Source organism: Muscardinus avellanarius (genome assembly GCF_963383645.1).
Source record: "Muscardinus avellanarius genome assembly, chromosome: 18".
NCBI lineage: Eukaryota > Metazoa > Chordata > Mammalia > Rodentia > Gliridae > Muscardinus > Muscardinus avellanarius.
In genome coordinates, this window is record NC_137804.1 from 48336754 (window position 1) to 48406072 (window position 69319).

At 54.7% G+C, this 69319-nt stretch overlaps 2 protein-coding genes across 3 annotated transcripts in view; one reads left to right on the forward strand and one right to left on the reverse strand.

Moving 5' to 3' along the window:
* Nucleotides 1–4838: 4838 nt before the first annotated feature.
* ATXN7 (ataxin 7) lies at nucleotides 4839–52019 on the forward strand (the record flags this gene model as incomplete). The annotated part of the gene is made up of 12 exons (XM_080715585.1): nucleotides 4839–4941; nucleotides 37622–37862; nucleotides 39046–39305; nucleotides 40052–40134; nucleotides 44649–44914; nucleotides 46196–46394; nucleotides 46545–46666; nucleotides 48966–49851; nucleotides 51001–51067; nucleotides 51188–51315; nucleotides 51555–51690; nucleotides 51910–52019. 12 exons carry the CDS (start codon nucleotides 4839–4841, stop codon nucleotides 52017–52019), a joined length of 2601 nt encoding a protein of 866 aa, XP_080571711.1.
* Nucleotides 52020–62365: 10346 nt separating this feature from the next.
* The window catches only part of PSMD6 (proteasome 26S subunit, non-ATPase 6), a gene marked incomplete at both ends in the record, with an annotated part of 10894 nt that continues 3940 nt past the window's right edge, over nucleotides 62366–69319 (reverse strand). For both annotated transcript variants that reach the window (XM_080714974.1, XM_080714973.1), the window contains 6 exons: nucleotides 62366–62462; nucleotides 62590–62667; nucleotides 64317–64485; nucleotides 67702–67810; nucleotides 67902–68121; nucleotides 68462–68607. In XM_080714974.1, the coding sequence (XP_080571100.1) occupies nucleotides 62366–62462; nucleotides 62590–62667; nucleotides 64317–64485; nucleotides 67702–67810; nucleotides 67902–68121; nucleotides 68462–68607 (819 nt within the window). The remainder of the gene's footprint in view (nucleotides 62463–62589; nucleotides 62668–64316; nucleotides 64486–67701; nucleotides 67811–67901; nucleotides 68122–68461; nucleotides 68608–69319) is intronic.

A 69319-nucleotide genomic window follows, 5' to 3' on the forward strand; every position in this document is an offset into this window, starting at 1 on the left:
CTCTGGTGGCATCACAGAGGCGGAGCCTGACCTTGATAATCCTCCAAGTAAAAGTATCAGGAGAGCATCACCCTCCTGTCTGGAGCAGAGGCAGGTGTGGCGGCATCTCCAGAGGGGCCCGCAGGGCTGGGGTGGGGCGCTGCTGGTCTGCGACACTGCTGAGCCGGGTCTCAGGGCAGATGTGAGGCTAGGACCGAGGGACGCAGACCGCCCAGCCAGCGCCAGCGGGCCCGAGGCTGCAGCGCAGGGGCATCCCGGTGGAGGTCATGGCGCCATCGCGGGAGCCAGCAGAAGGCCGGGGCGCCCTCCCTGCAAGAGGCCCTCGGCAGGGTCTGGCAGGCGAGGCAAGAGGTGGGCAGAGGTCTTCTTGCAGATCAGCAGCAGATCAGCAGGCGGAGGGCCACCGTGGAGGTGGGAGTAGGTAGGAACCCCGCAGGGAACGCATACTTGCTGAATGGTACGAAGGGCAGGAAGAAAAGGGGGGCGGCCTCCATGGTGCACCGCAGAGAGTGTCGGAACAGAGGGGCACCCGCAGGAGGCTGGGGGTACGCCGTGGGCGAGCGGCGGCGCTGGGCTGTGTGTGCTGGTTTAAAGGCTCCGTGTCGTGTGCCTCTGTTTCCCCGCCAGTGCAGGTCATGGGAAGGCATGGCGTGCGCTCGAGCCCGGTGCCCTCTGGGGGGCTGCGCATGGGCCTCCCTCTCCTAGAGTCTCAGCCCTGGAGCTCCTGGGGGTGGGCACTGGAGGCAGCAGTGTTTGGCAGGTGAGGGAGGGGAGTTGATGACCCTTCCGCCCAGAGGGGAAGCCACCCGAGGGCCATGCTAGCGGCCAGAGCCGGGGCCGCCTGGGCTGAAGGTGTCCGAGCCTAGGAGTCGTGGGGAGAGGGACACAGAGGGACGCTGCGGAGGAGTGCTGGCCTGCGACGCTGGCGCTGTGGTTGGGCGCAGGCTTCAAAACAGATGGCACCTCACGCCTGCACCAGCCAAGCACGCGCCCCGGGGCCTGCTCCCTGCTCCGGCAGAGGCTCTGCATCTCGCAGGGGACCCTGCGCCCTGGGGTGCCACGCTGGCATGCCTAGATGTGGGTGCCGGCCCACTCACAGAGAAGACAGGGTGACCAGAATCCAGGGAACGATTTACGGCTGCCGGGCGTGGTGGCGCACACTTGTCATCCCCGCGCTCGGGAGGCGGAGACAGGAGGATCTCACAGACTCACAGCCAGCCTCAGCTACTTAGTGAGGCTCTCAGCAACTTAGTGAGACCCTGTTTCCAAATAAAATATAAAAAGTTGGTCTGGAGTATAGCCCGGAGGTAGAAAAGCCCCTGGGTTCCACCCCCAGCACCAAAAAAAAAAAAAAAAAAAAGATTTAGGGCTTACAGAGTCATAAAACACATTCTTTCAAATTAGTTTCAGAACCCAGGAACTTGAGTACAGTTTTAAAACTTCCCATTATTTTAAAGTACGTAGTTGGTGGTTTTCGTTACATATGTAAAGTGTGTTTTGTAAACTTGTGTAATTCAATAATGACTTCGTTTTTATTAATTCAGTAGTTGTTCTATGGTAGATCAAACTTTTCTCCGCACTTGGGCAAGAGCCATACGTTAATTTGTGGGTGGGCTGACTGCAGATTCATGCTTCAGAGACGTTCAGGAACAGACGCCGCTGCTCACGCCGGTCACCTGTCTCTCTGTGGCCACGCCACCCCGCACACCGCTCCTGTGCTGAGGCTCCTGGCATGCCCCAGGCCAGAAAAGACATTTTATTTAAATAAACGAGACATTCTATTTAAATTATTTTATATCTCCTAGCTTACTTGCAAATAAGGATATCTGAAAGTGAGGAATTTGGAAAACTAATAAAAGTTAAGTTGCTTTAGATTTTGTGAAAGAAACTCAGTTCCTTAGGGCATCATGAAAAACCTGGGCTCCTGCATCCTTCGGGGTGTGTGTGTGTGTGTGTGTGTGTGTGTGTGTGTGTGTGTGGTGTGTGTGTGTGGTGTGTGTGTGTGTGTGGTGTGTGTGTGTGTGTGTATGTGCGCGCGCACGCATGCTGCACACACATGCTTTTTAGGCAGATTAGCGTGCTTAATGAAAGATTAAGAACTGAGTTGACAGGTCACACAGACCTGAGCCTGGTGGTACTGTTGGTTTTTCCTTTGTTGTGGCCCTGAGCATTGAGCTCAGGGCCATTCTGTCTCTGAGCTACCCTGCCCCAGCCCTATTTATTTATTTATTTATTTATTTTGGTGCTGGGGATGGAACCCAGGGGCATTCTACCTCCGAGCTACACCCCCAGCTCTACTTTTTTATTCTTTATCTTGAAACAGGGTCTCACTGAATTGCAAAGGGCCTCACTAAGTAGCGGAGGCTGTCCGTGAACCGTGATCCTCCTGTCTCAGCCTCCCGAATGCGGGGATGACAAGCGTGCCCCAGCATGCCTGACTCTGCCCCTACTTTCTTGGTCCTCCTGGTAAGAAGTCTCCCAAAAGGGTCGGAGAAGCCAAGGCCAAAAAGAACCTGCTTCTACATGGTGTCTTTGAAAGGCTCTGCACAGCTTTTTCCTTTTCAGGCTGCCTTCTGTTTGAAAGGGGCAGGTAGCTACTCCCCGCAAGTGTCTGCCTCCCGGCCAAGGGATCTGTTTTAAGTGGTGCCGTTTGTCATCAAGTCCTGTAAGAAACGACAGACCAGAGGCCTATTGCTGACACTAGCAAAGCTGTTTTAATACTTAATGAAAAGAATTATGTTGACTGACTGATGAAACGGGTGATTTGCTATTTATAGATATTTCATGCTTTCCAAGAGAAATTGTGAACCTTACACCTCTACAGTAATTTGAATTTTCCTCATTAGTAGTCCTGCAGACGTTAAACACATGGAGACAGTGGAACCTAAGGGTTAACCGCTTAGGATTTTTATTTTTGAGGATGAAATGTCATGCTAAGCAGCAGCCGTGGAAAGCGCTTTATTGTGTGTGTGCCGTGGCGTGGGCCCTAACTCCCCTCTGCGCGTGCGCTGTATTTAACTCGCTGTGGGCGCGCTTTCGAGGAAAGGAGCACGTTGTTGGGCTCTTCTCCGTTAATTGAGCCTAGTCTCAGAAGCCAGCGGGGTTGGGAGCGTGCTACGTCACGCAGTCAGCGTATACCGCGAAGGTGCTTGGCCCCCGATGTCCCACTTTATTGGAGCTGGAATCTGGAGCAGCGGGCTGAGAGTCAGCCCAGGTTTCCTCTGGAGGAACCAGGTGCCAAGCCGCATTAGCTCTGCGGTGAGTCCTTGCCCTGCACCCAGCGCGGCTCCACCCAGAGCGGGGCGTGGCGGCAGGTGGCGGCTGGTCTCAGGGCCATAGCAAGCTGTCTGTACGCAGTTCAGCGTAAATGCCGGGTGGTAACTTGGCACTTTTTTTTTTTTTTTTGGTGGTACTGGGGTTCCTGGGAACCCTTCTACCTCCGGGCTACACTCCCACACCTATGTTATATATATTTTTTGGAAACAGGGTCTCTTAAGCCAGCGAGGCTGGCTTCGAACCAGCGCGAATCTCCTGCCCCCGCCTCCCAAGCGCGGGGATGACAAGTGTGCGCCACCGCGCCCGCAGCTCGGCACTTACCTTAGAAAGTACCATCACCTGACTTCTCCTTAAGGCATTTTCTTCTCCCTTGAAAAACCACCAAGATCATCGAATCTGGAGAACGTTAGATCTTTATAGGAAAGAATACAGATGCTGTTGAGCTCTGGTTCCTTCTCCTTCCGAACCTGGTATTTGGTCTACAAGAACATGCGCTTTGATGAGACGCGCTCGCTCTCCATTCCTTGCAGATGTGCTCAGCGGGGCGTGAGATGTAAAATACTTATTTGAAATCGCCAGTGTTATTTAACAAGTTTAGGTTCTGAACCTCTACTTCTTCCTCTCTTCCGTCGGTTGTTCATAAGACTCTTTCGTGGTTGGGACTTGCTAGTTAGTAGTACTTACAAGGGGTGGAGTTACTTTCAGTTTCCATGTACAAGCAGAGAGTTTCACTTTTGCATTTTTAAGTTGACTTACTGTTTAAAAAAGAGAGCCAGCTGGGCGTGGCGCCGCGTGCCTGTAATCCGGTCCTTGGGAGCCAGAGACCTCAGGGCCACCGGTTGGAGGGCAGCCTCGGCAATGCAGAGACATGGCAGCGACCTAGTAAGACCCTGCTTCAAAATAAAGAAAACAGGCTGGTGTGGAGCTCAGAGGCAGACACCCCTGGGTTCAATCTCCAGTATCCCCCCCCCCCAAAAGAGCCATCTTGGCCTTTGTTGGTGACCAGACTGCAATTACTGCATGAAGCGCTGTGTTTGTCCTGCCGTCCTTCTGTCCAGCTGCGTGAGGTTGTGAGAAAAGGCTGGAGGTTGTGGTGACCTGGGGTAGAAGACACAAGGGTCACTGTCTGCCTCCTGCTGCAGAGCCCCAGGCTTGCTCCCCGCTCCCTGCCTAGCTTGCGCGGGGCTGGGGCGAGTGCGGGGAGAATGCACGGCGAGGAAGTAAGGAAGTAAGACCCACGCGCTCAGGCCGCCGGCTCTCCCTGCGGTCCTCGGTAGCGCTCATAGAAAGTCGCTTTACCCCGCCACTGCGTCTGTTGCTTGCATTTTGGTTGATTTCTCTGGAACACTTCCTGATCGTTTTTGACGTGCTCTCTTGCCCCTTTGTAAGGTCTGCGAGCCGATCTGATGGCTCTCGGAATCGCGGCGTGCCGCGTCATCGTTGAAGCTGGGGTCACGGTCACCCCTTGTAATCCCGTGCAGGACCGCGGCCCCTTAGGAAGCGCCGCTCCTCCAGACGCTCCCGCCGCCGCGTGAGTGACGCTCTCTTTCTCTGTTGCAGACATGCCAATATTCGGTCTCTGTCCGGCCCACGATGATTTCTACTTGGTGGTGTGTAACGACTGTAATCAGGTTGTCAAACCGCAAGCATTTCAATCCCATTACGGTAAGTGATCGGCCATTTCCAAGTCGCGATTAGGAAGTGGAAAGTGAAGCTGGCCAAGCTGAAGGCCCCGGGGACACAGGGGCCTGCGGCCCTCCCTTGGGCCCTCCAGACCACTGCTGGCTGTTTACGTCTCTTTAAATACTGCCGCAGTGCATTTGCAGGCTTGTGTCCTTGAGCACCCGTTGTATATTCAGTGGGTTTTCAAGTCAGATGTGGAAACCAACAAGAGGCTAGAGGAGATGTGATTTGGAAAGTTTCAAGGTCACTTGTTAACTGGACATTTTAAAAGTACCTGTTTCCCCGTTGCTTTTACTAGCAAAGTGCAAGCTTGTAACAGCAGTGGGCTCAGTGGTGTAGTGGGCGGCGCCTGATCCAGAAAGGAGGCTGAGACGGGAGGATCTGAGTTCACGGCCAGCCTCCGCCACTTGGTGAAATCCTGTTTCAGAATAAAGAATCAGGCTGGGGGTGTAGTTCTGAGGTAGAATGACCCTGGGTTCTATCCCCGGTACCGTAAAATATAAATTAAATAAATAAATAAAATAAAAAATAAAAAAGCAAGCAATGGACTCCCCGAGGCACTGTGTAGAGAGTGCCCGGGAGGTGGCGCCTGGGCTGAGCCCTGGGCACGAGGAGCAGCAACCTGGGATCGGGATGGGGACCAGGAGAGGCGGGCGCAGAGCTGGGCCTTGTGGCTGGAGGGGGCCAGCAGGACGGCAAGAGCCCAGGTCTTCCCGGGCCAGGTAAGGAGCGGCGTGGGGCTTCGCAGGCTGTGGAGGGAGCGCTGCAGCCCCACCTCGCCAGCCAGCCGGCCCTGCATAGACTGCGGCGTTCAGAACAGAGTCTCCGGGGCCGAGGAGCCCACGGGGCCTTCAGACGCCTTTCTGAAGCGGGAACCTCCAGGAAGTTCTTACAAGGGCCACACTGTCGTGCTCAGCATCCCAATGTTTTCCCCCAAGGAATATACATTTAATGGTAAAGAGGCTCTGCACTCTGCCTGGGGTGGGGTGGGGCGCCTGAGCTGAGGAGGAAGCTTGAGACCCTCTTGTCTCTCTGCTTGAGACTCTCAGAGGCTGGCAATTGAGGAGGCTGCTTTTCCTCGCCGAGCATTCTGGAGTTCAGGATTCTGAGGCTGGACTAGACCGGGTTTAAATTGCAACCTGTAAAGCCGGGCGTGCTGGCGCACGCTTGTAATCCCAGCATTTGGAAGGCTGACACGGGAGGATCGGGGTTCGTGGACAGCCTCAGTTACTTAGGCCCTGGTTCAAAATAAAGAATAAAAACTAGGGCTGGGGGTGTTGCTCGCAGGTAGAATGCCTCTGGGTTCCATCCCCAATACTGCAAAAATAAATAAAATAAACCTGTAAGAGCCGTGGGTGACTGCTTTGCTTTGAGGAAGCCATCCAGCCTTGGCTTCCTTTTTTTATACTGGAGAAATGGAAGTAGCAACCTCATGGATTCCTGGTGGGAATTAAATGAACACGGATAAAGCCCGTGCTTGGGATATGATGGGTGGGAGAGAGCAGGGGAGGGGTCACAGCACAGCCGGAGACACGGGCCGGCGTGCGTCCTGCCTCCCCACGCAGCCCAGGGCCTCGCGACGCGGCAGAGCGACTCCCAGTGCTGACGGAGGGAAGGCTTCTCGGAGGAAGCAGCTTTCACAGGCCGTGCGCTCCTGGACTCACTCTCATCATTGTCGAATTTTCCCCCTCCGTTTTTAAACGTAGAATGCACGTTTTGTGGAAAGTACAGAGGACACATTTAAAGAACCTGTAATCCCTTAAAATGCTTTGATGGGAATAGCCAGGCTGTCAGTCATGGCGGCAGTTTGCACTGAACGACCATATTTGGTGCCCGGCTGGCAGCGGGGCGGTGTGAGCCAGCTCCAGGCAGGGACACGCAGGCTCCACGCGGGGATGAAGGACCCCTGCGCGGGGATGAAGGACCCCTGCGGGAAGGCCTCCTTCCTCCAAGCGTGCTGGTGCAGGAAGAGGCGGTCCTTGCGCAATGGTGCCAGCACGTTTTTATGGAGGCTTTTCCAGCTGGCCTCTGGTGGGGAACTGATCCTCTAGTGGCCTTCCGCCCTCTGGAGCCCCTAGCAGTGGGACCCAGAGCCCCGTGAGGGGCCGCGGGGACGCGCGGGGAAGGCTCTGGAGAGGAGTGGCGGGCTGCCACGCGCACAGAGGCTCCTCCGCGGCAGCAGCGGAGGAGAATAGCGGCCAGCGAGTGAGGGGCGGCCCCGGAGGCTGATGCCCCGCTTCCCCCATCTGCTGAGGACCGGGTCAGGAAGGAAAAGAGGAGCGCTTTTGTTTGGTTTTTGTGGCTCTAGGGATTGAACTCAGAGGTATTCTACCTTCAAGGCATACCCCAGCACACACATCCCCCCCTTTTTTTTCTTCAGTATTATGGATGGAACGCAGGGGCATTTCTACCTCTCAGCTCACCCTCAACCCTAGTTTTTCTTTTTCATTTTGAAACAGGACCTCACTAAGTTGTGGAGGGCCTCTCTGTGTAGCAGAGGCTGCCCGCGTTACTTGGATCCTCCTGTCTCAGCCTCCCAAGTACTGGGATTATTGCAGGGATGGGCCACCATGCCTGGCATTTCTTTCGTTTTTTGAAACAGGGTCTTGATAGGTTGCTTGAGGGTCTCACCAAGTTACTGAGGCTGTCCTCGAATCTGCAGTCCTTCTGTCTCAGCCTCTCAAGTACTGGGATCACAAGTGTGTGCCACCTCGTCCAGTTTGAAAGAGGAGTTTTGGAAAGTTTTTCTTTTTTGGTGAAATTCCAGAAGTGCAATTCTTATATTCTTTTTTTTTTTTTCCAGTAGTGGGGATGAAACCCAGGGACATTCTCCCTCTGAGCTATACCTCCAGCCCTAGATTTTCTTTATTTTGAAACAGATTCTCACTGAGTTGCAGAGGGCCTCACCAAGTAGCTGAGGCTGGCCGCAAGCCATGAGCCTCCTGTCTCAGCCTCCCGAATGCTGGGATTACAAGTGTGCCCCACGTCGCTTTTATGTTCTCTTTTTCTACAGTTAGTAACAAAAACTATTTTTCAAATTCAGAGGCTTTTGAGTGGCCGCTGTAGCCCATTTGCGATGGTCCCGATGCCCCTTGACCTACAGCGAGGTCACGTCCCAGAAAACCCCTAAGTGAAAAACGCATCTCATCCTTCTCATCCACTGGACACCCGCGCCGAGGCCACCGTTCCCTGGTGACCGCGAGGCTCACGGGCCTGCGCCGCCCGGCCCAGTCACTCGCCTGGGAAACCCTGTACCGTCTGACACCAAAAGTAAGGCACACGCTTGCAATCCCCGCGCTTGGAAGGCTGAGACAGGAGGATCGCGCAGGTTTGAAGCCAGCCTCAGCTACTTAGTGAGGCTCTCAGCAACTCAGTGAGACCCTGTTTCCAAATAAAATAGAAAATAGGTCTGGCAGTGTAGCCCGGAGGTAGAAAGCCCCTGGGTTCCGCCCCAGTACCACCAAAAAAAAAAAAAATTTTTTTTCCCAAGCATGTTGCTTTCACGCTTCATAAAGGCAGGAGAGAACTCGGGAGCGAAGGCGGCTCGTATTTATTGTTCGCTGGCTTGTTTGTCTTTGGATAAAGTGGTGAGGATGGGTTGAGGATGGTTCTGTGAGCGCGTCTTGCTGGTGTTCCTCTGTGCCTTTTATGAACAAGCGAGCCGCTGCTACAAACCCAGCAGGCTGCTCCTTCAGAGGGAAGGACGGGACAGACGGCCGGGCTTGCAAGTACTAAGTGCCGGTGGCGAAATGACCAGGAGTTAGCGCGGCCTCTTACCCAGCGACAGGAGGGCGTGCTCCTTGGGGTCGGGGCTGCCTCGGGCCGTTAATGATCAGCCAGGATTCCGCCCACAGCACAGGATCGCGCTGTTATTTTAGTCTTTCCAGGTTCCACAGTCTGCTAGCTTTCATAGTACAGATCGCCTCTTTCCTGGAAACTGCACAGTAATGCGGTGTTTTCTCAGTGACGTGTGAGGGTTTTGAAATACCCCAGCACACCTTGCATTTCTCTCCGGTTACTCAGGGTTTTTAAGAGCAAGATGTTTCTGTTAATTTTAGATTCTTAAGGCATCATTTGAGTCAGTGGACGTGAAGTCCTCCCGTGCGTCTGAGTCAGCAAGGCTCCCCGAGCGGCCGCTTGGCAGGGCCCGCCGGACCAGCCCACTTGGAACCTCGGGGCGGGGCCGGGAGCCGGCAGTTTCAAGCTCCCCGGCTGGTTTGGAGCCCGACTCAGGGCTTCCGCAGCAGGGTCCCTGCACTGCCTCCTGGGACCGCGTAGTGAAGGGTCTCTGCACTGCCTCCTGGGACCGCGTAGTGATAGGTGCAGACTGTCGCTCAGAGGAGGGTCAAATCTGGCCGCTGGGCCGGGGGAAGGAGCCCCGGGGGTTTTTTGTTTGTTTGCTTTTTTTTTTTTTTTTTTTTTTGGTGGTGGTGGTGCTGGGGATGGAACCCCCATCGCGCATGATGCTTTTATTCTTTATTTTGAAACAGGATCTCCCTGAGTTGCAAAGGGCCTCACGGTGTAGCTAAGGCTGGCCTTGAATTGCGATCCCCCAGTCTCGACCTCCCAAAGGCTGGGATTATAAGCCTGTGCCACCAAGCCTGGCTAGCCCCAATTTTTAAAAATTGTTTTTTTTTTTTTTGTGGTACTAGGGAGTGAGCCTGGGGGGCATCCTACCTCTGAGCTACACTCCCAGCCCTATATTATCGTTTTATTTTGAAACGAGGGTCTTCACAAAGTTGTGGAGTACCTCGCTGTGTTGCTGGGGCTGGCCGTGAACCTGTGATCCTCCCATCTCAGCCTCCCAAGTACTGGGATTACTAGTGCGCACCGCCATGCCGGGCCTAAACTAAATTTGAAGTCTTTAGAGTCTGCTCCGGAAATTGCCTCCAAACCTTTTCTTTCTTTTTTTTTTTTTTTTTTTGGCGCAATACTGGGGATGGAACCCGGTGCATTCTACCATTCTACCTCCAAGCTACACCTTCCAGTCCTATTCTTCATTCATTTTGTTCTTTTTTTTTTTTTTTTTGGTGCTACTGGGGTGCCTGGAAACCCTTCTACCTCCGGGCTCCACTCCCAAACCTATTTTTTATACTTTTTTATTTGGAAACAGGGTCTCCTAAGCCAGCACGGCTGGCTTCGAACCTGCGCGATCCGCCTGTCTCTGCCTCCCAAGCGCTGGGATTACAAACCACGCCCGGCTTTTATTTTATTTTTTAATGGTACTGGGGTTCCTGGAAACCCTTCTACCTCCGGGATACACTCCCACAGGCTACACTCCCAGACCTATTTTTTAACTTTTTTTTAATGTGGAAACAGGGTCTCAAGCCAGCGAGGCTGGCTCCGAACCAGGGCGATCCTCCTGTCTCAGCCTCCCAAGCGCGGGGGATTACAAGCGTGCGCCACCACGCCCGGCTTTTATTCTTTATTTTGAAACAGGGTCTCACTGAGTTGCAAAGGGCCTCACTAAGTAGCCGAGGCTAAGAACTGTGATCCTCCTGTCTCAGCCTCCCGAATGCGGAGATTACATACAAGGGCGCACCGTCACTCCCGGGTGAAGGCGGGTGAGAGGGCGGCCCACCCTAGGGTCGGGAGCAGCATTCCGCAGAGGCGGGAGGCTTAGTCGGTCAGCGGTGACCACTGTGCTGGCCACATGCCACGCCTGGCTGGGTGGGGTCCTCTGCACACACCTGAGCAGGTGGGCAGAGTGTGGGCAGCCTGGGCTGGAGGCCTCACGCCTCCCGGCCACTCTGGGCCGCGCTCCGCCCTTGATGGGTGAGGAGGGTCTCAGTTCCTCTCCGCCCCCCTGACGGTGCAGGAGGGTCAGCCTGGTCGGTGCCACGTGGAGCATCTTTTAATTACTTGGAACCCTGCTCGGTGTCTGCCCTAGGGGAGCGAGTTAGGACCCTGCAGTTGTTGACCTTCGGGTGGGCCACAGGAGCGGCAGGGCTCAGCCGTCTTCTCCCAGTGTTGAGCAGGCTCCAGCCTCACCGTTTATTTGCCGGCAGAATTCCACATAGTATTTTTCCTGAAATCAAGCTACTTTTATTTACGTACATCTACTTACAAAGAAAACTTTACTAGAACCGTAAAGCGGTTGTTGACCACAGTGCTTTTGCCATGAAAGATGGTGAAAGGGACCGTAAATACGGAGAAAGGAAGAGGCGGCGCTCCTGGTCGGCGGGCAGCCCACGCGGCAGGGGCAGGCAGCGGGCCGTGTTATCCAGAGCGGGAAGAGATTCAGGAAGGCTGTAAGTTTCACTTGTGATGCACTGTCACTAATGTCGGAGGTGCCACCTACTCATGTTTTGGGAAACGCCACGTGCAGGTGAACGTCACACATCTAGGGCCCCGCCTGCCCCGCCGGCGTGAGGCTCCTCCGCCGCGCCGCCCGCTCCCGTCGGAGACCAGCGTAAAGTAGGTTTGTGGAAATGGCATTTTCAGCAGAGGACGGGTAAATTACTCACATTCACAGGAGAACCCGCACCTGCTCTCTGAGTTCATCACTGAGTTCAAACACTGCCGGTGTGAGAGCAGAGTCGCCGTCTGCGAGCGCAGGGCGGGTTCTCGTCGCCACCGACGGTCCCGTGGCCGCCCGCGAAGCCGGGTTTTGCTCCGAGGACACGGCCTCTCTCCCCTCGCCTCTGATCGACTCCAGTGGGGAAAGTAACCAGGTGTTCTTGCAGGACTCTTTGCTATCTGTTTTGGAATAAAGAACATTTTTCTGTTTTGATTTTTCTCTGAAATGTGCTAAATTTAGCTCCTAAACGTTTGTGATTTGTCTCTCTGTTTTGAAGTTTTCAGTATGTATAGTTAATCTCTTTAGGCTTAGCATTTATTTGTCAGTCCTCAGAAGAATGGTAGACTTAGGAAGGCATCTGTGCGTGGACGGCCTCATTTCCTGCTCTTAACGACCCGCTGAGTGGATTTTGTTCCTAATTTTCAGATGTAAGTCCTGAATTAGACTTCATTCACAGATAAGGTGTACCAGGCTGTGCTTTCTGGCTACTAATAACCTATTTCTCTTCCGTATAATAAGGATGGATAGCGTCAAAAGAAAATGCAGAGGCCGTAACGGCCGCACGTGACACAGCTGTCACTGGTGGCAGCTGTCGCAGTTCAGGTAGACCGCGTGAGCGCGCGCGGGGTCGCTGGAGCAGCACAGTCAGCCCGTCCAGCAGAGGGCACGTGGTCGTTTGGAGATGCCCCGGTACTGGGTAGGCCCTGCTGTTCTGCTGCTCTGGTTCTTGGGTTTCTCGTCTGCCTGTGCTACATTATTTAGCCCTAAATCAGAGTAGCCACCCAAAGCCAGGCTCCCCTCCCTGCGTGCGCCTTGGCCTGGTCGGCTGCTGCAGAGACTCGCGGCCCGAGAGCTCATTTGTGCAGTTAGAATTAAGCCTGAGCGGAGGCTGAGACGGGAGGATCGCGGTTCGTGGCCAGCCTCAGCTACTTAGGCCTTCTGTAACTCAGACCCTGTTTCAAAATAAAAGATAGAGCTGGGGTGGGGGTGGAGCTCGGAGGTAGAATGCCCCTAGGTTCCATCCTCAGGGCCGCCAAAAAAAAAAAAAAAAGCCTGAGACTTGGTGCGCAGCAGCCGGCGCCTGGCCCTTTGGCTCGGAGCACAGGCCTCCCTCCTCCCTCCGGCAGTCAGAGGCCGAGCCGCCGCGGAGCTCGCCTGAGCACCCGGCAGCACAGGAGTGATGGCGCCGCCAGCGCCTGTCCAGCCCTGGAGAAGCTCCCGGCTGGCCGTGTGACCTGAGCCTTCTTCACTTAGAACATGACGTAAGATAAACACAGTGAATTAATTTTTCCCTTTATCACGAGCAGAATACTACTAATTAATTTTTTCACATAATTTCAACAACATCAGATAAAGGACTGTTCTCTCCCTAGGTAATATAATTTTATCTCTTTTGTAATGGAAGCGGGGGGGGGGGGCGACTGTAAAGTAGTGTTACTTATGCTGTCTGTAGGAACAACATTTTAATTCCCAGCTATAAAATGTATTGATTTTTCTTTTTTGTAGATAGCTGTGCCTTTATTAGTGCCTTGCCGTTGGGCTTGCTTTTTAGAGAGATTAAACAGATCAGCGGTGATAGGATTTCCCATTTAACAATCCTTCCCGGGTGCCTCCTCCATGGCCGGCCTCTCCCCACTGAACTAGAGGAGCTGCTGCGTCTCGACCCCTGCAGCTGGGATCTTGAGGGGAGGTGGAGAGGAGGATGGAGTAGGATGCTTGAGGGGGAGTGAGGGGCAGGCCTTGTTAGACAAGGTAGTCAGAGCTTGGGTGCGAGTTGGTGCCGGAGCTCAGGATCAGACCAGCCACGCGGAGGCCTGGAGACCGACGAGGTAGCCGGCCAGCGCAGGAGAGGGTCCGCATTGAGGCTGAGAAGGGCCGGGGCCTGACCCTACGGGGTCCCTGAGCCATGAGGGGATCCGGAGGCCACCAAGAGGGTCCTGTCGGCTTTGTGGCTCCTCCACGGGGCACAGGCACTGGCAGAGCCTGGAACCCACCAGAGGAGGATTGTGGCGGTGGGGTGGAAGGGGGGTGGGCGGCCTGGCCATCCCGTGGGCACCATGGGCTTCCCTGGGTAGGCATCAGGAGGAGAGGCTCGAGCAGCTGGGTCCAGCTGAAAGAAGTAGTTCTTTCAGCTTGGATGTGGGTATTTATTTATTTTTGCAGTCCTGGGGATTGAACCCAGGGGCTTTCTAGCCTTTCTTCAAGCTGTACCCCAGCCCTTTCCTTCCTTCCTTCCTTCCTTCCTTCCTTCCTTCCTTCCTTCATTCATTCATTCATTTATTGATTTATTTTGATGGTTCTGGGGTGCCTGGAAACCCTTCTACCTCCGGGCTACACTCCCAGACCCATTTTTATACTTTTTTTTATTTGGAAACAGGGTCTCTTAAGCCAGCGCGGCTGGCTTCGCCTGCGCGATCCTCCTGCCTCCACCTCCCAAGGGGGGGGCGGGGGGATTACACGCCCCACCTCTATTCTTTATTTTGAAACAGAGTCTCAACAAGTTGCAGAGGGCCTCACTAAGTAGCTGAGGCTGGCTGGGAACCCCTAGTACTGGGATGACAAGCGTGTGCCACCACACCCAGCTAAGGGTTCTTTTTAACGAAAAGCTGTGGGGTTATGTCGATTCTTCATACCTTTTCTAAAGACCAGAGAGGTAAGAAAAAATCACTGCAATGATGCCAAGTTTGGGGTCATTCTTTTTGGTGGTACTGATGGTGGAACCCTTCTACCTCTGGGCTACACTTCCAGACCTATTTTTTACATTTTATTTGGAAACAGGGAGCCAGCAAGACTAGCTTTGAACCTGGCGATCCTCCTGTCTCCGCCTCCCAAGCGGGGATTAGTGCACCACCACGCCCAGCTGGGGTCATTTATTCTTTCCATTGCTTTTGTTTTTGATTTTCAGCAGAACACTAATCTAGCCTATAATCCCTACTTGGGAGGCTGAGACTGGAGGACTGCAGGTTCAAGGTCAGCCTCAGCAACTCAGACCTTGTTTCAAAGTAAAAATGAAAATCAGGCTGGGAGTATGAATTATGAAGTAGAACTTCCATGCGTTCAATCCCCAGTGCCACAAAAATAAGTAAGTAAATAAAAAATAGCCCAGAAACAAAAGGGAAAAATGTCCTTCCTGACGCTTCTCGTGTTCTCACTGGGCAACAAGAATTTCCCCAGGGTCTGGGGCTCGGCTGGGGTCGAGTGCCCCCCTGGTGTACTCGGGCCTGGCATGGGCCTCTGGCTCCACCAGAGAAAGAGAATTTACTGACTTAAAAAAGAATTGAGTTTGCTTTTAATTATTGAAGTAATAATAGACATTGTAAAATTAAAAAATTAACCCAGAAGAAGGTAACCAAGACATAACCCCACAGCTTTTCATTAAAAAGGTCAGAACAGGGTGAGCTCAGGGGGTGGCCTTGTGTGTCCTGGCCGCTCCCCACCCTGGAAGGGCCAGAGTCCTCTGTCTTGGTTTCACGTATCAATGCATATTGCTCTGCTGCCTTCTTTTTTAAAGACTACAGTTGGTCTCCCTTGTAGGTAGCTAAGTGGACTTAACCAACTCCGTTTCCAGCGCTGGGGGCAGCATTTCCAGGCACCTCTGGGGAGGCCTGTCTGTGTCGCAGCATCTTGGGTCTGCGCTTGGAGGCCGCCCACGGCTGCCCACCAGGCGGCCCTCTGTGATGCAGTGAATGGGCGGCTCTCGGCTCAGACCAGACCCCAGCGCAGAGGCGGAGAGCTGTGTGTTTCTTTCTGGCAACTTGAGTCAACAGATCAACACAGTAACGCACAGTAGACACCCAAGAAACACATTGTTTACGGCGGGTCTGTATCTCAGGTTGACTCTCACGTGCGCTGTAAATATGTGCCTTCCGTATCTGTATTTATACCTTTATGAAGGGGGGAGGAATTGCTGAAATTATTTTTTTAAAATAGGTTTTATAAGAATTACACAGTACAGAAAAAGAGGTCTCCTTTCCTGAAAGGGATCACTGTACCCACGAGAGCAGGTGGTACGGTGGCCCAATTAAAGTATAAAGGAATCGCACAAGTTGATTTTTATGCACACACATGCACAAGTAGTATAGCCAACGTCCACTAGTGCTTTTTGACGTGTCTGCCTCAGAGGGAACCCTTTGGCTGTCACAGGATGACTGTGCCCTGGCGATTAAAGGTGACTCTCAAGGCTGGCATGGTGTCCACGACTATGATCCTATCTGGGAAGAGACTTTCATTAGCCTAGTAAGACCCTGGTTTCAAAAAAAGAAATTTTTTTTTTTTTAAACAGGACTAGTTTGGAGGTAGAATACCCCTAGGGTCAATCCCCAGTACCACAAAATAATAAATAAAGGTGACATTCGGATGAAAATCCGCATTCCAGTTAGGTTTGCCCAAAGGTATTTTTCCTTAGGCGGCACACGCTGTGGTCTTGCACGCGGCCAGAAGAGGGAGTATTTTTCACTACGCGGTGTCTCCTACCTGGCTGGTGCAGCTCCTCGGGGGCGTGCTCATCCACACCCCAGAACAAACCCAGGTGGGGGCGCAGGAAAGGCGGCTAGTAGATTTTGCTGTTTGCCGCCTCCTCCACATAGGGCCTGAGAAATTCTTGTGGTCAGACTCACTTCCCCGCGGTGTGTTTAAAACAGCAGTCCTCAAAACCAGCACCAAAGGAATCTGAAACATTTCTTTTAGCTTGTGTGAAAGTTCAAAAAGATGAGAAGGGGCTGTGGTCTCCATTTCACCTCCTTACGGGAGCAGGCTGCGGCTCTGCGGAAGCCGTCCTTCCGCACGCACCGGGAGCCCTTGGGGGCCGGAGCCGAGTGGCTGATCTGCATTCTTACTCCTTAGGTCAGGAAATGTAGAATGCCATTTGTCTCATCGTCTCTTCTTACCCTTGATCTCAGCAGAATTCTAGAACTCCTGGTTTCACGGAGTCGCAGTGAGCCTTAGAAGGCTAAGATGTTTGCCAGTGGCTAAGGAGCCTTTCTTCCCTGTGACTCCGCGCGCTTGAATCTGTCCGCTTAGCCAAACAAATTGATCAGGTAGAATTGTTTGATGCGGCATCGGAATTTCACGCTGCTAATGTTTTTCAACTCTTTTCAGTGATGTTTTTTCCTTTCCTTTTTTTTTTTTTTTTTTTAAGTGGCACTGGGATTGATCCCAGAGACATTCTGCCTTTGAGCTGTACCCCCAGCCCTATTTTATATTTATTTTGAAACAGGGTCTCTTTGATGAGAGGCTCACTATGTGCCTAGGCTGGCCTGGAACCTGTGCTCTTTGAGTCTCGGCCTCCCAAGTATGTGGATTACAGGTGGGCGCACCACACCTGGCTCTTCAGTAACTTTTTGTTGTCGTTGTTGTTACTGGAGATGGAACCCAGCCACTCGGCTCCGGCCCCCACCCCGCGTGACGCGGCCGGCCCCCAAGGGCTCCCGGTGCGTGCGGAAGGACGGCTTCCGCAGAGCCGCAGCCTGCTCCCGTAAGGAGGTGAAATGGAGACCACAGCCCCTTCTCATCTTTTTGAACTTTCACACAAGCTAAAAGAAATGTTTCAGATTCCTTTGGTGCTGGTTTCTACCTCCAAGCCACACCCTCAGCCCTTTTTTATTTATTTATTTATTTTTTTGGTGGTACTAGGGATAGAACCCTTCTAACTCCAGGCTACACTCCCAGACCTATTTTATATTTTTATTTGGAAACAGGGTCTCTTAAACCAGCGAGGCTGGCCTTGAACTAGTGCTATCCTCCTGTCTCCACCTCCCAAGCATGGGGATTACAAGCGTGTGCCGCCACACCCAGCATTAGCCGTATTTTTTATTCCTTATTTTGAAACGGTCTCGCTGAGTTGCAAAGGTCCTCGCTGAGTAGCTGAGGCTGTCCGCGAACCACCACCCTCCTGTCTGGGCCTTCCAAGTGCTGGGATTACAAGCGTGTGCCACCACGCCCAGCTCATCAGTGACTTTTTATAACAAAAGTTATTAAACCATTCTTGACAGATGTTTTGGCATGTGAGCATACTACATGTATGCATTTGTCTATTTCTCCATAAATACACAGAGGTCGCCGTTCCTGACATGCTGCTCTTAGCACAGCTTCTCCAGCCTTCCTCCTCGGCTGTCTCTTCCTCCTACCGGCTCCAGCTGCAGCCAGACTCCTGCCTGTAAGATTTCTGAGGTGCTGCCTAACTTGGCGTGCAACCCTTCTGCCTTTTTCTCAGGCTCACAACTAGCCACACAAAGAACCTGGGCAGCAGTGCCTGGGGACCCGCGGCCCGTCCCCAGCACTCCCTCTCCTGGGGTCCCTCTGGCTGCGGTGGCTGGACTGCAGCTTCCCAGCCAGGCCCCACCTTGGTGCGCTCACCCTCGACCTGCAGGTGGTTTGGCTTGCAGGCCAGGGTTGGAGGCTGGGAAGGGCTCCTGGTTCAGAAAGGATTGCTACTGTGGCGTTCTGAGCTGTGCTGCGTAGCATCTTAAAAGACATAATGCTTCATACCCCAGCCTCCCTAGCCTGGAGTAGAGCAGGCCCCACTGGGGTAGGTGTTGTGTTTACTTGTGTAACTTTGTTTTTGTTTTTCAGTTTGGGGATTGAACCCAGGGGCATTGTACTTAGGTTAAGTACCAGCCGGCCCTAATTTTTATTCTTTTTTTTAATTCTTTTTTTAATATTTATTTATTTATTTATTTTTTTTTTTTTTTTGAGGGTCTGGGGATGGAACCCAGGGGCATTCGACCTCCGAGCCACACCCCCTGCCTAATTTTTTCTTATTTTGAAACCGGGTCTCACTGAGTTGCGGAGGGCCTCACTAAGTCGCTGAGGCTGCCCATGAGCCTCAGTCCTCCGGTCTCAGTCTCCTGAATGCTGGGATGACAAGTGTGTGCCACCGCGCCCGGCTTTTTATTCTTTATTTTGAAATAAGGTCTCACTAAGTTATGGAGGACCTCAGTAAGTAGTTGTGGCTGGCTGAGAACCTGCGGTCCTCCTGTTTCAGCCTCCCAAGATTACAAGCGTGCGCCACCACGACCGGCTTCCACGTATTTTTGAAAGCCTCTTAATGTGTTTCTTATGTGTACACGCATACATACACATGTGTAGTTCATCATAATTGGACTTTGGAGGAAATTTCTCAATATTTTAAGATTAGGAAGCTGGGTGTGGTGGCGCACGCTTGTAATCCCAGCATTCGGGAGGCTGAGACCGGAGGATCACAGTTTGTGGACAGCCTCAGCTACTTAGGCCCTCCGCAACTTAGTGAGACCCTGTTTCAAAATAAAGAAGCAAAAATAGGGCAGGGGGTGTAGCTTGGAGGTAGAATGCCCCTGGGTTCCATCCCAGACCTGTCAGAAAAAAATATATATTAGGTTATGCTTAGTGATACAAGGCCAAAAAGTACTTCAAAGTGATGATTTTCAAAACTACTAATTTTGTGTAAAAATAAAGAATAAAAATGAGGCTAGGGGTGTAGCTTAGAGGGAGAGTACCCCTGGGTTCAGTCCCTGGTACTGCAAATACATACGTACATACATACATACATACTAATTTAAGCAAATACAGGCAATTTTCCTGGCATCTGTGGGAACTTTTCCGTTCATTCTGTATGGAATTTATATTAAGGCAAAACAAACTTGTCTTAAGCTTGTATTTCTTTTATTTATTTATTTATTTATTTATTTTTCTGTACTAGGGATGGAACCCAGGGGCGTTCTACCTCCGAGCTCCACCCCCAGCCCTATTTTTTATTCTTTATTTTGAAACCGGGTCTCACTGAGTTGCAGAGGGCCTCGCTAAGTAGCTGAGGCTGTCCGCGAACCGCGATCCTCCTGTCTCACAGCCTCCAGAAAGCTGGGATGCCAAGCGTGCGCCACCACGCCCGGCTTAGTTTGTCCTTTAGCTCCCGAAAGGCTAACAGTTTTGGGTGTGATCAATTGTAGGACCAAGAAAAAAGTAGCAGGAGTCTGTGTCAGGCCTGTGGTCCTCTTTGCCTGCCTCTCACCGGTCGCCCAGGCCCAGGCCGGCTCCTCCCCCAGGGGCCCGGCCGTGTTTCTGGAGGCCAGTCTGCTCTGGACGTGCGCTTCCAGGCCCTCCGCTGAATGAACGGCTCAGTATTTCCAAGCTGGAAATACTTGGTTGTTCCCCTTTCAGGTGCTCCTTGGCAGCAGGTAAGGAATTCAAAGCTCCTGTAAGTGCCAATTAAGGCCCATTATAACCGGCCCAGCCTGCTGAGATGGCGGCCTGCTGTGATGGTGCGCGCTGTTCTGGGTGCTGTGTGTTGCGTAACTGCAGCCACTTGTGGGGCCCGGGCAGAGCAGGCCCACCTTCTGCCTGGGGCCGGGCGGGGGTCCGCCACGAAGCCCCAAGGCTTGTGGGACGAGGCTTGATCCTGTGACAAGCTGTGGCCAGGCTCCCTGGCCACTCAGTGATGTCCGTCCACTCGCTTCACAGTGCTAACTGCTGAGCAGTGAGGACGTGCTGGGCTTCGAGGCCAGGCGGCCTCTCCTTGCCCCTCCTGGGGGTCTAGGGAGGAGCCCGTGAGCTGCCAGGTGAGGTCAGGCCTCCTTCCCAGGCGCGCAGCTGTGCCCTGCACCCAGCCCTCCCTCGATGCCCACCACGCAAGCCCCGCTGGGGCACAGAGCCGGTGGGTTCGGGGCTCCCCTTCTCACTGGAGCGAATAAGCCCCGTGAGGCCAAATATCAAAATCAACTTGAGCTGGGCGTGGTGGCGCAGCTCGTGATCCCAGCATTCGGGAGACTGGAACCGGAGCATCGCGCTTCGTAGACAGCCTCTGCTACTTAGGACCTCTGCGATTTAGTGAGACCCTGTTTCAAAATAAAAAATAAAAATTAGGGGGTGTAGCACAGAGGTCCAATGCCTCTGGGTTTCATCCCCAGACCCACACACAAAAAAAAATTAAATGAACTTTATTGGGGTAAGAAGGGTACTGGAAGATGACATAAAGTAAGTAATAATAAAGCTTTCTGGGCAGAACAAAGCAGTATTTGCTTAAACATTTTATTCATAGCATTAAGACAGGCATACGAGAATGTTTAAAACTTTAATCTGAGCTCTGTTACCACTTTTTCTGTATTTTTATGTTACTATATAAAATTTTATTTTTTCTGGGCTCTACTGCAATTCATCCCCTTTCTGATGTGGGCGTTAAAATAAGTTTTTAAATGTACGTACTTAAATGTAGATGTGAGCTGGGCCTGGTGGCACAGGTTTGTAATCTTAGTACTTGGGAGGCTGAGACAGGAGGATCGCAGGTTCGAGGACAGCCCCAGCAATTTAGTGAGACTCCCAGCAACTTAGCGAGACCCCGTTTCCTAATAAAAAATAAAATAGGCCTGGGTGTATAGCTCAGGTAGAATGGCCCTGGGTTTCATCCCCAGTGCCCCCACCCCAAAATATAAATATGTGTGTGTGTGACCCAAAGGCATGGTAGCCCATGCCTGTAACCCCAGCACTTTTCAGGGAGCCTGAGACAGGAGGATCACAGATTCCCAACCAACTGCCGCATCTTAGAGAGTCCCTGTGCAGCTTAGCAAGACCCTGCTTAAAAACAGGAACTAGATCCGGCCGTGCTGGTGCATCCTCGTAATCCCAGCACTTGGGAGACCGAGACTGGAGGAGCGCAGGTTCACGGCCAGCCTCAGCTACTTAGGGAGACCTCTTTTTCAAAACAAAGAAAAAACAATAGGGCTGGGGGTGTGGCTCGAGGTAAATGCCTGTGTGTTTAATCTCCAGCCACCCCCCCCACACACACACACACAAACAGTAGACGTGTGTTTGTAGCATCTAGGAACATTTTCTGAGATTCGCCCTGGATTTCTGGGGCTGACAGGAAGATTTGATTCCCAACAGCCCTGGATTGGCTGGTTCCCAGGCGCGCCCCGCCCTCTGGCTCCTTGACCCGCAGCGTAGGGAAGGGAAGAACGGAGAAAGGCCGGCCCTGGTGCTGTAGCCCCTCGTGTGTGGTGGGGAGGGAGCCGGGGCTTAGCTGGGCAGCAGAACTCCTGAGCATCCAGGAGTCTCTTCAGCGGCCACAGTGGAGGTTTTTTGTTGTTGTTGTTGTTCTGTTGTGGGTTTTTTTCCCCGCTTTAGCTTAAGGAAACCAAAAACTTAATCTGAAATCCTTATCTTTGCTGGTTAACTGGAGGCTGAGATAGGAGGATCAGGGTTTGCAAGCCTCAGCTACTTAGGCCCTCCACGACTTAATAAGACCCTCTGGATTCCATCCCAGTACCACACACACAAGAAAAGACTAGGGAACAGTATTCTCATCTGGTGTTTCTAAGGCTTCCTTAGGAAACAGCAAGACCTAGTGTGAAAACAAAAACTAGAAACGGCCAAGGTTAGAGCTGGGAGGCAGGATGTCCCTGGCCAGTCCCTAGTCTCCCCCCCCCCAAAAAAAAAAAAATCTGAGACCTCTGTTGGTTCATCCTGTGTCTTTCTTGTTTTATGTTGGGACTAGGGATCAAACCAGGGGCATTCTAGCTCTGGGAAAAACCCCAGCCCTATTTTATTTGTATTATTTATTTATTTATTTTGGGGTCAGTACTGGGGATGGAACTGAGGGACATTCTATCTCCAAACTGTACCCCCAGTCCTATTTTCTTTCTTTATTTTCCCTTTCTTTCTCTCTTTCTTTCTTTCTTTCCTTTTTTCTACTGGGAATGGAAGCCAGGGGGAATTCTACCTCTGAGTAACACCCCCAGCCCTTTTTTTTTTAGTCTTTTTTATTTTTGAAGCAAGGTCTCACTGAGTTCCAAAGGGCCTCACTAAGTAGCTGAGGCTGCCCACCGTCCCCAATCCTCAGGTCTCAGCCTCCCGAATGCTGGGGTTACAAGTGTGCACCACCACACCCAGCTTGTTATTTTGAAACCGGGTGCTGCAGAATTGCTGAGGCTGGCCCTGAGCCTCCAGCCCTCCTGCCTCCCTCTGTACAGATTACAGGCATCACCACCACACCCGGCTCCCTTTGTGTTTCTCTCCTCTGGGCCACTGTAGTTTTGGATTAAACACTGTGGCTGTAAGAAACCAGGGGGAATTTCTTTTTATTTATATTTTTTATGGTACTGGGGATGGAACCCAGGGGCATTCTGCCTCCGAGCTACACCCCCAGCCCAAATTTTTAATCTTCATTTTGAAACAGGCTCTCACTGAGTTGTGGAGGGCCTAAGTATAGCTGAGGCTGGCCACAAACCCGGATCCTCCCGTCTCAGCCTCCCAAGTGCTGAGATTTCTAGCAAGCGCCACCACGCCTGGCTGGGAAATGCTGCTTAAACGAGGTTCAGAAAGCCCCTGGTTCTTAACATTGCAGACAGGGTTGGCATTTGAATACAAAAATAAGGGAGTACAGTCAGATTATTAAATTAGTTTAGAAGTTGTGTCGGACCTAATAGAAGCTGTTTCCTGGGCCTCCAATCTCTCCCCTACCTTTTGCAGGACAAACAGTGCCCAGACGGGCGTTCCTGACCTGCGGGGTTTCTGTGCCCCCCCCCCCCCACTGGAATGCGTTCTTTCTGATCTGGCGTGGATCTGAGCCATCACTGTCACAGAATTGAGACGAGCTGGCAGTTCTTCCCTGTGTCTGTTTGACAGAAAAGTTTGTGGATTGACGGGAAGGGGTGTGGCTCTGTGGCTGGCTGGGCAGCCCGGCCAGCAGGACAGTGTTTACAGGGAGCTACTTGGAGAGGTTTCTGGATTAAAAATGCGGCAAGGGGCGTCCTCGTCATCCCAGCATTCAGGAGGCTGGCGCAGGAGGGTCACGGCTGGCTCGCAGCCAGCCTCATCCACTGAGTGAGGCCCTCGGCAACTCAGTGAGACCCTGTTTCAAAGTCAAGAATTAGCCGAGCGTGGTGGCGGCGCACACTTGTAATCAGCAACTCAGTGAGACCCTGTTTCAAAGTCAAGAATTAGCCGGGCGCACGCTTGTAATCAGCGCTTGGGAGGCTGAGACAGGACTCAGCAGGTTCAAAGCCAGCCTCAGCTTAGTGAGGCTTTCAATAACTTAGTGAGACCCTGTTTCCAAATAAAATATTAAAAAATAGATCTGGGAGTATAGCTCAGGGATAGAAGTCCCCTGGGTTCCATCCCCAGTAATAATAAAAAAAAAATCAAGAATAAAAAAAATAGGGCTTGGGGGCTGTGGCTCGGAGGTAGAATGCCCCTGGGTTCCATCCCCAGTATGGAAAAAAAAAGTGTTTGAGGTGGCCCCAGTGATAGAATACCAAACTCGAGAAATCGGCAATAAATGAAATTAAGCGTATTTTGAAAATAGAGGAAATGGGTCACAGTTTTCGCTACTAGGTTTGGGGAGGAGAGTATGTACGCTTTCTGTATGAGGAAGTGTCTTAAGTGTCTAAATCCATACGGCCGCAGCTCTGTAATACCAAAGGGGAGGCAAAACTTGGGGCAGAGCTGCTGCTGCTGCTGCTTGTTCTAACTTTAAAGCACGCAGCTAGCTCTGAGAGGCTCACCGTGTCGGTGTTGTGACTTATGTTGTCAGTGTCCGATAGGCCTGGCAGTAGCCATGCCATTGGAAGGCTGTTGAGGAAAACGAGCGTGCGAGTCATTCACGTTTCTCCAGGTTGGGTTTGTCAATTGTGTCTTCTCCCGTTCTGGCGAGCTGCCCTTCAAATAGGATTAATTTCCACTGCCATATTCGATGAAATTAGACTCCACCCCCTGTTTTCTCTTGATCTGCCAGGACCTTTGTAATTCAAGTGCTTTTTACAGTAGTAGCAAATGTTACATAAGCCCAAACACGAGGCATGCTGGCGGTCGGTGGGCAGCCCGGGCTCCGGCGGCCAGCCTGCCCTAGCGGCGCTGTGAATGGAAGGTAGCCGGACGCCGCTCCCCAGCAGCCCGCGGGCCCCGCCGGGTAAGTGTCCCGAGGAGGCAGCGCTGCGAGGCCGGGCTTGGCGCGGGGCCCGGGCTGCCGAAGGTGCGTTTGGGCTTTGCAGACTCCACCTGGAGCCCGGCAGAGTCCGGGAGAGTCCCAGGGCCTAGCCCTCCGCCTAGTCCCGCCAGAAGCAGGCTGGAGGGGAGGGCGGGAGCCCTGCCGCGGAGGTGGGGTGGGTAGTGCAGCCCCAGGGATTAGCTGCTGCGAGCTGGCGGAGCCATTCTGAAATGTCACTTGAGCTCTGGCCAAAGTTCAGACGCACACAGTTTGCTATTAACTCCTGCAGAGTGCTGAGGTTTGCACGGAACCGGTCCTGGATCTCAGGACAGGGACAGCCTTGGCCGCCCTGCCCGCTAAACATGGAGGGACGTTGTACCACGCTCCGTTTTTTGTGTTTTTTTTAATCTATCTCACTTGCGGTAAGTGGGGTTTCATGACAGGCGCTCCGCCGCGTTTCCGGTAGAGTGTGTTTGAAAGCTGTTTTGCCAGATACTGGAAGTCCGCAGCAACGTCTCAAGCGGAACACAGTGTGGAGAGGAAGAACAACTTCCAAACACAAACAGTCACCCTGGGAAGCCATTCAGTAACTTAAATTGAGTGTATGAACATTCCCTTGCTGACCGACTGCCAGCAGAGCCTGCTCTCCCGGCCTCGCCGCCCGCCATCGCCCCTCCTGCACCGCGTCTCAGCAGGAAGGAGGGAGCGGGAGGCGGGCCCAGCAGCGCCCCAGTCTCCCTGGATCCAGTTTCACAGCTCCTGCCGTCCACAGCTTGACCGGATGGTTTTCATTGAGGTGGAAGCTAGTTGCGAGCCGGAGGATTTTAAGTTCAGCGGATCCTAAACCTTTAATCAACTTGCGATTGGTTATGCCTTCCCCGAGGGCTCTGGCTAGGCAGTGCCGGCCCTGTCTCTGGTTTCAGTTTTGCAGTGACTTCTGGCGTTTTAATGTTGACAGCCCCAGTCCGCAGGTGACGCCGCTTCTCTCTGGGGGCCCGGGGATGCAGTCAGCTCAAATAATCCAGGGGTAGTGCTGAGTAATTCCTTACTGAGGCTTCCGGCCGAGCTGGGGGTGTCGGGTTTTGCCGTGCTCTGGATCTTCCGTCTTGTCCTCTCTTCCGTGTAGGACAGGGTGAGGTAGAAGCAGCTGCCGCCTGCACAAGCGTCGGCGAGAGAAGCCACAGAGCTCTTCGATCTTGAGTCGGACCAGGTCTTCTGTTTCTGCCTCTGTACGTAAAAGTTGGAGTGGTTAGAAGAAGAGGTGCGATTTTCATTCTGGTTTTGTATTTTGATGAAAGCCCTGTATCTGTCATTTGGGGAAACCTGGGACCCGGACCCAAACCGTGGCCACAGACACGCTCGCTCCCAGGGCCCGAGTCTGATTCTGGCTCCAGTTACACGTGGTGTAACAGATTGCTCCGCTGAACTTGGAACGGTAAATTGCTGGGTTTATAGGCCGCTTTTTCCTTTGGCAGATAGAGCATTAAGTCAGGAGCACTAAACGGTGGATTTCAAGGTTTATCTTCTTGAGTTTTTTTTTTGTGTGTGTGTGTGGTACTGGGAATGGAACCCAGGAGCATTTAACCGCCGAGCTCCACCCCAGCCTTACTTTTTATTCTTTATTTTGAAATAGGGTCTCACTAAGTTGCAGAGGGGCTCACTAAGTAGCTGAGGCTGGCTTTGAACCTCTGTGATTCTCCTGTCTCTCCCTCCTGAATGCTGGGATTACAAGCATGCCACCACGCCCAGCCTTCTCCTTGTGTTTTTCCTGGTCTGTGTTGAGATGGGATCAGTGAGGAGAAGAAGGGGACCGGAGGCCTGGGGAGATGCTGCTTGCCGCTCCATCGTGCACGGGTGTTTGTTTCAGGCGGGGTGACGGGTTGCTGGAATCTTCGGGTGCTTCCTGGGGGCAGCAGAGAGTCCTTCTGGCTGTCAGCAAGAAGGGGAAGCGTCCGCCAGCCCAGGTGTTGCTCATGGCCCAGCATCTGTGCCCCGGAATGGTGGCATCGATGGTTTGGTGCCCCCAGGTAGTTTCTGTATTTCTCACATTCTTGAGAGTGGAGTTCAGAAAGGACGGTCCTTTGGGGAAGGGCTCCTGGAGAGGCGTCTTTGAGCCTGCCGTGTTTCTCCTCCGCCTTTCTTGTGGCACGATTTCCAGGCACTCATGCCTGTCCCTTCCCCGCGGAGCTGCTCCCTCTCCCTTGGAATCTGCCCCTTGTGACCCCGCTTTGGTGCAGCAAGCGTGAGCGTGGATGGGTGTGCTGCAGCGGGATGCCCAGGACGCAAAGACTTCCGCGGGCCTTTCTTTCCGCCACACAGCACCGACTTGAAGAGCTTGATAATTTGATTATAGACCTTTGGCGACAGTTGCTTCAGGTGGCCCAAGTGCTGCCCACGACTCTTCTGGCCTCTCCTCTCTTGCAGTTTAAAGCACCTCCGCGCCGGGCCTGGGAGGGAAGGGCGCTCGGCAGAGGTGGCGGCGGCTGGGGCTAATCTGTGGGGAGCCGGGGTGCAAGTCTTCCTTTTCAGCTGGCTCTCTGGTGGAAGGAAAGCCGGGCCCTCTGTGGTAGAGACTTTCTCTCTGCCCAGAGTTTTCCAGGGCCACAGGTAGCCATCCAGGCCTGCTCTCGGGCCGCCTCCCGGCCCCTTGCAGCCGATTGGGAGGCAGCGTGTCAGAGGTCAGCTCTGGGCCCCCAACTCCAGTCTGACTGTTCCTGGGACCAGCCCACAGATGTCGCAGCTTTTTCTCAAAGAGTCTCATCAGGCACCTGGAGAACCTTAAAAAGTTGGATCAAAGAAAAAGCAGATTTAGGGTTAAAAAGAACCAGAGGACCCTGTTTGCTGGCCAGGCATGCATGGGAGATTGCTTTCTTTTCTTTTCTTTTTTTTTTTTTTTGCGGGTCTGGGGATGGAACCCAGGGGCATTCGACCTCCGAGCTACAGTCCGTACCCTATTTTTTCTATCTTTTATTCTTTATTTTGAAACCGGGTCTCACTGAGTTGCAGAGGGGCTCATTAAGTACGCTGAGGCTGTCCAGGAATTGCGATCCTCTGGTCTCAGCCTCCCTAATGCTGGGATTACAAGAATGTTGGGATTACAAGTTTGCACCACCACGCCTGGCTAAGGGAGAGTGCTTTTAAGACACTAAGAAGGTCGGGCGTGGTTGCACATGCTTGTCATCCCCATGCTTTGGAAACAGGAGACCCTGCTTCCAAAAAATAAAATAGGTCTGGCAGTGTAGCCCGGAGGTAGAAGGGCTTCTAGGAACCCCAGTACCACCAAAACTAAAAAAATAAAAATAAAACACTAAGAAGAAGAGCCGGGCGTGGTGGTGCACACTTGTAATCCCAGCGCTTGGGAGGCTGAGACAGGAGGATCGCAGAGGTTCGAAGCCAGCCTCAGCTACTTAGACCCCATTTCCAAATAAAGTATAAAACAGATCGGGGGTGTAGCCCAGAAGTAGAGGCCCCTGGGTTTCATCCCCAGGACCACAAAATAAATAAACCACTAAGACACTAAGCATGGTGATACATGCCTGTAATCCCAGTACTCGGGAGGCTGAGATGGAGGATCCGCCGGCGTTCTGCCAGCCTTGGCTACTTAGTGAGGCCCTCCACAACTTAGTAAGACCCTGGTTCAAAATAAAGAATAAAAAATAGGGATGGGGGCAAACTCAGAGGTAGGGTGCCCTGGGGGCCATCTCCAGTACTGCCTGAATAAATAAACAAGACTAAGAACGCTTCCAGGAGGTGTCTTGACCGTAATGAAGGCCGTGAGAAACGGCTTGGCGTTTAGTGCCCCAGTGGATGGGTGCTGTGATCTTTAAATGGTATGCCAAGTATTCTTACTGGTTAATTGGAAAAATGTGTATGTAACTCCTGCATCAAACCCAGTCAGTTCCCCAGGCCTTACTCCTTGCACAGTGCTGAGGTAGACAGCGTCTAGTCAGCCACTGTTTGCTTAAAATATTAAGTAAACAGGAGTCCAGATGTAGTGTCAGCGTGGTGAGGTAGAAGTCAGCCGTGACGCCAGAAGTTCAGGGAGCACTGGCGTGTGGGACAGGAGTGCTGGGAACTCAGTCACGACAAGAGTGCTGACCGCCTGGCCCGGCCCGGGCCCCGATCTCGGGTGTCCTGAGGAGGCTCCGGTGGCCAGCGAGCTGGGCCGCCCGCAGGCCGTGGGAAGCCTGGGCCCGCACGGAGCGGGCCGCGAGCATCATCGGCCTGGACTGAAGCCACGCCATCTGATTAATTCCTGAAGCGACGGCTTAATGAATGGTCCCAAGTTTCCACACTGATATTATGAGCTTTGTTTTGTTTTTGGTTCTTTTGTGGTACCGGGGCTGGAACCCAGGGGCCTTCTACCTCCGGGCTATACCCCAGGCCTGTGTGTGTGTGTGTGTATGTATGTATGTATGTATGTATTTATTTTGCAGTACTGGGGATGGAACCCAGGGGCATTCTACCTCTGGGCTATACCCCAGGCCTATGTATGTATGTATGTATGTATGTATGTATGTATTTATTTATTTATTTTGCAGTACTGGGGCTGGAACCCAGGGGCCTTCTACCTCCAGGCTATACCCCAGGCCTATGTATGTATGTATGTATGTATGTATGTATGTATTTATTTATTTTGCAGTACTGGGGCTGGAACCCAGGGGCCTTCTACCTCCGGGCTATACCCCAGGCCTATGTATGTATGTATGTATGTATGTATGTATGTATGTATTTTGCAGTACTGGGGCTGGAACCCAGGGGCCTTCTACCTCCGGGCTATACCCCAGGCCTATGTATGTATGTATGTACTTTTTTATTTTGCAGTACTGGGGATGAAACCCAGGGGCATTCTACCTCTGGGCTATACCCCAGGCCTCTGTATTTATTTATTTATTTACTTACTTACTTAATTAATTAATTATTTATTTTGCAGTACTGGGGCTGGAACCCAGGGGCATTCTACCTCTGGGCTATACCCCAGGCCTCTGTATTTATTTTTTACTTATTTATTTAATTACTTATTTAATTTTGCAGTACTAGGGATGAAACCCCGTGGCATTCTACCTCTGAGTCACACCCCCTGCCCTATTTTTTATTCTTTATTTTGAAACAGGGTCTCACTGAGTTGCAGGGGGCCTCACTAAGTAGCTGGGGCTGTCTGCAAACTGCGATCCTCCTGTCTCAGCCTCCCGAGTGCTGGAATTGCAAGCGTGCGCCACCATGCCCAGCTCACTTTATTCTTTATTTTTTATGGTACTGAGAGTGGAACCCAGGGACTTTTCTACCTCCAGGCTATACTGCCAGATGTACTTTATATTTTATTTGGAAACAAGGTCTTACTAAGTTGCTGAGAGCCTCACTAAGTAGCTGAGGCTGGCTTTGAACCTGTGCGATCCTCCTGTCTCCACCTCCCAAGCGCAGGGATTACAAGCGTGCGCCACCACGCCCGGCTTTATTCTTTATTTTAAAACAGTCTCGCTGAGTTGCAGAGGACCTCACTAAGTAGTAACTGAGGCTGTTTGCAAACCGCGATCCTCCGGTCTCGGCCTCCCAAATGCTGGGATTGCAAGTGTGCACCACCGCACCTGGTTTGGCGGAATCTTTATTAATCTGCATAGACTTCCCCCTGGAGTCGTAACCCGAATGTGAGATTTGCTCTTCACCTTGTCCGGTTCTGCACGCAGTTTGGTTTGTCTGTTTTCAGTACCAGGATGGAGCCTGCCGCCGAGCTGCATCCTGGGCCCTTTTTTGATGATTCATTTCGAGGCAGGGTCTCCCAGTCGTCCAGGCTGGCCTCCGGTTTGCGGTCCGGCCACTTCGCAGCTCCCGGCCCTCCTTCTGCTTCCTCCTAGGCCAACTCCTTATTTATTAAATAACTAGCTTGAATGAGCAGCCTTGGCGTTTGGTGTGAATTTATGCACTTCAAAACAAACTCCAAAGCCTCCCGGCTAGAGCCTGCCTGGTGGCGACCTGGTGGCGCACACTTGTAATCTCAGTACTTGGGAGGCCTTTAAGGCAGGAGGATGGCAGGTTTGAGGGCAGCCTTGGCAATGTGATTAGACTCTCAGCCACTCAGCAAAACCCCGTTTCCAAATAAAAAATGAAATAGAGGTGGGAGTGTAGAATGCCCCAGGCTTTCATCCCCAGTACTGTAAAAAGTAGGTAGGTAAATAAATAAGATAAATAAATAAAAAATAAAGAGCCGTTCTTATTTTAGGCGGGATTCTAGTCTATTCAGCCTGTTGAGTAGCTCATGCAGATACTGCCCAGCCGCCTTGCAGCCCTGCTGGGAAGCAGTGCTACATAGCCAAACGTGCCTAGAACGGGGCTTGGGTGTATCGACGGTGGTGTCTCCCGTGGTCCTCTGCGGCAGCTCTCTGCTGCAAATGGACCTTTTTCGGACAGGCTCACCTGAGAAGTTAGTAACATGAGCCTAGGTAGAAAGACAGCCGTGGTGGTCACTCTTGACCAGAATTTACTCTTCATGCCATCCTGGATACTTTAAGACCCCTCGAGCAGGAAAAATAAATAAGTAATAAATAAATAAATAAATAAATGCATGCTGCACTGGCCAAGACTCACTGTTGATCTTTAGGATAGGTAGCGCTTCCAAAATGGAAAAGTGAAATTCCCTAGCTGGGTGTGGTGGCGCACACTTGTAAACCCCGCGCTTGGGAGGCTGAGGCAGGAGGATCGCACAGGTTCGAAGCCAGCCTCAGCTACTTAGTGAGGCTCTCAGCAACTCAGTGAGACCCTGTTTCCAAATAAAATATAAAATAGGTCTGGGAATTAAGCCCGGAGGTAGAAAGCCTCTGGGTTCCTCAGTACCACCAAAAAAAAAGATGAAATTCCCTTAAATTCTGGATCAAACCACAGATTTACCAAAAATGCTTATCAGCAATCTTTTTTTTATGTGTACTAGGGGTTGAACCCAGGGGCATTCGGCCTCTGAGCTGCAACTGTCTAGTAGCCTTTTTTTATTTTTTGCTGTGAAGTAGGGTCGCCCTAGGTTCCTAAGGCTGGCGTCTAATCTCCGATCCTCCGGTCTCAGCCTCCTAAGTCCTGGGGTCGTAGGCGTGCGCCACCATGCCGGCTCTCGGCAGTGGTCTTGTTCCCTGACCCTGTGCAGCCTGCTTGCGGTAACTCACCTTCGCCCGGCTCCTGGGAACGGGGCTTCCTCCCCTGGCCTTTGCCCTTGCCCTCCCCTCTGCCCGCCTCTGCACGTGACTTTCTCTAACACCGCCTAAGCACAGGCCGACGCGCGGCGCCCTCACCAGCTGCGTGGCGGTGGAGTCCACCAAGTTCTTCGGCGCCTTGGCTTCCTCTCCCGAGAAGTAGGGCAGACGGCAGAATCCGCATCGTTAGAACGGTGCGCAGGAGCCGGGCGCCGGGGGCGCACTCATCACCCCAGCCCTCGGGAGGCTGAGACAGGAGGATCCCGGTTCCCTGCCAGCCTCAGCTACTGCTGAGGCCTCTGCAACCCAGCGAGACTGTTTCAGAATAAAGAATAAAAATGGGGCTGGGGGTGCAGCTCGGAGGTAGAATGCCCCTGGGTTCCATCCCCAGTACCAAAGAAAATAAAAGTCTGGCCCACACCTAGGGTTCCTCGAGTTGACCGCCGGCCTTGGCTGCTGTTGGGTTCGTGCCACCTGTGCGTCGTAAGGAATTTCTAGTTGTTTTTGAGGCATATTTATGTCGTGAGAAGGTCTGACTTTGCTTTGAGCTTTGGGTTTATTCCCGAGAGTTAACACTTGGGGTTTTTCCTGAGAACCTGGACATGGACTCCAGGTCCCAGGGCTGCCTTCCCTGCAGGAGGGGAGGGCCTCTGTGTCTCGCCCTGGCCTCTAGACAGGAGCGCCCCCAGCCACCGGGGCAGCAGGCCTGCGCTCCCCCTGCACCGTTCCCGGCCCCACATCTCGCTGCCTGCCCAGCACCGCGCACACGCACGCGCACACACTCACATGTGTCCCCTTCCCCAGCCCGTGCCTGGCCTCTACCCTCGGGACAGAGTGTGCTCCCCTGGGCCGCCGCCAGAGCCCACGAGCGCGGCGCTCCCAGCACGGCCTGGCGGAGCAGGCCACGCTGCCGGCCGCCCGGCTTCCCCTCGGCCCCCAGGCCGCCCTGCCGCACCTGCCCCTTTCTCTTGTGATCCCTTTTTTAAGCTGCAAGCCCAGTTTAAAATCTTATTAAAACAAGGACTCGGTGTGAGAAGATGAGAGGATCCAGCCCAGCCGTGACTGTTTCCCCTGCAGTTTTGTAAGCAGAGAGCCAGCCAGCACTGCGCTTCTCCGGGTCAGCCCCGAGTGTGGCGACGCACAGGACCCTCGGGTCGGCGGTGTGACGGGGGCGCCAGCGCCCGCTTTCCATCTGGTTTCAGCTTCCCGCACACACGTACAGAGTCTTTTTTCAGTCAAACAAAAATTCACATGATAGGTGACCATTATTGGCTTCTATTTTTATTTTTATTTTATTTTATTATTATTATTACTTTGGTGGTACTGGGGTTGGAACCCAGGGGCTTTTCTACCTCCTGGCTATACTCCCAGACCTATTTTATACTTTATTTGGAAACAGGGTCTCACTAAGGTGCTGAGAGCCTCACTAAGTAGCTGAGGCTGGCTTCGAGCCTGTGCAATCCTCCTGTCTCAGCCTCCCAAGCCCGGAGATTACAAGTGTGCGCCGCCACGCCCGGCTCATTCTTGGCTTTTAAATAGCATTTGTTTAGTTGGAATAAGACCTTCCTTCCTTTCTTTCTTTCTTTCTTTCTTTCTTTCTTTCTTTTTTTTTCTTTTTTTTTTTTTTTGGCTGTACTGGGGATGGAACCCAGGGCCATTCTACCTCCAAGCTCCACCCCCAGCCCTATTTTTTATTCTTTATTTTGAAACAGGGTCTCACTGAGTTGCAGAGGGCCGCACTAAGTAGCAGCTGAGGCTGTCCTATCAGCGCTGTCTGTCCTCCTTCTCAGCCTCCCGATTGCTGGGATTACAAATGTGCGCCACATTTCTTTTAAATATTGATACATCAGCAGACTTAACAGGAGGAAGCTTTTGAGTCCAGATTTTCTCACGCTGACTCCCAACCTAGGGATTTATAGGCAAGACAGAAAACCGAAGAGCGGACTGAAACAGGGACAGAAGTGAAAGCGACTTGCCTGAAGTCCCGCAGAGATGTGATATGACACAGCATGCGTGCCATAAAAGTCACTGCACTGTGCAGCCGTGTGCGGTGAGAACCACGTGAGGCCTGCTGGGGACGTGGGTCACACCGCATTCAAACACGTCCCTCGGTGCAGAGGACGACGGGAATAAACGGAAGGAGGCTCGCGTCAGCAGCTCCTGAGCTCGCGCTGATGATGCCTAGGGCGGCCTGCCTTGCGCGGCAGCTCAGGCCTGAGCGCGGCCGGCGGTTCCTGAGCCTCCCTGGGGCTGGCCTGGCCAGCCTGCCCTGTCTTCCCCTGGCGTCTCTTGCAGACCCAAAGCAGATGCAAAATTCATAATGGTCCACCAGTTCTTTGGAATAGATTTGCATTCTCAAGGCGAGCGCGACAGCCGGACTCTGCAATCAGATTGGAAATCTTTAAGTGAAAATGTGTTACACGTGCTACTCAGCTTGTGATGGGGCCACATCCCGGTAGGCCTGCGGTTAGGTGAAGACATCGCAAGTCCAGGATGTACTAAAATGCCCAGGCTACCCAACAGCTGCTCAGCAGCTGGGCACCCTGCAGAGGATGGGCAGCTGCCCGTCATCACACAGGGCCCGGCCCCCGCAGGCGACGGCTGTGTGTGACTGGCCTGGAAAAGAGAAAGCTAACACTCCTAGGGCAGTTGTTTGTTTTGTTTTGTGGTGGTACTGGGGTTCCTGGAAACCCTTCTACTTCTGAGCTAAACTCCCAGACACCTATATATATATATATATATTTTTTTTTTTTTTTTTAAATTTGGAAACAGGGTCTCTTAAGCCAGCACAGCTGGCTTCGAACCTGCGCGATCCTCCTGTCTCCCAAGCGCGGGGATTACAAGCGTGCCCACCGCGCCCGGCCCCAAGCGCAGTTTTAATGTCCGTCATTTTGCGCCATCATAAAGTTGAAAACCTGAGAACAGAACCGTCATCAGCGACTGGGACCGTGTGTCATTTGCTCTGAGAAAGCTGAGTGGGGGTCTGATACCCACGGGCAGGCAATGGAAGCGGCCGGCCGTCAGTCCCGGCTCTTGGGCGTCCTCCCTCTTCACAGGCAGCGGGGTTTTACTCCTGCGGGGGCAGCCCAAGGCGTACCAGGGGCTGTGTGTGGCATGGGGAGACGTTGTGATGGTTTTCATTTTAGTGTTTATCAGGAAAACATATACAATGAACATTTTAAACCTATTATTAGCCAAGCATGGTGGCGCACGCTTGTAATCCCAGCATTCGGGAGGCTGAGACAGGAGGATCGCGGTTTCATGGCCAGCCTCAGCTACTTAGTGAGGCCCTTTGCAACGCAGTGAGAGCCTGTTTCAAAATAAAGAATAAAAAAGTAGGGCTGGGGGTGTAGCTTGGAGGTAGAATGCCCCTGTGTTCCATCCCCAGTACTGCCAAAAAAAAAAAAAATATATATATATATGTATATATATAATCATTTCTGGATATCTTGCCTTGAAACGCGGCTCTCAGTTGAGGTGGTGACACTGGTTACCCCGAGCCACCTGGGGGCAGGGGTGGGGCTCACAGTGTCCAGGCTGGGAGGTCTTCTGATGATCTGGGGGCCAGCGGTGCTGGCCAGCCCCAGCTCCTGTACATGGACGCATCCAGTAAGGATGCCCAGAACACCTCAGAAAAAGGAGGCTGTCGGGAAGGAGAGAGGGCCGGTGGAGTGGACAAAAGTTTACACAGACCTCTTGAGTAAAAACCAAGCAGAATTCCCTGTTTTGTTTTGTTTGTTTGTTTTGCGGTACCCAGGGGCATTCTACCTCCGAGCCACATCCCCTGCCCTATTTTTTAGTCTTTTTATTTTTGAAACCGGGTTGCACTGATTTGCAGGGGGCCTCACTAAGTAGCTGAGGCTGTCCCCAAACCGCGGTCCTCGGTCTCCGCCTCCCGAATACTGGGATTACAAGCGCCACCACGCCTGGCCCTTCCTTGTGCTTTTTTAAGAACCATGAGGCTGGTGCGCAGTCTGGACGTCAGGGAGCTCTCGCTAATGAGGCGGGGTAGCAGCAAGCTGCATTGGGCAAACCTTTCTATATGGCGCCATGTGCCGGGGACCCTCAGAGCTGCGTAGGCTCAAAGCCACTCGGCCCCAGTGAATGGCTCTCGAGGCCGTGCCTAGTCTACGATAGGCTTCAGCCTCCGCTGCAGATGACAGCCGCACGGAGCTTGGGGAATGTGGGTGCTGAGCCAGGCCACACACCAGGGAAGCCACGGTCTTGGGGGTGGCAGCACCGGTGTCTTCCAAAGCGGCTTGGTCACTAGCGTGCAGCCTGGTGAGAAGCGCTGTTCCAGGGCCATTGGAAGCCACTCCTCTCCCGGGAGGAGCTGCCCCATCTTGCACCCGCTAGCGCAAGGCCTGTGACTTGGCCTTGCGCTCTCGAGGAAGACAGAGACGCGGCTGCTGGACGCGCTGCCCACGGGGCCAGCGGCAGAACTGTAAACACTTGTCTACAGTCGTGGCTGCAGGTGCCGCTGCTCGCAAGGGTGTCCTGAGTGTTTGGCCTTCATAGCGAGGAAGGGAACTCAGTTTAAAACCCAGCAGACACGGGAGAGCAGCTGCCAGCTCTGAAAGAGTGTTAGAGCGGAGTTCGTTTCCCTTACCTCGCACGCACAACTTCCACGGAGCGGGGGTTATGAACGACTCCCCATTTAGCCTTCCTCACGTGAGTGCAGCCTTTTTGTGGTTGAGTCGGAGAGCTGATTTTTGCCTCTAGGTAGCGTGAGGCTGCCCTGCTGTGAAGCAGGCTCTCGAGCACTGCATAAGGAAGGCATCGCGAACTTCCTTCCAGGAGTAAGTCGTCGCACCTTCCCGGAGAGGCTCTGGGTCGGGAAGAGGCCTTTGCACACAGGACACTTTTTTTTTTTTTTTTTTTTTTTGTGGGTCTGGGGATGGAACCCAGGGGCATTTGACCTCCGAGCTACACCCCCTGCCCTATTTTTTATTCTTTATTTTGAAACCGGGTCTCACTGAGTTGCAAAGGGCCTCACTAAGTAGCCGAGGCTGTCCGTGAACCGCGATCCTCCGGTCTCAGCCTCCCGAATGCTGGGATGACGAGCGTGCGCCACCACACCCGGCCACACAGGACACTTAATTGATGTTCTGGTCGTGGATTCGACGTGGGTTCGTAACGCCCTGCACGCTCATGGAGTATTGTGTTAAGTCACTGTGGGATCGCACATGCTAAAACTTGGAGCTGAGCAGTGTGTTATTTTAAATTGCAAGTTTAATCGCAGGCAGCCTCTGGCTGTCATTACAGGGTCTTCACGGTAATGAAGTTACCAAATCATTGCCCTGTTTCTAGTGGCGGTATTTTTCAGCAGCATTCGGTTTATGTCTGCATGAATGGCCTCGCTCTGAAGAAACTTGATTCTCTGGTGGATAGATTAATTCCCAGTTAAGCCTTTGTGGTCCGCATATAACCATGAATTGCTCCTGGTTTAAAAGGCGAGCCTAGCTCTTTGGGTATTTTTGTCTTGTGCCTTTGGCATCTCCGCGGTGTGAGCCGGAGCTGCGCCATCTGTAGTCAAGTGAGATTCTTTTAAAGCGGGGTGGGGGGGGTGATTTGCCGGAAAATGTCAGCACAGATTCTTAAAGGGACAATAAGATAACCCTAGAAACATTCTTATTCAGTGCTTATTTGGTGTCATATGTTGGTGGGTAGTGACAGAAAAATAAAAAAGGTACAACTTGTTTCTTAAGATTTTGCTATTTTGCAAACCAGAGCAGGGCTCTGATGGGCAGGAGAAGGAATTCCCTGCGGGGGGGAGGAGCTCTGCTCTGCGGGTGAGTAGCTCTCTTCTCTGGGTGCAGGCGGAGCCCCCAGCGTCAGGTCCATCTTCAGTGCGGGTCACCCGACCTCCCCGTGCTGTGCCGGGATGCACGGAGGCGCCCGGCTCCCAGGCAGCCGAGGTGCGTCTGCGGGGCCTAGAGAAGCCTTTCCCGAAAGCCTCTGCGTTTAGCGTATTTTCACTCCATGCACGTTTTAACCAAAACGTGTTGGTTTCAGGGGACGCTTCCAGTTTCCGTGGCGACGTGCCTGAGGCGCCCTGTCTTTTTGTCGTTTCAGAGAGAAGACATGGCGCACCCAGCAAGCCCGCGGCGGCCGTCCCTCCCGCCGCAGTGTTCTCCTTCTTCCCTTCTCTGTCCAAAGGCAAAGGCGGCGGCAGCCGTTCTTCCAGTGGCGCAGGGCTCGGCGTCCCCTGCTCGGGCTCCAAGTTGCTGAAATTGCCCAAAGAGAAAGTGCCGCTCAGGGGGCACCCCAGGCCCACGCACCCCCTGCAGCAGAGCCGAGCCCCCCACGGTCGGATGTGAGTTCTCCTGCTGGGAGCCCGGGCTGCGGGTCTTGGCTGGCGCGTGCAGGTGCGGGCCCCTTCGTGGTAGTCACGCGAGGTGAGCGGCCCTCGCTGCTCTTGTTCCCAGCGCTGGGCCTGTCGCTCGGTTAAGACCAGGCATGGCAGTCTTCCCAGGAGGAGAAGGAAGCCTGGGTTGAGGAGCCGTGTCCGGGCCGCAGCCTCTGTCTGCAGCCCCAGGGCCTGGCTGCAAGACACCGCCAAGGAATGGACCCCGTGTGAGGACTGGAGGGGCCCAGGCGCTGCTGGACAGGCTTTCTGGGGCTCGCAAAGCAAAGGGCGAAGGAAGCGGGGCCTCCTCCTGCAGCTGTGGCCTCAGGTCACAGTGGCCATGCGGGGAGCGCCTCATGCTCACCGCTTCCCGGGTGCATTGGGAGTGGGCGCCTCCCGCATGCCCAAGGGAGGAGCAGGCCTTGTGGCCCGCAGCAGCTGGCACCGCCCCTTTGGAGGGTCTGCCGCACCACGGCCCCGGGCCCTGACAGCCTGGTTGGCCCCAGCGGGTCCAGCGCCCGCTGCTGCTCCAGGGCCGTGACGTCCGGCGGGTGCCCGCTGTCGGCTGGCGGGCCCGGGTGCAGCTGTGGGGAGCCCGGCCCCGCTCGTCTGGCAGGAGTGCCGTCCACAAGCGTGGCTCTTGCGCCCGCCAGAGGAGAGCCAGGGCCCATGCTGGCGCGTCAGCGAGGCCTGCAAGGCCTCACCCGACCAGGCCAGCCGCTCGCACCTCGCCAGCATCCAGAGTGTGCTGCGGCTCGCTCGGGTGCGCCCACCGCCTGCTCTGCCTCCTGGAGCCTGAGGCCGGCGGCTGTAGACAGACACGGCCAGGGCTCCGGTCCCGCTCCCATCCTTTCTCCTGGTGGTTCTCCAGGTTGCCCTGCAGGGCCCTTAGCCTCGGGGACCCTCCCAGTTTGGCTTCTTGTGGAGAAGACTCAGGTCCCACGGCCAGGCCAGACGTGTCACATTGCTCTGAGATGACGGAGCACGGGCCCTGGGCCTTTGCCCGCCCAGAGGCTTGTAGGCTGGGTGGGCGTGGCCTGCTGGGTTTTCTGGACGGTTGTCCAGGTCGTCCAGGTGGCTGGGGCGGGCCCGTCTCCGGCCGGCCGGCTCCTGTGCTCAGCGCCCTCCCTCTTCCTCCTTCCCGCGACAGCATGACGCCCTCTGTGAAAGTGGAGAAGATCCATCCGAAGACGGATGGCGCGCTACTGAGACCCGTGGCGGGGCCCCCCTGCCCCGCCGCCGCCACCTCCCCAGCCAAGCCTGGCCTTAACTGCCCCTCAGTACCAAAGCCAACCTTGCCTTCACCTGGACAGATCCTGAACGGCAGAGGGCTTCCCACACCGCCCGCTCTCGAGAAGAAGTCTGAAGACAGTTCCAGTAACAGGAAGTTTTTAAATAAGAGGTTATCAGGTAGCTCCCAGTTCTCCGAGTCACCCTCTGGATCTGTTTAGTAAGGGGGTACTCACAGGTGCGGTGGACTGCCGCCTGGGTGCTCTCCTTTTAAAACTGTCCACGGCAGCCGCGGGAGGAGTTAGTTCCTCGGGCAGTGTCTGCGGTCTCTGCATTCTGGTTTTAGTTATTTGTTTATTTTGTGGTACTGGGGATGGAACCCAGGGGCATTCTATTTCCAAGCAATATCCCTAGCCCTATTTTTTAGTCTTTATTTGGAAACAGGGCCTCACTAAGTAGTCGAGGCCGTCCGCGAACCGCAGTCCTCCTGTCTCAGCCTCCCAAATGCTGGGATTACAAGCGTGTGCCACCATGCCCGGCTTTTTTTTTTTTTTAATGTGGTGCTACAGATTGAATCCAGGGGCATTCTGCCTCTGAGCTGCACCCTAGCACTATTTCATTTTTATTTGGAAACGAGCTCTCACTGAGTTGCTGCGCTGGCCTCCAGCCTGTGGTCCTCCTGTCTCCGCCTCCCCAGTACTGGGATCGCAGGCTTGCGCACCGTGGGCGGCGCCTTTGTTCGGCGGCGGGCTCCCCGCTCGGGCATGTCTCCCCTGGCCCCGCGTGGCGTTGCCTGTCGCTGGCCCAGTGCCTCTGTCATTGTTGGTGGTGGTTTGGGTTTGACTTAAGCTCTAATTTGTCTTAACATAAGTAAAGGAAAAGGGGTGTTTGGTGAGCCCGTGGTAACGTCTGTGTGTTATTGACAGAAAGAGAGTTCGACCCTGACATCCACTGTGGGGTCATCGATCTGGACACCAAGAAGCCCTGCACCCGGTCGTTGACCTGCAAGGTAGGGGCTCCTGGCGGGCACCGGGTGGGGCCGCCCGGGCTGCGCGCGGGTGCCTCAGGATTGGCCCGAACTGTGCAAGTGGAGAGAGCGGGGTGAACAGCGTGACCGCTGTTGAAGGGGCACTGCTGAGAGGGTTAGGCTTAACACGCCGCGTCCCAGGGAAGGGCGCTCAGTTCTCTCTCCATCCGTCTGTCCATCCATCCATCCACCTATCTATCTGTCCGTCTGTCTGTCTCTCTCTCTCTCCTCCTTTCTTGGATTGAACCCAGGAGCATTCTACCTCTGAGCTACACCCACATCCCTATTTCTTATTTTAATTTCTTAATTTGAAAAGGGTCTGCGAGCCGGGCGTGGCGGTGCACACTTGTAATCCCCGCACTTGGGCGGAGACAAGGAGGCTCGTGCAGGTTCGAAGCCAGCCTCACTGGCTTAAGAGACCCTGTTTCCAAAAGAAAAGGGTCTGCTAAGTTGCTGAGGGCTCACTAAACTGCTAAGGCTGGCCTTGAACCTGCGCTCCTCCTATCTCAGCCTCCCAAGCCCTGGGATGACAAGCGTGGGTCACCACACCTGGCTTAAATTTCACTTGTAATTGGTTTTTGTTTTAACTTAAATTTCCATTTTGAGCGGATAGGTTTGTCCTATAGCAGTGGCTCTGAAGGGAACAGGGTGCTTTAAGTGCCTGACGTGTCATGCGAAGGACACACGAGTTCTGACTTGTGAAGTCTCCAGTGGATGGACAGCTCCTCCCAAGCCCATGCTTGTGTCTCGAGCGTGAAGCTCCCGCCCTGCGGTGCCGAGCCGGCCGCGGGGGCTGCTGCTGCGCTTGGGTTTTTGTTGCTTTGGGACTGGAGATGGAACCCAGGGGCACTCGACCTCCGAGCTGCACCCCCTGCCCTATTTTTCATTCTTTATTTTGAAACAGGCTCTCGCTGAGGTGTAAAGGGCCGTAGTAAGTAGCTGAGGCTGGCCACGCACTGCGATCCTCCTGTCTCAGCCCAAATGCTGGGATGACAAGTGCGCGCCACCGCGCCGGGCTGGCCCTGTTTTACTTTTACTTTGAAGCAGCTCTCTCTAGTTTGCTGAGAGCCTCACTCCTGGCCGAGGCTGCCCTCGAACCTGCGGTCCTCCTGTTCAGCCTCCCAAGCCCCGGGATGCCAGGCCCCCTCGCCCAGCTCTCTCCTGCTCTGTTAGGCTGTCCCCGCTGTCCGGGGCCTGGTGCTGAGCCTGTCGCGTCTGGCCTCTGTCGGCAGCCCCGGCTTGCCTCGGGCCAGCGTGGAGCTGCCCGAGCTCGGCCTCCCTCAGGCCCATTGCTCTTTTGCCAGGCCCTCCTCTTCCCTGGGTGGGTCTGCAGCGCTGGGCGTGCCCGGCGTTTCTGCCCTAGACATGCTCTGGGTCTCTGTGTCGTCTCCTGCTGAAGCCTGGGAGCGTGTCCTTTCTACTCGCCCCAGGGAGTCGCGGTGTCTGCCTCCCACCGCCCTGGCCCCTCCACGCGTCCTGGTCCGTCCACCGCGCCTCCCATACGGGGCCATGTGACTCTGGTCATCGGCCACTCAGCTCCAGAAGCGCTTCCACCGGACATCCATGTACGGTCTGGGTGGGGCCTGGCGGGTGCGGTCATCACAAGACCCAGCGGCCCCTCCGCTGCCCTGTCTAGAGTAGTCTCGTGCAAGGGATGGAGTTCAGTCTGATGATGGCTCACACGTGTCTAAAATTATCTCTGGGGATTTATTTAAAAAATAAAGTAGGTGGCGCACGCTTACAATCCCCGCGCTTGGGAGGCAGAGGCAGGAGGATCGCGCAGGTTCGAAGCCAGCCGCGTGCGCTGGCTTAGGAGACCCTGTTTCCAAATAAAAATGTAAAAATAGGTCTGGGAGTGTAGCCCGGAGATAGAAGGGCTCCCAGGAACCCCAGTACCACCAAAAAAATAATAATAATAAAAAATAAAGTAGCTAGCCGGGCGTGGTGGCGCACGCTTGTAATCCCCCTACTTGAAATAGGAGGATCCTGGGTTCAAGGACGCCCCTCAGCAACTCCGTGAGACCCTGTTTCAAAGTAAAGAAGTGAAAGAGGATTTCACACTGAGGTAAAACGCCGCAGGGTTCAATCCCCAGGACCAAAAATTAACTAAAAAGATAAAGGAGGGAGCCAGCAGGAAGGCTTGGCCAGGGCAGCTCTCCAGCTGCAGGGACACTGGCCTGAAGCCCACATTCTGTCAACTGGTCCGAGAGGGGGGGAGAGGCAGAGGTGGGGTGCAGGGACCCCAGAGCAGGGGGAGAGGCTGACGGGGAGGGGTTGTGTATAGCGTCGACACCGCGGCGTGCGGGCAGGCGCACATTTAAGTCGGCCTGGCCCGGTAATTCTGCCTCCCTCCTCGGCCCTGCTGTGCCTGGCGCCGGGGACGCTCAGAGATGCGGAGAGGCTAGACGTCTGTCTGTAGAGACGGGCAGGGCGCCAGGGACGCCGTGCGGCACTCATTCTTTCAGAACACATTGCAGGGTCCCCCGCTTTTTTCCACAACCCTACTTTATTTTTATTTTGAGACAGGGTCTCGCTAGGCTGATGGGAGTCCCAGTCCTTGCTGAGGCCGCCCTCGAGCCTGTCATGCTCCTGTCTCGGCCTCCCAAGGACCGCGGTTACAGGCGCAGCGTACACCGCCACACCTGCAGTGAACCCAGGGGCATCCTACCTCCAAGTCACAACCTCAGCCAGCGCTGTTTTGATTTTTATTTGGAGAGAGGGTCTAACGGCCGAGAGCATCGCTACGTGATGCTGGCCGCGAACCCGTGGTCCTCCTGTCAGCCATCCAAGTGTGGGGATTACAGGCACGCGCTGTCAGGCCGGGCTGCTTTTTAAAAGTTTTTAAATAGGGTCTCAGTGGCTGAGGGTCTCACTAAGTGGCTGAGGCTGACCTCGAATCTGTGATCCTCCTGTCTCGGCCTCCCAAGTACTGGGCTCCTAAGCGTGTGCCCCCGCGCCCAGCTGTGTGGTCCCTGGTTTTCTAACCTTTCTGGCTGAAGCCTTGAGGAATGACAAGTGCTATTCCAGGTGCTGGCGCAGCACTGAACACAGTCCCTGTGCTCGTCTCCGTTGCTCCCGCACGGATGCGCTGCGTGCTAAAGGACACTAAGTAAAGATTGTGAAAGCACGGTGCTCTGGGCCAGGCTGGATTGTGGGTGGACACAGCAGCGTGTGTCCAGGAGGGCCATGTTACTGCGTTGCAGACAGCGTGAGGCGTAATTGCCCTTCAGTCCTCAGTGCGCTGCGTGAACCCATGGAGGGGCGCATCTGTGTGGCGTCTGGAGGCGCGGACACGCCCGGCTCCCTGGCAGGATCCTGTAAGGGAAGGAAGCCTAGGCGGGTCCGCTGGGTTGGTGGGTCCGGGGCGCCCGCCACGGTACTGAACGGGCTCACCCGCCCCCGAGCGCGGGCGGCCGTGGGACTTTACACGCTGAAGCCCGTGGAGTGGGGAGGTGACGCCCGCCGAGCCCTTCCGCGGTCATCAGGCTCACGCCGCTGCGTTGTGCCCGACTGCGACCCCTCCACACGAGCATGCGACTTTACACTTTACCTGCCTGGGTTGCCAGGCGCGTTTGCCACGCAGGCGTGTCCCTGCTAGGCACGCTTCGGCCGCGGTCGGTGTGGGCTGCTCGTCAAGCCAGCGCCGCCATGACCGGCCTCCGTCTTCTCAGTGTGCCCATTGCCTGGTGCTTTCTGGTTCTGCGCCTCTGTCTCCAGGACGCTCACAGCCACGCCTTTTCTTTACTGGCCACATTTGTAGGCACAGAGGAAAGGGACTGTCTCATTTTTGCCCTCTGGCAGTTACTAAAAAGAATACATTCTAGTATATGTTTTTTATGGAATGATTTTTTTCTTTTAAATTAGCATTCAGAATTTCAGTGAGCCGGGCGTGGTGGCACACACTTGTGATCCCGGCATTTGGGAGGATGAGACCGGAGGATCGCAGTTCCCGGCCAGCCTCAGCTACTTAGTGAGGCCCTTTGCAATTTAGTGAGACTTTGTTTCAAAATAAAGAATAAAAAATAGGGCAGGGGGTATAGCTCAGAGGTAGAATGCCCCCCTGGTTCCATCCCTAGTATTACCGAAAAAAAAAAAAAAAAACCTTTTTTTCAAATGGTTAAAAAGGTTAGTTGTAATGAGATTGACCAGAACCTCAATAAAGCAATTGCTTTTATGGCATAAAACGTGAGTGACCGCCGGTTCCTGCCGGTGGCCAGCAGCTGCACCACAGGTGACCCCCTGGCCCGAGCCTCCTTGCTTGTGACAGGACCGGCTCCAGGGTTTTCTGCTGTCAGTCCGGAATGTGCGCTTCCCGTTTAGCTCGGGAGGAAAGGTGACGCTCTGGGGATTCTCAGCCTGCCAGACGCAGCGTGGTCTCTGCCCGGCTGTTGGCGGGGCTTGCTCTGGGGCAGAGCCTGGACTGTGGGGACACGGAGGTCGTGTGCTGCTGAGATCCCTCACTCGCTGTGTTCTGTTTTCACTGTCTTGCTGTGTAGACACATTCCTTAACCCAGCGGAGGGCCGTTCAGGGTAGAAGAAAGCGATTCGATGTGTTACTAGCCGAGCACAAAAACAAAGGCAGGGAGAAGGAATGGAGTCGCCATGTGGACTCGCAGCGCCCGCCGCCGCCTCTCAGGGACCCGCCGCCCGCCCCGCCCCGGGCGCCGCAGGAGCCGCAGCCCGGTGCGCACGGAGCCGCTCCCGCCGACGCCAAGCCCTTCCTAGCTAGTAAACCTAAACCTCACACCCCCAGTCTTCCAAGGTAAGCGCCCTCCAGCTCGGCCCTCCCTGGCAGGTTGTAGAGAAGGCAGACGCCACAGCAGACCCCACAGGCCCGAGGCGAGGAGGCGGCGCCCGCTCGCTGTGGCCGGACTTTTTTTGTTGTTGTTTTGGGGGTTTTTTTGGTTTGTTTTTTTTGGTTTGTTTTGTTTTGCAGTACTGGAGATGGAACCCAGGTTATTCTGCCTCTGAGCGACCCCCCCCCCCTGCCTATTTTTGATTCTTTATTTTGAAACAGAGTCAGACTAAGTTTCGGAGGTCTCACTAAGCAGCTGAGGCAGTCTGAAAACCTGCGATCCTCCGTCTCAGCCTCCCAAGTCCTGGGATGACAGGCGTGCCCACCACGCCCGGCTCCGTTTTTTCTACTCGGGCATTCCTACGAGAATAAGAAACGTTGAGGTGCCAGCAGGCTTCCGCCAGGGCTTTGCCCTGTTGCAAACACAAGCAGCAGCGAGTGGCCAGGACTGTGTGCTCCGAGCTTCCGTGGCTCCGGCGGGGTCTCCATGTCATGGCCCGGAGGGTTTCTGCTGGGGACCAGCCTCCCGCCGCGTTGTCACGCGCCTCTGAGCGCCGTGGCGTTTGTTCATTCCTTTGCCACTTTGCCCCAGGTGTAGACGGGCTGGTTAGCAGCATGCTGAGCAACAGGCCCGTGTGTTAGCCAGATTTTTCTCAGGCTCACACCTCAGAGATGGCCACGGTGGTGTGTGTGTGCGTGCGCGCGCGTGCACATGTGCTTGCACTTTGAGCCACGCTACAGTAGAGGCCCTCGGGCGTCTGCTCCTCGAAGCCCTGGCGCCTCCCTCGGGGATGCGGCGCCGGCCCTCGAGTCCTTTCCTTGGCCAGCTTCGCATTGAAGCCTCGACTCTGTGAGAAAGGCGCTTGGTCCCGGGACCTGGCCCCGGGGTGCAGGAGGGAGGCGTGTGCCGTGAAGTGCCCCGCGACCCTCTTCCCCGCCCCGCCCAGCCTGCCCCGGGCACTTGGCCAGGGGCTCGCGGACCTACTGCCAGTTGAGATCCGAGGAGGGACCTGACAGGATTCTTCCCCGTGTTTCCGTCTCTGCGGGGAGAGGCGAGGGTACCCGAGTGACCCACGTGGCTGAGGGGAAGGCAGGTTCTGAGTCGCCATGGATTCCTGCCGGGGGCCGGGCAGATGGACGGCTCGGCTCGCCGCCACCGGGCGGGCGGACGGCCCAGGGGGGCACGGCGGCCGGGCTCTGGGCAGCTGCGACGTGCGGGGTCTGAGCTGCCCGCTCTCTCCTCCCGAGGCCCCCGGGCTGCCCCGCCCAGCACACCGGGAGCGCCCCCGTCGACGCCCCTCCAGTCCACGAAGCGCCGCACCCGCCCCTGCCTGCCGCCGAGCCGGCGTCGCGGCTGTCCAGCGAGGAAGGCGAAGCCGACGACAAGGAGGAGTGTGTGGAGAAACTGGGCTGCCACTATTCAGGTCGCCACCCTCAGCCAGCGTCTGTGAGTCCAGGTCCACGCGAGCGCCCGCGGCGGGAGGGCCGGCGTGTGTGTGCGTGCGTGTGTGTGCGTGCGTGTGTGTGTGTGTGTGTGTGTGTGTGTGTGTGTATGCGCGTACGCGCGCGCGAGCTGCATGCCCTGCCTCTCTTTCAGTTTTGCACATTCGGGAGCCGGCAGATGGGGAAAGGCTGCTACGTGTTTGACTCCAGGTGGAACCGGCTCCGCTGCGCGCTCAGCCTCATGGTGGAGAAACATCTGAACGCGCAGCTCTGGAAGTGAGTGCTGGGCCGGGCGGGCCAGCGCCGTCCTCGCCGTGCTCCTCGGCACGGCGCTTCCGCGTGCCATCCCTGCCTTTTTTTTTTTTTTTTTTTTTTTGGTGGTGTTGGTTTTGGGGATTAAGCCCACACACGGGCTTTCTACCTTCAAGCTACGTCCCCAGCCCTTTTTACTTTTTATTTGGAAACGGGGTCTGGCTAGGTTGCTGAGGCCGGCTTTGAACTTGCGATCCTCCTCTCTCTGTCTCCCAAGTCCTGGGACCCTGATTTTCATTCGTAAAACTGAGAGAACAAGGTCACGTAGAGGTCAGCAGCAAAGTCCCTGGGCACAGTTAGCCCTCCAGCAGAGGGAGGGCCGTGACCGGTGGCGTGCTGCCTGAAGGGGCGCCCGGCCCGCGGTGGGGAAGCAGCAGCGGGGTGCTGGGGAGCCCTGTGCAGCACTCCAGGAGGCAGCACGGGCCAGGCCGAGCCGCTGACCGTGGTGCTGACCTCCGTACTGACTTGGAGCACAGCAGGGCCGTCGGCCGTGGGTGGGGCGCCCAGAGTGCAGCTCAGGGTCCCTGGGGTGCCACTGTGAAGAGGGGCGCCGTGGTGTGCCAGGCTCAGGGACCTCCGCCTCAGGCCAGGTTCCCTGCACAGCCGCCTGAGCCCGCAGTGGGCGAGCCGGCTCGGCTCCCAGCGCCCTGTGGAGCGGCCCAGCTCTGCTGCCGTGACCTTCGAGAAAGCAGCACCTGGGGTTGCCCTCCCGCCGGCCCTGGGGCAGAGGAGGCCGCTCAGTGCGGCCGAGGCTCCCTGCAGGAAGGAGTCTCACGTACATGGGAGTGGGGTGTGAGTGCAAAGTCTTCAGCTTGTGGCCCTCTGGATGGCTGGCGTTGACCGGCATGTCCCCTGAGCCCAGCCTAACCCCCGCCGGGCTCTGGCGCAGGGATGGCCACTGCAGGAATTCTGTGGGTCTGTGTTTCAGCTCTTTGGGTTGATAATACATTGACTTGGATTAAAAGGGAAAGCAGGCCGGGCGTGGTGGCGCACGCCTGTAATCCCCGCGCTTGGGAGGCGGAGACAGGAGGATCACGCAGGTTCGAAGCCAGTCCCACTGGCTTAAGAGACCCTGTTTCCAAATAAAACTATTGAAAAAAAAAAACAAATAGGTCTGGGAGTGTAGCCGGAGGTAGAACCCCAGTACTATCAAAAGATGAGAGGGGGTGGGAGAGGGAGGGAGCGAGCACGCGCGCGCACAAGCAAGCAAGCAAGCAGAATAGGTGACAGCAGACAGTGGCAGGCCTCAGCCTCCGCGCACACCCCGCCTCCCGTGCCTACCCGCACCCCACGTGGGCCTCTCTAGGCTGGCCCGTGCCTTCGTAGAGTCCACTCACGCGAATGCCGGTTGGCATCTCTACATCTCGACTTCGCACCCTCAAAAGGCCGTGGATCGCTGGGCGTGGTGGCGCACGCTTGTAATCCCCGTGCTTGGGAGGCGGAGACAGGAGGATCGCGCTGGTTCGAAGCCAGCCGTGCTGCCTTAAGAGACCCTGTTTCCAAGTAAAAACATATATATATATATAATGGGTCTGGGAGTGTAGCCCGGAGGTAGAAGGGTTTCCAGGAACCCCAGTACCACCAAAAAAAAAAACAAAAAACAAAAAAAAAGGGCCATGGATCACTTTTTTTTTTTTTTTTGGTAGTACTGGGGATGGGATCCAGAGGCTTTCTACCTGCGGAGTACGCTCCCAGACCTATTTTATACATTATTTAGAAACAGGGTCTCACTAAGTTGCTGAGATCCTCACTGAGTAGCTGAGGCTGGCTTCGAACCCGTGCGATCCTCCCGTCTCAGCCTCCCAAGCGCGGGGATTATAAACGTGTGCCGCCACGCCCGGCTCATAGATGACTTTATTTTTTGCAGTACTGGGCATGGAACCCAGGAGCATTCTACCTCTGAGCTACACCCCCAGCCCTATTTTTCTTTCTTTATTATTTATTTACTCATTTAATTTTTTGGTGGTACTGGGGTTCTTGGAAGCCCTTCTACCTCCGGGCTACACTCCCAGACCTATTTTATATTTTTTAATTTGGAAACAGGGTCTCTTAAGCCAGCGCGGCTGGCTTCGAACCTGCGCGATCCTCCTGTCTCCGCCTCCCAAGAGCGGGGATGACAAGCGTGCCCACCACGCCCGGCTTTTCTTCTTTATTTTGAAACAGGGTCTCACTGAGTTGCAGAGGCCCTAAGTAGCTGAGGGTGTCGGGGAACCGCGATTCTCCTGTCTCAGCCTCCCAAACGCCCGCCCTCTCCTTTTTATAGGAAAATCCCCCCAGTGCCCAGCACGTCGCCCGTCTCAGCCCGCGCTCCTCATCGGACGAACTCGGTGCCGGCGTCGCAGTGCGGGGTTGCCTACCTTGCGGCAGGCGCCGCGTCCACGTCCCCGGTGCCACCCCCGTCCCCCTGCATCTCCCCGAACGGCAAATCGGTACCAGCTCATGGAACCACACTGAACGCACAGCCTGCCGCCTCGGGGGCGGTGGACCCCGCGTGCGGTGTGCAGCCCAGACAAGTGTCCTCGTCGCCGTCCCCCTCCACGCCCTCCGGCCTCTCCTCCGTGCCCGCCTCCCCCATGTCCAGGAAACCTCAGAAGTCGAAATCCAGCAAGTCCTTACGGCCCAAGGAGGCTTGTGCCAGCAGCGCTGGCTGTCACGGCGCCGCCGGCGGCTCGGCCAAGAAGCGCAAGGGCGGCTCCCCGCTGCCCGCCCTCCATTCCACGGAGTCCTTCAGGAAGAACTGCTTGGCTCCCCCCGGGCCTGCCTACCCGGCGCCCGCGGCCTCCTCGCACGGCCCGGGCCCCGACTGTGCGGCCGGCAGAGCGCAGGTGGCGGGGCTGCGGCACGAGCCAACTGGGGGCCCCGCAGAGCCCATCCGCCGCATGAGCGTGATGGTGAGCCGCGGCCACTCCACGCTCTCCCTCGGGCCCTTCGTCCACCAGGCTGGCGAGCCACCCGGCGGCGCCCACGGCGGCTTCCCCCACGCGCACACTCCCCTCGACAAACTCATGGGAAAGAAGAGGAAGTGCTCGCCCGGCTCCGGCGGTCTCGGCGCCAGCGCCAAGCCCACCAAGGTGGCCCGGCTGCCCGCCGTGAACAGTGTCCACGTCCCGGGGACGCCGGGGCTGGCCAGCAGCCCCCTGCTTCACCAGGTGGGAGAGGACACCGGGCCCTCCCCGGGCCCGCGGGTGCTCTCTGGTTGGGCTGGTTGGTTGGTCCAGCTTCCCAGTGTCTAAAGGAAAGGGAGGAGCCAGGTGGCTTGGCCAGGCCTGTCTCCCCAGGACTCGGGAGGCGAGGCAGGAGGAGTGCAGGCTAGAAGCCAGCCTCGGCAGCTTAGACCTGCTTCAGAATAAAACAATAGGGCTAGGGTGCAGCTCTGAGGTGCATGCCCCTGAGTTCAATCCTCAGTACCACAAACTAAAAGGAAAAGGACTGGGTGTGGGGGTGAGCACGGGGGTGCATGCCTGTAATCCCAGGGTTTGGGAGGCTGAGACGGGAGGACCGCGGTTCGAGGACAGCCTCAGCTACTTAGGCCCTTTGCAACTCAGTGAGACCCTGTTTCAAAATAAGGAATAAAGAAAGAAATCGGGCTGGGGTGTAGCACGTAGGTAGAATGGTACTAGGGTTCCATCACTAGTACCTCAAAAAAAAAGGCCTGGGGTGTGGTTCAGACACAGCGCGCCCCTGGCTCAGTCCCCAGGACCACAAAGGAGAAAGTAAGTCCCAGGCCAGCTGGGCGGGCGGCGGCCCTGCTCCCGAGCAACAGCCGGCTCCCGAGGGTGCCCGGCTCTGCTGAAGAAGGCCGGGCTGGAAAGGGAGGTCTTGAGGCTTAACAAAGACACACGCGTCTCTCTCCACCTTGAGCCGTTTGAGGCCACTTTCTGGTCACATTTCACTCCGTCTATTTTCCTTCCTGTTTTCAAACGGGGCAGGAAAACAAGACCCAGTACAAGCAGAGCCGGCAGCCAAAAACCCTTCCCTTTCTGCGAGGTGAAGCGCAGTCAGGTGTGGTGGCCCGTGCCTGTCATCCCAGTTCTTGGGAGGCTGAGACAGGAGGGTCGCAGGTTTGAGGCCAGCCTTTGCCACACAAGGCCCTCCACAACTAGTGAGACCCTGTTTCAAAATAAACAGTAAAATAGGACTGCAGGTGATAAGGGAACCCCAAGGAAAAAAAAGTAAATAAAAATAGAGCGCAGCACACAGCCAGGTCGCCGCCTCCGTCCCCCCTCGCGTCTCCTCGAGCTGTTCTCCCATCGCGCTGCTGACCTCCGGCTCGTCTATCCTCTTGTCTCCTCCATCAGGGCATCCCCTCGCCTTGCTTGCGGACAGGAGTCTCGGTAGCGGCGCCCCCGGGCCCCGACTTAAAATGTGAGCTCTTTTTGTTGCTGTTACTGCCTTTCCCCTCGCTGCCCGTGCCGTGGGCCCTGGGTGGTCGTTCACTGCAGCCGATGGCGCGCACCATTCCTTAGACGCTCCTCCTCGCTGTAGGGGCCCGGGAGGGCTGTGGCCCCGCCAGGGCGCTGGGAGAGCATCTCAGGCAGGAATCACCGAGCGAGCTCCGTCTTCAGTTGGACGGCGTGCAGACCGCCCACAAGCAACAGAGAGGAGAACTTGGGGTGGGGGCACGGCCAGGATAGCGGAGCCTGCCCCGAGCATGGGGCCTGGACCGCTGGCCGGCTGGCTCCGGCCCTCGCCACGGGCTGCGGCCCAGGCAGTTTTCTCTGGTTCTTTCTCCTCTTGGTTTCGGCTTGTGTTTGTGTTGGAGGAGGATTGACTTCCCGGTGCAGGACTCCTGTTAAATGTTCAGGGATCAGAGGATGAGGGAGCCCCAGCGAGCGCCCCCACTTACCTGCAGGGGGGGCCTAAAGCTTCCCAGAGACCCCCAGGTCCCGAAGCGCTTCACAGACGCCTCGACCCGGGCGCCTCCTGGAAGGGGTGGGCCAGTGCCCGTCGTGTCGCCGCCGAGGGTGTGCTGGCCCAGGCGGCCTTGTGTTCGTAGTTATCCTGGAGTATCTTCCAGGACATGGTGTCAGGACGGAAAGCCTGTGTCTGAGCTGGGAGCCGGGCCTGTGGGTCTCGGAGCCATTTTTCAGCGTGGCCCAGGACGGGGACAGCTCGGGGCCGCGCAGTGGGGGGCTTGAGTGGCATGGGCTGTGTCTGCTGCGGACTGACCTCTACCCCCTCCCCATGCCTGCCCCTCTCTTTGAAAGCCAAAGGCCCGGCCCTGACCACCGGAAGTAGCGCGGGGAGGAGGAACCCGGACCCTTTTGAAGACAAGCTGCACCTCCACTCGGCCCTCTGGACTCCGCGGTGCCTTTGAGCCTCTCCCTCCCTGCCTCCCGCCTTGGCCTCCACCGGAACCCCCAGGAAGCCGCGGGATCGGGCTCCGCTGACGGCGCTCGGCAACGCCCAGGCGGCCTGCTGCCCATCCGTGAGAAGTTTCTGGTTTTGTTTTGTAACTTGCAGTATATCATGGAGCCACTCTTGAAGTAGATTGGCCGGGCAAAAGAATGCTCTGGCAAGAGCGTTACTGTAGACCCCCTCGCCCTCTCGCGGCTCTGGCGTCTCACACTGTCTCGAGGTCGCTCTCCAGCACCTTGGAGGACCCCGGGCGCCAGGGCGGTTCCGGGAGGTTTTAAACGGAAACCATGCAGACCAGCTTGGGTCATGGGCAGCCGAATTGGGGGTGGGCGAGGTAGTCAGGACGGGGGGGAGACACTTTTTCCAAGATTTCCAAAGAGATGGCGTTTTCTCGTCCCTCGGCTTTCATGTTAAAGCAGTCTGTCCTGCCCAGTCTGTTTCTTAAGAATTGCCTTTTTACCGTGAAATTGTTGGGATGCACCTAAATCTTCCAAGGGCCTGCCCCGCTTTCCTCTGCGGACCCTGCACTGGGACGGTGCATGCGTGCGGCGCCCGCCCTGGCACGGCCTGCCGGCGCGTTCCTCTGGGTGCAGGTGGGTGGGGCAGACCCTCCCCGCCCCGGGAGCGGGCTTGCGCTCAGAAACACACCCTCGTTCCTGGGGAGCAATGCCAGCGTCTTCCTGAGGGTCGCGGGCCCTCCAGGACGTTTTCTGTAGCACGCCACTCCAAAAGAAAGCTCAGCGCGTGGCCACAGCGAGGCCGAGGGCCCGGCCGGCCAGCCCTCCTGCCGGACACAGGGTAAAGTCTCCGAGGACAGAGCCATCTGCGCGCCCGCCCGACGGTTCTTGGGTTACAAACTTGAGTTTCAGGGAATTTCAAGTCAACAACAGGTAGAATGAATAAATACTTGGTGACCAGCCTAATAATGTGAATCGCTACAGAATTATTATGTAAGAAGAGAAAGACTTTATGCAGAGACTTTAGCTATAAACTGATGTAAAATACAGATTCTTTTTTTTTTTTTAAGGAAGGGGAGAACAGTATCTTGTTCACTTATTATGCAATCAATCAGTAAATGTTTTTAAGGACTCTGTAGGAGAGCTAGTGAGGAGGGAATGGGTGGGCCCTTGAGGCGCGGGGAGAGGGTGCCGCGATCCTTGGCACAAGTGCAATGGGTGTGAGTAGACTTTATCCTCAGAGCCAAGGGGGCTGGATGGTTATAAATTAAGTTGCTTTTAGCAGTGGAATTCATAGGCAGATCATGTTGTTCCGAAAGATGTGAATAGGATCCTCGACAGCAGATTGATTCAGAATATTGTAGAGACTTAGATTAGCGCGTGTTGATGGTTTGATTTCTTAGACTGAGATTTTAATTGAATTCCATTACGTCTCCCGGTGACACACAACATCGGGATTAGGAAATTAGCCATTTTGGATTCTGCCTGCCACAAACCAGACCTATTCTAAACAGTGCTATTAAATTTTAGACTGTTCAAATATTTTATTTTCTCCAACAACGACTTTTTATTATGATGAACAGTTGAGACCATTTAAAACACGGGAGTACAAGTATTTTTTTGAACTAAATTAACTTACAAAAACCAAATTTACAGTGGTTGGGTCGTTTCTAGACAGACTTTGGTATCAATTTAAAACAAAGATAATTTTTATATTCTTTCCAATAGAATTTCATGACAACTTCTGCAGTTTTCTTAACCTACAAAAAAAAAGTGCTGCGATGATGAGCAAAGAATTAAAAACCTACTTTTGTATCTTTATTTTGGGGTTTCTTGTTCTATTATAAATATGGAAGTATCCCTATTTCAGAAGACATATTTTGTTAAAAATGAATTGTACATATTTAAATATGTATTTTTGCACAGGTCTTTTTTTCTGATATCCTGTTTTGGTACAATTGAGATCATCTAGTATTTATTTATTAATTAATAAAGTAAATGCCTTTTTATAATTTGAAGTGGTTCACTGCCAAGCCAATAGTTCTAGACCTGCCTCCTTTCCAGTCTAAGGGACGCCCCTGTCCTGCGAGAGCCCGTCCCTCTCCGCGTCTCGGGAGTGGAGTCGTGATTGACGTGGGCATCGCTTCTCCCCGGCTGCCCGGTTCCCGGCGGACTACACGGGGCCATGTGACACACTGCTTTTCTCTCGTTTGTGTTTTACGTGTGAGTGCGTGAGTGCGTGCGTGTGTGCGCGTGCGTCTAGACGCCGAGCACGTGTGTGTTACTAGTATGCCATGTGGTTTAAAACTAATGGAAAAAAAAAAAAAAACTGAAAGTGCCTGAACCTAGTTTTTAAGCTTAGACAGTTTCTCTTTTAAAAGACTTGAATGTTCAGTTGAACTTTTGGGAGTTTTGCTTTTTCCACCTAAATATTTGTTTCTGAAGTTTTAGGGAGGAGTTGAGAAACACCAGTGCTGGTAATTTTAAAAGGTATTCTACAACTAAGGCCTTTGGTCACGGTAGCAATTCAGCTGGCGAGGGACGGCGCAGTGGCCCGAGGCGACCGGTCTCCTCGCCGGCCGGCAACCTCCGCGATGTGTCCGTTTTGTCACTCATGAAATCCAGAGTTTAAAATAGAAGACTTAAACTATTTTGTATTCCAAAAATATAACACAAAGAAGTACCTCTTGAGAACACTGAAAAGAAGCGTGTAATTTGAAAAGCGTAACTTGTCAAGGCAGCTGTCTTCTGCGAGTTCTGTTGCCAAGGAATTCCTTAAAATGTCTCTCGTTCTGTCCTGGGTCGGGGGAGAGTTGGGCTTTGAAAAACGACTGTTAAAAGTCTCATCGTTGAGCAGAAAATAGTCATTTTTACATTTCTGTGCGGAGCGTCCTGCATCTTCAGACCGCGGGAGGGCGCGCAGGCCTCGGCGCGTCCGCCCCGCGTTCCCGAGCTTGGTTAGGAAAGCAGTCTCCTGGGTCAGATGTCTCAAGTGCGATCGTTTGTGCCCGTAACCAGGAGCATCTCAGCTGGACTCTGTTGGCTGCTGTATAGAACACGGACAGTGGCAAGGGACAGAAAAATTACTTTGGATATTTAAAAGAGAAGAAATATATAGTCTATTTGTTTTGTAACAAGTCTCTGTAAATAAAATAATTTATACTATTTATAAGAAAAAGTTGTGCTTCGCTTTATGAGAAATTAGTTTGTGGAACAAACATGTTACTAAACGGGCAATAAAATTAGGACTTCTCAATAAATCGGGCTGGCTGCATGAAGTCTTGTCCACGTCTCCGCCTCGTGATCCTGACCCTCGGCCCGGGCCGCCTCTCCCTCCGCCTCAGCGCTGCGCCCGGGCTCAGTTACTGCTGCGTACGCTGCCCGCCAGCGATGGCGCGCTGGCCCCGCAGGCCTCCGAGGGGACCCGGGGGTGGTGGCGTTGGTTGAGAGATGTGTTCTGATGGCGCCGACTCGTACAGCGCTCTGTAGCCTATGGTCAGAGTTTTTATACCCAGACCTGGCGTCCCATCCCTCTGTCGCTGGCTATACACGTGAATTTGATTGTTACTCCGTGTCCAGCATAACCTCTCAGCTCCAGAAGTCTAGCCAGTTTTACCAAAGTAATCCTTGTAATAATTTTTTTTAATCTCTTATTGCTTAATATAAGGTGAGCAAGCCGGGCGTGATGGCGCACGCTTGTAATCCCAGCATTTGGGAGGCCGAGACAGGAGGATTGCTCAGGTTTGAAGCCAGCCTCAGCTACTTAGGCCCTTTGCAACTCAGTAAGACCCTGTTTCAAAATAAAGAATAAAAAATTTGTATGGCTGGGGTGTATCTCAAGGGTAGAATGCCCCTGGGTTTCATCCCCAGTACCAAAAAAAAAAAAAAGAATAAAATAGGGCTGGGGGGTGTGACTTGGTGGTAGAATGCCCCTGGATTCTATCCCTAGTACCTCAAAAATAAGTAAAACAGGGCTGGGGGTGTAGCTCGAGCCCGGCAGCGGCCCCTGCATGCAAGCATCCCAACCCTGACGCTCCAGCTGTGGACACCTCCCCCGTCCCGTCCCCTTCCAGAAGGCTCCCCAGCTGTGGCACCGGTCGCCCTCCATCCCCTTGCAGGTGACCTGGCCCTGGTCGCAGGAGGCCGTCTGGTGGCAATCTGGGGTCTTGGCGTGGGGGCTTTCACCAGCAGAAAGATGGGGCACGGTCATTCTAGGGAGGGGCCACAGGCAGGACGAAGGAGGGAGGGAATAGCACTGCATGAAACGTGCTGGGCACGAGGGGATGCAGGATCCGAGAAGGTGGGGCTCAGATGAACCCCACTGAAAGTTGCAGAGACCAGAGGTCCACCGTGGAGATCAGAGCGAGCCGCTCAGATCTCCAGGGGACGCGCGGTCTGCGGTCCGCTGACTCGATTCGTCCCAAAAGCCCTTAATCACAAAGCTCCCTGAGCCGGGCGTGGGGGCGCACGCTCATAATCCTCGAACTTGGGAGGCTGAGACAGGAGGGTCCTGGTTCAAGGACAGCCTCAGCTACTTAGGCCCTTTGCAACTCAGACTGTTTCAAAATAATACAAAACAGGGCTGGGGGGGTGGAGCTCAAAGGTAGAATGCTTCTGGGTTCCATCCGTTGTACCACAAAATAAAATAAAACCTTTCTGTCACACAGGGCGCCCCAACAACTTTGGAAGACGTGTGAGCTCGTAGGATAAAATGAAGACGCTCGTAAGGATCCCAGGGAAAGCTGTTGTGTCTGCAGATGGAAGCCGGGACCTGGGGGGCGAGGAGGGAAGAGCTAGACATCTTTTCAGGGCCGAACCAGCAGGCCGTGGGGGCCTACCTATGTCGAACTTAAGGGAAGAGGGCGCGAAGGTGCCGGGGACTGCAGCTGGAGGCTCTGTGGTCCTGAGCTCTAAGTGACAGGAAAGTGGGGCCTGTGGGCGGGGCTGTGGCGGTGGGCGGGGCGTGCCGGCTCCACCCAGAGGCCCCCCCCCTGCAGGGCCCAGCAGGGAGGCTGAGCGGTAGAGCCCAGGGGTCGTATTTACTTTCAGATGGTGAAGGAGGTCCTGGGAATGGGAGAAAGACAGTTCTGTTTGGCTTATTACCCTAAGATAAAGCGCTTTACATACGCGCGTGCTCTCTCTCCTCCCCTCTCTCTCTTTCTCTCTCTCTCACTCTCTCTCTCGCTGGCCTTCATAGGCTTTGATCCCAACCTTAGTAACAATTAATTTCTGAGGTCCCACAACTCCAGGCAGGAGAGACACGCTCTGAAGGCAGGACCCTCATACCTCGCTGAGGGTTTTTTTTTTGTTTGTTTGTTTGTTTGTTTTAGTACTGGGGCTGGAACCCAGGAAACTCTACCTCCAGGCTACACCGCCAGCCCTATTTTTTATTCTTTATTGTGAAACCAGGTCTCACTGAGTTGCAAAGGGTCTCACTAAGTAGCTGAGGCTGTCCACGAACCGCGATCCTCTGGTCTCAGCCTCCCGAATGCTGGGATGACAAGCGTGCGCCACCACGGCTCAGGCTTAATCATGATTTCCCCCAAGCCCAAGAGTCACACAGTGAAGCTGTGGGTCATCTGACAGAGGCACAGGTGTACGTTCAATTTCATTTCTAGGATCTCAGAAACCTCAAGCGGTCCTCCGTAGCCCAGAGAGAGGAGACAGTACAGGAAGACACCCCAGGGAAGAGGGTGCTGCTAAAGGCGCAGAGACCGGCCTCTGCAGAGGGGAGGAGGGTGACAGGCTTGGTTTATTTATTTATTTATTTATTTATTTGTTTATTTATTTATTTATGTTTTGGTGGTACTGGGGTTCCTGGAAGCCCTTCTTCCTCCGGGCTACACTCCCAGACCTATTTTATATTTTTGAAACAGGGTCTCTTACGCCAGCACGGCTGGCTTCGAACCTGAGCGATCCTCCTGTCTCCGCCTCCCAAGCGCGGGGATTACAAGCGTGTGCCACCACGCCCGGCAAGCCTCAGCTTCTTAGTGAGGCCCTTTGCAACTCAGCCCGTTTCAAAACAAGAAGAAATCAGGCTGGGGGTGTAGCTCGGAGGTCGAATGCCCCCGGGTTCCATCCCCAGTACCAACAAGGCGTGGCAACACACCTGTCTTCTCAGAGGCGGCTCGGGGGTCTGTGGCAGGGAATCACAAGTTCGAGGCCAGCCTGAGCAACTTGGCCAGACCCTGTCTCAAAATATAAAATGGGCTGGGGTGGGTTCAATCTCCAGTACTGGGGGAAAAAAAATCCTGCTACTACTAATGATTCTAAAATGTAGGCCCTTTAGGTAACTCTTCCTCCTTTCTCCAGGATAGTGGGCACTGGTTGGCGGAGGTTAAGAGCTCAGCAGGGAGAATGAAGAGTGAGGACTGGGCCACGTGACTGGGAGCCGCCATGCTGGATCCAGGACTCTCAGGCCGCATTTTTATTTTATTTATTTATTATTATTTTTTTTTTTTTGGCGGGTCTGGGGATGGAACCCAGGGGCATTCTACCTCCGACCTACACCTCCAGCCCTATTTTTTATTCTTTATTTTGAAACAGGGTGTCACTGAGTTGCGGAGGGCCTCACTAAGTAGCTGAAGTTGTCCATGAACTGCGATCCTCCAGTCTCAGCCTCCCGAATGCTGAAATGATAAGCGTGTGCCACCACGCCCGGCTAATTCCAGGTTTTATTTTCAGAATGGAATCTGTCCAGGTGCCTGCGGTTCTTTGGGAAGCCGCGGCAGAGGCTGGAGCAGCGTGGAGGCGTCACAGGAGCCGGGATGTCACCTGTAGCTTTCCGCTAGTCTGTGTCGTAACGCTCCGGGTTGGAGGAAGGTGAGCCACTCGCTTGCTGGGGTTGGGAGTGACGTTGGGGCGGGCAGTTGGAGGTCTGTGACCGAGGAAGCTCAGGGAGGCAGGCACAGAGAGGGCTTTGCATTAAGGACAGAGATGACGGTGGCCCGGAGGAGCACATGGGCTTCCTCTCCGCTGTATAGAGCCGAGCAGCCTCTAACCCAGGGTCAGGAGAAGCCGAGTCCTCAAAAATCACATGTACAAAGCCGGGTGTGGTGTGCATGCTTGTAATATCAGCATTCGGGAGGCTGAGACAGGAGGATCGCGGCTCTCGGCCATCCTCAGCTACTTAGGCCCTTTGCAACTCAGTGAGACCCTGTTTCAAGATAAAGAATAAAAAATAGGGCTGGGGGTGGAGCTTAGAGATAGAACACCCCTGGGTTCCATCCCCAGTACAGCAAAAAACAAAACAAAACAAAAACAAAACAGTACACCCAGGCTAGCAGGACCAAGGACAGCTCATAGGAGGCTGGGGTACTTAAGTGCCGGTGGGTCTCCTCTGGAGGGCGCTTTCTCCGACACCCCCCCCCCCACACACACACACCTTAGGCTGCAGGTCCCAGCTCAAGCAGCTGTTTGGCCCCAGGTTATTCCTAAGAGTCACTGCTAGTTAACACATTAGCAATGAATCTAAAGTTGTGAGTGCTAGTACAGGAAATTGGGGCCATGGTTTGATGTCGCTTTCAGATATTTCTCTCTCACTGGATGATAAACTTGATGAATAACCACTGTATGTGTGTGTGAGGTACTAGGGATTGAATTTAGGGGCTTCTACCTCCAGCCCTTTTCATGTCATTTTGAAATAGAGTCTGCCAAAGTTGTGTCTTTTAAGTTGCTGAGGCTAGCCTCAAACTTGCGATCCTCCTATCTCATGGTCTCCCAAGTACTAGGATGACATGAATTTAGCCATCACAGCTGACTTAATTAAGTTCTAGTAAGGTAAGAGAAACTAAAATTATTATTTTTTGTGGTACTGGAGTTGGAACCCAGAGGCTATACTCCCAGACCTATTTTATTTGGAAACAGGGTCTCAGTTGCTGAGAGCCTAAGTAACTAAGGCTGGCTTCAAGCTTGTGCAATCCTCCTGACTCGGCCTCCCAAGCACTGGGATTACAACCATGCACCACCATGGCGGGCTTAGAATTATTGCTTTAAAAGATCCATCAAGATGGTTTAAACTGGGGACTCCATTTCATGCTAGGATAGTTGCTGTGACTGAGACCAAAGTTGATAATTGTAGTAAGATTACATTTTCAACTTAAAAATACTCACCAGTATTTTTTTGTATGCGGTACTGGGGATGGAAGCCAGGGGCATTCTACCTACGAGCAACACCCCCGGCCCTAGTTTTTAGTCTTTACTTTGAAACGGGGTCTCACTGAGTTGCGGAGGGCCTAAGTGGCCGAGGCTGGCCGTGAACCACGCTTGGCTTTAATGCCGTCTTTAACTATGTTGTTGTGTATGCTTTGGTTTGTAGCGTTTTTGCAGAAACGAGCCTTGTGATAAGCCTGGCTAGGCCACTGTGTGACGGAGCCACTGCGTGCTGAGGCTGGCCCTGGCTGGCTCCAGCCCTGCGGCCGCCTCCACAGACAGGTACTTCAAGGCTTATCAGCCCCTGAGATTCGTAACTAATGGGACTCTCGACAGTGAGGCTGTAATCTCGGATTAAAACCTCCATGTGCTTAGGCCTAAATACAGACACTGCTCAGCAAGGTGCGCAGAGGGGTCTGCAGGGGGGTCTGCAGGGACACCTCGAAGCAGCCCCACTTCGCTTGGATTCCGTCCTCGGCGAGATGTATTACTTTTCCTTAAAGGCCACTGAGAGCCGGCGTGGTGGCACACACTGTAATCCCAGCATTCGGGAGGCTGAGACTGGAGGCTCGCGTCTCGCGGCCAGCCTCAGCTGTTTAGCGAGGCCCTTGGCAACTTGGGGAGACCCTGTTTCAAAATAAAGAATAAGCCAGGCGTGGTGGCGCATGCTTGTAATCCCCACGCTTAGGAGGCGGAGACAGGAGGATCGCGCGGGTTCGAAGCCAGCCCCACTGGCTTACGAGACCCTGTTTCAAAATATAAAAAAATAGGTCTGGGAGTGTAGCCTGGAGGTCGAAGGGCTTCCAGGAACCCCAGTACCACCAAAAAAAAAAAAAAAAAAAAAAATACAGCTGGGAGGTAGGATGCCCCTGGGTTCCATCCCCAATATAAAAAAAAAAAGTAAAGAACAGCTGACCACCCATGGTGCCTTGCTTCATGCAGTGAGTCCCGGGTGGGTCCTTGTGCACTGCTGGGCGGTCTCCCTCCCTCCCTCCCGCTGGGAAGGACCCACATTCCTCTCAGCCTCTCCTGCCGTCCTCACCTAATTTTAGGAGGGCTAAAATGGTAAAAGGAAAATAGAACCAAGCAGTTTTGCAAGAAGGGAGAAAAAAAACAAAGGCTGAGAGTCTGCGCTAAGGCCGTAGGCGCTGGCGATGCTCTGGGCCACGGGCACGCCACTGGAGGGAAGGGCTTCTCCAGAGCACCTGTTTCCCTCCAGCATGGACTGCAGCGTCTCAGCCAGAAAACAGTCCACTAGCTGATCTCACCGCAGCACCTTGTGCCCCACGCCAGCACCTGACACTGAGCTCCATCCCAGCCCTTCATCTGGCCAAGCTGCCCAGGCTGGCCTCGAACTCGCGGTTCTGTGTGTGTGGCGGGGGCCAGTGGTGCCGAGCCCAGAGTCACTCTACCTGAGCCGCGTCCGGCCCTTTGTTGTTGCTAAGGTCGGGTCTCGCTAGGTCTCAGGGCCTCCGTGTGCTGCCCAGGCCGCCCTCCATGATGCCGTCTCCCAGTGCCACTCTAGCTGGCAGCGATGATCCTGGACGATGGGTGATCCTTGCCCTCCATGATGCCGCCTCCCAGCGCCACTCCAGCTGACTTCCCTTCTCTGCCGCTGTCCCTGTCCGACTCAGAGCTTGGGACTGGGAGACACAGCGCGACTCTGGCTCCCTGCGCTGTTACCGTGGTCCTGTCCTGTTTCTTTATCGGGGGGAGGTTGCCAATAAGTGTACCGGAGTCTTTGAAATCTGCTGAGTTATGTTCTGGAATCTATGCTAAGCCAGTTTTATAGAGGGGAATGGCCTATCTTCCTGCCACTTGTTCCTGAAAAAAGCTATTAGGCTTGCTGTCTTCCGTCTCGCACGCACGCACGCACGCAGGTGGCGCTGTTGGTCTGGTCTGCGGCAGGGACAGGACTCTTCTTTCTGGAATCAGGAGACTGTCACTGTCACTGTTCACTGAGGCGGCCACCAGGAGCTACACCATGAGCCCCGCAGCGTTCACCAGCGGAGCGCTCCTCGCCAATGAGTCCTCGGTAGCGTTATGAACAGTCCCAGCCCCATCCCTACAGAAAGGCAAGCTTCAGAGACAGTGAAAGACACAGCCATCAAGTATTTATTTTATAAGCGGGACTGGGCACATAGTGAGCTGTAAAAACCCCAAGCAGCTGTCTCTGAAGGCACTCCTGTGAGTGGTTTCACATATTAATGACTCTGGAAAGTTTCTGAACTCGGTTTAGTAGCAGATCTCCTTTCTTGATAGTTTCTTGGTACTGCCAGTTCTTGCTATCAGGTCTATAAATAAATACAAGAAAGTGAATTATTTACCAGTCACGTTACTCCACGACGAGGGCTGGCCTACGTTTTCAGGCCACTTAGAAACGCCCCTCGGCCCGAGAACGAACGGCACGGTGGACAGTACCTGTTGGTCTCCACTATTTCGTTCACTTTATCTATTTTGCAGTGCAGCCGGCCAGCAGCGATGAATCTGGACAGTTCCCTAGGGGCGAGAAAGGAGCCGGCGTGAGCGCAGAGAGCTCGTGGACACAGCTGCGCTTCAGCTCCCCTCACTCGGCGGCTTTCGAGGTAACGCCGAGCCTCGCGTGGCGCACGCGGCGCTCCTGGGCTGTCCCGGGCGCGCGGTAGGACTAGGTCATCTCAGAACGAGCAGGCCCTGGAAGCCCGTCCTGACACGCGGGCGGCAGGCGATGGCCCAGTGCAGGCCTCCAGGACGATAGGGAGCACTTCGCAGGAGCTGGGAGGGAGCACTGCTAACCGAGGAGAAGGCTCTGCTCAAACGCGAGACCTGGGAGAGGCTCACAGCAGCCGGCCTCGCGCGGCCCTTCCCAATAATGGCCTGTTTCTTTTTGGGTTTTTTTGGCGGGTCTGGGGATGGAACCCAGGGGCATTCTTCCTCTGAGCTATACCCCTGCCCTATTTTTTAGTCTTTATTTTGAAACAGGGTTTCACTGAGTTGCAGAGGGCCTCACTAAGTAGCTGTGGCTGTCCGTGAACCCGGATCCTCCTGTCTCCGCCTCCTGAGCGCTGGGATGACAAGGTGTAATGACAAGCCCAGCTCCCTGTTCATTTTCCAAGGAGGAATCCCATCCACAGAGTGCACGGGGAGGCGGCTGTGCAAATCCCCAGCGCCCCGCGGCGTCTCCAGGTGCCAACCAGGCCGACACCTGTCTCGGACAGGAAGGAAGTGGGCAGCACGTGCGGTGTACGGCGGCCTTTAGCCCCTGCACGGTGAGGCTCCAGACACCGCGTGTGTCCGCGCCGCCCACTAGTGGGGAGACCTGAGCCACGGGCTGCCAGGCCTTCCTGACCGGAGCCCAGCGGCAGACCACTTAGGGACACCAGCCCACTACTTTGTTAAGGATCATTTTAAAAACAAAATTACTAGCACTGCTTTTCTTTCTATCCAAGGAGGAAAATGAGGGAATGATTGAGTAGAACCTGGGTCACACTAAGCGTCCGTGCACATTGCTGAGTAAACTCCACCTCAAAACGAACCCGTACGCGAAGGCTGGCAGGAGCCGGGGTGCGCCGGTGCGACACTGCTCTGAAGTGCTGCGGAGGTCACTGAGCCCGAGTGGGCCCTGCGGTCTGGGGAGCACGGATCCCACGGCAGCAGCCTGGCCGCACCTCCCGGCCTCGCCGGGCCCTGCCCTCTGTTCAAGACTCGGGGACGCCGCCGGAGCTCCCTGCAGCCCCCGGGGTTAAAGCCCAAGACCCTAGGACAGCGAGCTCCCTGACTGACAGCCCGCACGGAGCCTGCACAGTGCAGGCCTGCAACGTCCAGGCCCCAGAGCACACGCAGGATCGTAGGCCGGAGCCCGACAGCTCCTGCCACTGCTTGCGGGGACCCGCCGTGGCCCTGACACAAGGGAGGCCCAGGAAGACAGGCCTAAGCGACACCCCCACATCATACCCATGGCTGCTCGTCAGGCCACGGACTCAAGTGCTAAAAGCCCCAAATTTAACCACCAACTTGACCAAAAGTACTCTAGCAGCCTAAACACTGGCAGGAGCTGGCAGGGAGCTCAGACGGCCGAGGGACACTGGGAGTCTCTTCCCCCTCAAGTCAGGCCCGCAGACCCGCACGCTGAGAGGCAGCCTGGCAACGTCAGCACTGCGGGGACTCACTGGTCGATGAACTCCACGCCGACGCCGAACGCCTCCGCCATGTAGCCCAGGGTGAGCGACCTGTAGGACTCCAGCAGCTGGCTGTACGCGAGGATCCGCATCTCCCTCACGTAGTAGCGATAATGGGGCGCGAAGAGCCAGTCCTTCTTCATCTCCTGCTCCACGACGGCTGCGGGGAAGGGCGTTATCAGAGCCGCTCGCTCACGTGGAGGGTGAGCCCCACAGCCAGACTGCGCCATCTCACGTGCGCGCCGGCCAGCCGACCCCACCGTGAGAGCAGCCCGGCCTCGGCCGTGTCCGGGCGCACAGCTCCGCTACGCGCGTGGACCACAGGCTTCCTGCGATGGCGTTGGGCTCAGAGCCAATGCTAACAGAAACGGCAGACAGTGCCCCGACGACACGCCGACCCAAGAGATGTAAGGCAGACAAGAAAGAGACGCTGGTAAACCCTAGTGTGACCGTGCCACGTCTGGAAACACAGAGGGAAGTTCCATACAAACGATGTTAATGACAGATCGTTAACAGCCTCAGCCAGAGAACGTGCTTTAGTCAAACACCGAAGAGCGCGCCGTCCACCGGCGTCGGCAAGTGTGCCGCACAGGAACACGCAGCCTACGCGAACGAAGATGCGGCCCTCACTGCCCAGAACCGAGGGTGCGGAGGCAGAGAGAGGGTGAGCGGGAAGGCCTCAGGGCGGCAAGCCCGGGAGCAGTGGGGTGGAGGCTAGGCGCCCTGCCCGCTGTGTGCCAGGGCCAGGCCGCAGCGCAGGGGGGCGAAGGCCCAGGCAGGACCCGTGCGTAGGGACGGAGAGCAGGCAGGGATCTGGTTGACGTGGGCTCGCGTGCAGATGGTGGAGGCAGCGCCCGCCCAGCACAGGGGGCACCAGAGGCCCCACGGCCCAACCAGAAAGCGCAGAGCCAGCAAAAGCACCCCTGGCCTCCAAAGGACCAGGAAAAGGGGGGGGGGCAGGAGCCTCAGATGCTGGCACGCCAGAGAAACAGCCGAAGCCCCGGCTCACAAGCCCCGGGCAGCCTGGCGCCGTGGTGAGCGCCTGCCTCAGGACAAGAGGGCAGGAGTGGAGCTCTGCCCTGCAGCATCCTCGGGCCTAATCCCCAGAACTCAAAAGTAAAATAGCTCTCCCAGTTGTTGTGAATGCAAAAACAAAAACATCTACATAGAAAGCGCACGCACCAGATCCACGTACATGTGTGAAGCGCCCAAACCTCTGGATGCAGCGCCCCAGGGCTGGCAGGGCCCTGGCGGCAGGCCCCAGGCCCCGGGGCGGACTGCGGTTAATACTGTACACAAGCGAGTAAAGGTCTAGAAGGATGTGAACCCGACTATTAAACAGTTACCCTAGGAGGACTTTGTCTAAGTGTGTACAGACCTGAGGGTGGGGTTGGACGTGTGTTCCTACGAAACGGAGGCCGAGTCCACACAAAGGGTGTTCACAGGTGTTGACTGCGGCACTAACAGCCCCCCGCTGCAACGGCCTGACCGTTATCGGCTGTGACTAACTCGGGTGAGGGGCACCGCGCGGCCTTGAGCTTGCCCTGCTCGGCCTCTGGAGCCCCTGGGATCACAGGCCGGCACCCTCGCTGCCCGGCTCCCACCGCTCCTCCCTCCTGGCCTATACAAAGCAGGCCACAACTGGGCGGAGCGTAAGGCACGCCGCTCACTTGGGCGCAGAGCCTCCCAGCTGCGGTGGGCACCGCTGCGCGCCAGACGACGGGCGTGCCGGCGTTGAGCTGAGACGACGCACACAGGACCCTACAGACGGTCCTGTTGTAGTTATTTTCACAAAGCAAGTAATGAGTGGCGGCTGGGGGAGGAGGGCTGACTACTAGGGGGTGCGGGTTTCCTTACGGGGTGGTGATGATGTTTTGGAATTAGTGTCGATGGCTACACAACCCCGTCCACGTGAGAAACCATCTGATCTCACGATGTGTGGTCTGTCTTCATTTCTTTTCGTGAGGAGGCATAATGTAAGGGCTCTAGGATGAGGAGAAGCGAAGGGCTTGCTCTGGCTGAGGGAAGAAGGGTCGTATCTGAGCTGACTGGTGACCAGGAGGTTCCCAGACACAAAAAGGGAGAACAATCCTGCAGCAGGAGCTTGCGTGCAAAAGCACCGTGCGCACGCACGCACGCAGCGGCCGTGTGCAGGAGCTCACGCTGGAGGAAAGCAGGCGTGCCCGACACCCGTGCCCGTGGGAGCACTGCCGCGTGCCCGGCCAACGCCAGCACAGGGCCGCTGCCATCAGTTGCTGTCCTCCCTGCCTGTTTGTGCAAAGGCGGTCCATCTGACAGACGCTTTACCAATCTGCAGCATACACAAGACTATCTAAGTTTCAGGAAAAACATTAGAGACAAATCCCTTGGTCACTCTACTGCAAGCTAATTCTTCTAGTATCTTAATAAATTATAGTCACCAGAGGGAAACCAAATCGCCAGAAGGGGGTTAAAGAAAAAAAGCAAGCAAATGTGTGTGGGTAGCATATCTAGAATCTAGCTCTGAAGAAATACAAACACTGTCCGTATTTTATGTTTCCAACCTACAGGCCCTAGAAATGACTTACGATCAGCACAGAGCCCAACTACCGCAGAAAGAGTAGCCATTCAGAGAGAGCGAGCTCAAGGTCCCATCATGAAGCGCAGAGCCCAGGACGCCCCAAACCCTCCATAAAACGCAGCATCGCGGCCGCTCACTGACACTTGCCTCTGACCCGAGGCTGGATCCAGGGTCAGGGCAACTTCCTGGTCAGGGGCACTGGAGGTCGGTTAGGCTCTGCAGGCCAAACGCACTCTGTCCCGTTCTGTTTCTCCCCAGTCATGGGAACTGGGGGTGCGCTACCACTGAGCCATGCCCCCGGCCCTGCTTACTTTCATTTTGAGAGAGGGTTTACTGAGCCCCCCAGTCTGGCACCAGGCTTGAGACCCCCGCCTCGCCTCGCCTCCCGAGTGGCTGGGATCCCAGTGTGCTCCTCCTCCTGCTACCTCTCAGTTCTTTTAGACAACACTCTAAAATATAAACGAGCCAGGCATGACAGCACACACCTGTAACTGCAGGAGTCAGGAGGCTGAGACAGGAGGGTCGCAAGTTTAAGAACAGCCTCCGCAAGTAGCAAGATTCTCATCAACCTAACAAGACCCTGTTGAAAAAAAAATAAAACTAAAACAGGGCTGAAGGTGAAGCTCTCCTGACCTGTACAGAAAGACACACTGGTTGCTGAACTGTAAACTGGGCACTGCTGTAAACGCGTGCACAGCGCACACCAACCAGCCACGGGGATCAAAGACCCACAGGCGTCTCCACACCATTTCTCAGATCGGGAAGCGTCATCTTTGGTCACCTGCGCAGGATCACAGTGAGCAACCCTCTCCTTACCTAGTGACTGGAAGAAAACCGCGTACCGACACTCGTACAGCGAAAAGAGGTACTGCCGGACGGCCGGGAGGCTGTGCAGCACCTCAAGGATCTCCGCGCCCTTAATGACCTGCGTGCGGAAAGCGGAAGCTAGTGAGCCGGCTCCGGGCCGCGTCGGTGACGTGCACCGGGCCTCCCCGGTCCCCGGGCCCGATCGGTACCTTTTCCCGGAGGTCTGGCCTCTCCAGGGCGATCATGCTGACGTAGACGGTGTACGTCACAAAGGTTTTGTAATCCATGAGCTCATAGGACGTGAAGGTTGACACGGTGTCCAGGAAGAGCTCGGCCGCCTGTTTGAAGTCGCGAATGGCCACACAGTAGAGGCCCTGGTACACCTTCAGGCGGTTTCTCCTGTCCCAATCTCCTCCTTCTTCGATTAAGCTGCACAGTGGAAACAGTTACAGTCACAATCCGGGAACGGGCCGCCCCAGCCTCCCAGGAGCGCGCCGTGCAGACGCTGCTCCAGAACGCGGCCCCCTTTACCACGGCCTTTACGATGGCTCCCCTCGCCATAAATATGCCTCGTATAGTCCCCTCATCTTTTTTTGTTAGAGAGAAACAACTTTTAACCAAAATGGAACCAAAGAGAATATTTAAAGAAAGTATTTTTCCCAATAAGTACATCAATCATTTGCCCAAATTGGAAGAGCTGCAAAGAATCTAATCACGTCTTCAAGTTCTCACGCAGCGTGACCTAGAGGGAATGTCCCCGACAGAGTACCTCTTTGCCTTTTCTGTGTTTCGTGTGATGAGATCGTTGTCCATGTAGAACAGGCCGATCCTAAGGAGGTAGAACACAATGTCCAGCCGGTGGCCCAGGGCCACGGTCTTGTCGTATGTCTTGCGAAAGGCTGTCAGAGCTCCCTCCTGCCGAGAAAGCGAGACCACAGCTGAGGGGGGTTCAGAGGCCGCCAAAGCTCTGGCTGCCTGGGGCTTTCCTCAGGAGGGGGCAGGTCAGAGCGGACCAGGCCACACGGCGGTAAGTGCCGAAGCCGGGTAAGCACGCGGGGTCACTACACTGTGCCTTCCACGAGTAGAGAATGGGAGACGAGCCTGGCAGACACTGACACACTAAAAACAGTTCCGGAAAGTGCTGATAACTGGCTCAGTGCAGAGGATTCCTTCCCTCATACTCATTTTTACTTTTTCTTTCTTTTTTTTTTTTTTTTTTTTTGTTGTTTTCTGCAGTACTGTGGATGGAACCCAGGGGCATTTGACCTCCGAGCTACATCCCTGGCTCTATTTTTTTTTTTTAATTCTCTATTTTATTTTCTTTTATTTTTCTGTGGGTCTGGGGATGGAACCCAGGGGCATTCAACCTCCGAGCTACACCCCCTGCCCTATTTTTTTTTTAATTCTTTATTATGAAACCGTGTCTCACTGAGTTGCAGAGGGCCTCACTAAGTAGCAGAGGCTGTCTGCGAACCGCGATCCTCCGGTCTCAGCCTCCCGAATGCTGGGATGACAAGTGTGCGGCACCACGCCCGGCATTACTTCTCTATTTTTAAACAGGGTCTGAGTTGCAAAGGTCCTCACTAAGTAGCTGAGGCTGTCCTCGAATTTGATCCTCCTGTCTCAG